Genomic DNA, 72,089 nt, shown 5'->3' with positions numbered 1-72,089 from the left:
TAGAAAAAACAGGAATCCTCCCCAACTCCTTTTATGAGGCTAATATCACACTCATTCCCAAAGAAGGCAAGGACACTACCAAAAAAGAAAACTACAGACCAATCTCACTAATGAACATAGATGCAAAGATACTCAATAAAATATTAGCAAACCGAATCCAGCACTTCATCAAAAAGATCATACATCACGATCAAGTGGGATTCATCCCAGGAATGCAAGGTTGGTTCAACATACGCAAATCAATCAACATTATACACCACATCAACAACATGAAAGACAAAAACCACATGATCATATCAATCGATGCAGAGAAGGCATTTGACAAAATCCAACATCCTTTCATGTTAAAGACACTCAGCAAAATAGGGTTAGAAGGAACCTTCCTCAAGATAGTTACAGCTATCTATGAAAAGCCTACAGCCAACATTATACTCAATGGTGAGAAACTAGAAGCATTCCCACTAAGATCAGGAACTAGGCAAGGCTGTCCACTCTCTCCACTCTTATTCAATATAACCTTAGAAGTCCTAGCAATAGCAATCTGACAAGAGAAGGAAATCAAAGAATTCAAATTGGGAAAGAGGAACACAAGCTATCTCTTTTAGCTGACGATATGATGATATACATCGAAAACCCTAAAGAGTCCACAGTAAAACTCCTAGAAACAATTAACCAATACAGCAAAGTGGCTGGTTACAAAGTCAATACACAAAAGACAGTAGCGTTTCTATATACAAACAATGAAGTTGAGGAGAGAGAGATTAAAAATACAATTCCATTTAAGATAGTATCAAAAAATATCAAGTATCTAGGAATCAACCTTACAAGAGAAGTGAAAGACCTATACCAGGGAAACTTCAAAACACTTCAGAAAGAAATCGAAGATGATCTAAAGAAATGGAAGAACATCCCATGCTCATGGATAGGTAGAATTAACATAATCAAAATGACTATCCTACCCAAACTCCTATATAGATTTAATGCAATCCCTATCCAAATCCAGACACAATTCTTTAAAGAATTAGAACAATCATTCACAAAATTCATCTGGAACCACAAAAGACCCAGGATAGCCAAACAAATACTGAAAAACAAGAAGCTGGGAGGCATCTCCTTACCTAACTTGAAACTATACTATAAAGCCATAGTAATCAAAACAACATGGTACTGGAACAGAGACAGGACCTCAGACCAGTGGGTCAGAACAGAATTCCCAGACATAAACCCCCAGGTATATAGCCAACTAATATTTGATAAAAGAGGCAAGAATCTGAAATGGAACAAAGAAAGCCTATTCAACAAATGGTGTTGGTACAACTGGAAAACCACATGTACGAAAGTGAAAATCAACCCATACCTTACTCCTTATACAAAAATCTACTCAAAGTGGATCAAAGACCTTGAAATCAGACCCGAATCCATAAAGTTTATTGAGAATAAAATAGGCAGAACACTCAAAGACCTATATATCAAAAAGGTCTTTGAGAATGGAGCACCAATGGCAAGAACGTTAGCATCAAATATAAACAAATGGGACTACATCAAACTAAAAAGCTTCTGCATGGCAAAAGAAACCCTGCTTAATGCAAGAAGACAGCTAACAGAATGGGAAAAAATCTTTTCACTCGACATATCAGATAAAGGGCTGATATCTAGAACATACAAAGCACTCAGAAAGCTGAGCCCCCCAAAACCAAACAAAGCTATAAAAAAATGGGGAGATGAAATGAATAGACACTTCTCTGAGGAAGACAGAAGGATGGCCAACAAACACATGAAAACATGCTCACCTTCACTCATCATCAGGGAGATCCAAATCAAGACAACAATGAGATACCACCTTACACCAGTGAGGATGGCCCACATCAAAAATAATGGAAACAACCTTTGTTGGCGGGGATGCGGTATGAAAGGAACTCTCATCCACTGCTGGTGGGAATGTCCCCTAGTTCAACACCTATGGAGGAAAGTCTGGAGAGTGCTCAAAGAACTCAGAATTGAGCTGCCATTTGATCCAGCAATTGCTCTCCTAGGCATATACCCACAAGATGGAAGGACATTCATTCCAAAATACGTATGCACCCCACTATTTATCGCAGCACTCAGTATAATAGCCAAATCTTGGAACCAACCTAGGTGTCCAACAACGGATGAATGGATCATTAAGATGTGGTACATATACACAATGGAATATTACATGGCAGTTAGAAATGATACAATCACAGACTTTGCCGCAACGTGGATGGACCTAGATCATGTTATGTTAAATGAAGTAAGCCAGAAGACAAAAGATAAACACAGAATGGTAGCACTATTCTGAAACACCTAGAACATATATTTTATACACAACTAATACCTAACAATCATATAACAGGGTTTAACAGGGTAGAAACTCCGATCACTGTAATAGTCAACATATACGTGGGAGCAGTGTCCAAAATACATGAAAAAGGAACAATGCAAACTCTTGACTGCACATTATACCACAAAGAAAACAGCAACAACAGAAACAGCAACATGGAGAGAACAGGTATGTAACCAGACTCCTACAACAAAGGCCCACAATAATCCCTTAGAGATCGTAAACAGGAACACAAGTATAGAACACCGCGGGAAATCACGTAATGCAATGGCAACATACCATAACACTACGTTTTAATCCCTTTACCTTACTATATTTTAAAAATAACCTCTCAGCTTTTCTGTCCACAGGTGCCCTTAGATACAAGGGGCGGACAAACTAAGATGGCAACTCGGGATACCACACGAGATACCATACCTTGCTTGCACTATGAGATGGCCACGAGAAAACTCTTTAACATACACTTTATCTCTAGGTTAAACCTTCTTTTAGGAATCGAAGCACGTGACCAGTCAGACCACCAAAGCAATACCTGCGACGTACAGACCTAAACTACAGGCTCTATTCATCGAACACATTCAACCAAACCAGCATTCCCTTGCTATTCTCTCCTTTCTTCTCTCTACTTTTTTTTTCTCTTTTCTTTTTCTCTTCTACTCTTCTCTTTACTTTTTTCTCTTTCTCTTCTCCCTTTCTTTCTATGGTATTTTCTCTTTTCTCTTCCTTCATACCCCTCCCATATACCTTCCCCTTTCTCCCCCCCAGAAATCCAACTATCCCTTCACCCCTCAATCCCATCCAGATCTCCCACCATATTAAAACTCTCCACCCTCAGTCCTTAATCTTTTAGGCATCAAGATCGACCTCCTACCCAATGAACCAGTACCCAGCACCCAGGCGAGGGGACACCCAACCGAACCCACACATCGTCACCTGCAAGAAAAGACAGCCAACTCCCCTGTGGACACATGCTGCGAGACCCTCCCTACCAACTCCCCCTAACGTGGACTGTTTCTTGAAACCAGACTTAGGTCCAATAGTATCCCCAATGCAAGAACTCTTCCAAGACCTCCCAGCTGCAAATTTTTACCAATCTGAAGGGGGTCAGGGGATGTGATTGGAAGATGCCTGGGAACCCACACACCACAAGAAAAATCCAAAAGACAATGGGAAAACTGTACTTCCAACATAGGCATAAGACCTGTAATACACCAACTCTTTACCTGTTCTCCCCCAAATGCAAAGTAGTCTTTTGCACCACGTTGGTCCTTTAAAAACTTCGCTAACTCATTTTATTTTTTTTATTTTTTTTAATTAACTTATTTATTTAAATGTTTGCCTTACATATACATTTGTGGGCACATACACTTTTATTTCCTTTTTTTTTTTTAATCGTCTTTGGGTATGTGACCTATTTCTGTTACCCACTCTGTCCACCCCAAATACTCCAACATATAATGGAGCACCACTTCCCCCTGCAAAGGCACACTAAATAAAGGGGAAATCTTACATATTTAAAAAAAAAAAAGAGCTCTTATCTACTAGAGATAGGAACTCATATTTGTTTACAATACAGGGATATCTCCTACCTTGAAAATATGTCATGTGGAATCAACTTAGACCTCAGGTGATTAGATATCATCCATCCAGCCTTGAACCCTGGATCCCAGACATAGAAATGGCACAGCTCTTCACAACAGCTGCAAGAAACAAACTCCATCTGGGACAGCCTTAATACTGCAGGGTCAACAACAAGGGCCAGCTCTAACATGATATCCCGACAATGAGGAAAATGTGAACAACTTGACCTTAGAACAGTTTAGCCTACCTTACCAGCTAACGACAAGACAAAACCAGAAGACGTGGCACCCTTTGGTAGGTACAAAAGCCAAGATCGTGATTTACAAATGACTGGCTGCTAGAACCACGACCAGACTGTATACATCTTGGGACCAACATAAAAGCCCTAGTCTAGGGTTTGAACTAAGACCTGCACAATAAACATGATCCCCAGTTCCAAAGGTCCGGCAGAGACAATTGTAACGGAAAGGGGCTTCTGGAAGAACAAAGAAAGACGCTATCCTAGATGCCTTCCTAGGTTCAGCGCAAAGACCAAGATCACCAACCACAGAAGATGGATTAAAATGACACTGAGGTAACAGAACCTCTAGATTCACAAAGACTGACTTCACCATAAGTCCCACCTCAGGATATGTACAGATACTGAGACTGCTAAACACAGAGCTCTGACAGTATCACACTGGACAGAGCAGAAGCCTTCCACATACCCAAAAAAAAAAAAAAAAAACCACAACCTGGAGAGTAATGATCCTGAGCAAAGACTAGAGCTGATCCCATGACAGTATACTCCAAGGACAGAGAAACCCCATATCTTATAGGGCAAGTGAATTCCTTTTCGAATGACCCCAATATTTACTGTGCCAGGGCAGGAGGGAAAAAAAATACAAAAAAACACAAAACCTTGGTTATTTATATATATATATATATATATATCTTACCTTCATTTATTATTGTTATTATTATTTTTATTTACCTAGCTATTTTGGTCGATTTCTCAGTTTGGATGTGATTATTGAAATTGTTGTCCCCAATTATTCTTTTTTTTTTTTTCTTTCTCTTCCTTTCTTTTCTTTCGTTATGTGCTACACCATGTTTCTTATTTCAAGACCACGGCGTGTTTTTTTGTTTGTTTGTGTTTGTTTTTTGTTTGTTTCGTTTTGTTTTTTATCTTTTTTTGTGGTGCTTATCGTTATAGCTGGAGTCCTCACTGGATATTTGACACTTCTTTTGGTACTGGTGGAGTGTTTCAACTTCTTTTTCTCCTTCATTTCCCAAATCGATGATGAGAACCTCTAGAAGGATTCTGCCCATTTTCGGGGTATTAAACTCTTACCCCAGTTTATTTATTTTCTCTTTTTCAGGCAAAACCACGCAACTTGAACTAGCTACCCCTGCCCCTACTTAGAGGGGGAAATAAGGGAGGCATCAAGACCAAACTGATGCAAGACTACTAAGTAGTTGGTTAGAGACAGAGGGGACCACATATTCTAGCCGCCCTGGGGTTGAGGGAAGAGGAAATGGGAGGTAAGACAGAAACGGGGGTGTAGGGAGGACAATTTGGGGATGGGAATCCCCCCTGATTTTATGTAAATATGTACCTAAAATATTATTGTCAACAATATGTAAGCCACTATGATCAAAATAAAAATTATATTAAAAAAATGAATTAAATTAATTCAATAGATATCGGGGAATTGGTGATGGGAATGTTGCACTTGTGAAGAGGGATGTTTTTTCTGTGTCTAAAACTCAACTGCAGCCATGTTTGTAATCACGGTGTTTTAATAAAGATATTATTAAAGTATACTAAAAAAAATAAATAAAAATATAAAATTCATGGGACAAGTAAACATAGTTCTTAAAGAAGAGGACAACAAAGCATCCTATCCTTTCCCTTTCCTCTTCTACCATTGCATTATATCCCTAACAGGAGGGAAAGGGAAGAGAGTTAGAAGAGGAGATAATGGAGACAGAGAGGTAGAGAGGAGAGAAATAAGGAGGTGAAGGAAGAGAAGGTGAGAGAGGGAAAGGAAAAGAAAGGAGGGGAGTAGAGAAGAAATTAAAGAAAAATAAAGATAAAAGGAGAAAAAGAAGAAAGAAAAAGAAAGAATGGAAAGAAAGATAGGAGAAAGAAAGAAAGAAAGAAGAAAGAAAGAAGAAGAAAGAAAGAAAGAAGAAAGAAAGAAAGAAAGAAAGAAAGAAAGAAAAGAAGAAAGAAAGAAAGAAAGAAAGAAAGAAAGAAAGAAAGAAAGAAAGAAAGAAAGAAAGAAAGAAAAGAAGAAAGAAAGAAAGAAAGAAAGAAAGAAAAGAAAGAAAGAAAAAGAAAGAAAGAAAGAAAGAAAAGAAGAAGAAAGAAAGAAAGAAAGAAAGAAAGAAAGAAAAAGAAAGAAAGAAAGAAAGAAAGAAAGAAAGAAAGAAAGAAAGAAAGAAAGAAAAGAAAGAAAGAAAGAAAGAAAGAAAGAAGAAAGAAAGAAAAGAAGAAAGAAAGAAAGGAAAGAAAGAAAGAAAGAAGAAAAAGAAAGAAAGAAACAGACAAAGAAAGAAAGAAGGAGAAAGAAAGAAAGAAAGAAAGAAAGAAAGAAAAAGAAAGAAAGAAACAAAAAGAAAGAAAGAGAGAAAGAAAGAAAGAAAGAAAGAAAGAAAGAAAGAAAGAAAGAAAGAAAAAGAAGACAAATATGTTTACTCTAGGAGTTGGAGAGATAGTACTGGTTTAAGTTGTTTGCCTTGTACTGGACATAACCTAGTTTCAACCCAGAATTATAGCCTGGGGGTGTTCCTGAGCATTGAGCCATATATAAGCCTTCAATACAACCAGGCATGGCCCCAAAATAGAAATAAAAATATTAAAAATATTGAAATTAAAATGCACTTTTGGGGCCAGAGAGATAGCATGGAGGTAAGGTGTTTGCTTTTCATGCAGGTCATTGGTTCGAATCCCAGCATCCCATATGGGCCCCTGAGCCTGCTAGGAGCGATTTCTGAGTTTAGAGCAGGAATAACCCCTGAGCGCTGCCTGGTGTGACCCAAAAACCAAAAAAAAAAAAAAATGCACTCTTGAAACATAATGTGATTTTTCATTTTGTACACAAATTGCTTTAGAAGTTTCTGAAAATTTAATACCCAGAAACACATTGATGGGTAAAGAGTTAATTGTGTTATATAACAAAGTTAACTTTATTTTTATTTATTTTATTTATTATTTTTTTTTTTTGGAGGCAAGGGTTAGGGCCTGGTGTATTCAGGGGCGATTTTAGTTCTGTGATAAGGCATCACTCTTTTTTTTTTTTCATTTTAAATCATGTTTTATTTCTTGCATATTCAAAAGTAATAGGAATAATAATAATGTCTTTGTAGTTATTACTGAAACAAATGTGAACATTTTTCTCACTTGGAACCAAAATATAATTTAGTGATTTTATCAAAATTTATGGCAAAAATAAGTGTAAGATTTTACCAGCATGTACATTTATTACTTTCAGTCAAATGCCAATCACCTAAAGATAGGATAAACATTCATAAGCCATTTCAATTTTAAAAGGAAAAATATATGGGGAGGAACTACAGTTATATTATTTTTATTAATATCTTTATTTAAACACTTTGATTATAAACATGATTGTAGTTGGGTTTCAGTCACTGCCCTTCACCCATGCAACATTCCCATCATCCATGTCCCAAATCTTTCTCCTCCCCACCCCACCCCTGCCTGTACTCTAGACAGGCTTTCTACTTCCCTCAATGTAGTTATTTCTCTGACTGGACTCATCACACTTTGTCATGTCGTGAGCTCTACCTTCCAGCCCTCCTCTCTTTTGTCTCTGAGAATTATAGGCATCACTCATAAAGGTGCTAATGATCTACCCAAGATCAGATATAGGCCATGTACATGCCTTGACTCTTGTACTATCTCTCCAGCCCCAACTAAGTTAAGTTTAAAGGTCTAAGTGACCTTTAAATGCAGTAGCCATGTCTGCACCACTCAACTCCATATTCACTCTATTGTTTAAAGAGATGTAAACCACACTGTGAAAAATTATGGACACATTGGCCATACAGCTGGGAGCTGGCAATCTCGGGAGGAAGAGAGTGGGCCACATTTTGCTCTGCCAAAGTCACCTCTACTGCACCTATCATCCACAATCACTGTTTTGCCAATGGCCCTGCTTCCCCTATCTTCTAAAGCTCTCTTCGGACCAAAACTCCAGGCGGATATTATCAGGACACTTTTGGAGTGAGTGTGGGTACTTTCTGACCCACTACCACCTTCTCTTACTTCTGGAAGACCAGGCATTCAAAAACACATCCACAAAAGCCACAGCATAAGCGATAGATAGTGCTTGGAATTTCTGGACCACGCAGCCATTATTTTTGTTTAATACTGTCATTCCCATATGAACACACCAGTTTAAAGAATAGAATCCATTTCTTTAAATAAATTAATTTAAAATAACATAAAAAAGATAGAATCTTTCAAAAAGCATCATCATCCATGAGGGGAAGGCAAATGTGCCTAGTCTTATGCAGATTTCCTTATTAGTGCAGATCAGTAAACCCCAGGTTGCTGAGTTTAAAATATAACTTTTGAAGAATATAGCAAAACTTTTGAAGAATATAACTTTTGGAGAATATAATTGAATTATAATTCAGTTAGGTGTTAAATCCATGAACCACAATGATATAGTTCATATATTTCTTTTAAAAATCTCAAAACATGATATCATCAAAAGAAAAACCAGGGCAATATCCTCCTAGCATGTTAGAAAATGGATAGAAGAAATTGTTGTCTTCTATAAATCTCATCGTTTTCTTCACTTTAGTCATATCATTTTAAGCCAAAGGAAATTTAGAAATATTGTCTCTTTCATATGCTCTGTCTTTGAAGACTGGGATAACTATAAATGTTACGTGGCTGATTTTACATTAGATAATGTAATAGCAGTGTGACAGTTACATGTGATTTTGTCCTTTCTTTTCTATATAATATTACTTAAACTGTACATAATATACATAATTATGATATAACTAGTTCACAATAAAACATACATAACTATAAATTACAAACTTGTCAACAGAGATAACTAATAATCTATAATCAGTGACTGGGGGGCCGGAGAGATAGCATGGAGGTAAGGCCTTTGCCTTTCATGCAGAAGGTCATCAGTTTGAATCTGGCTTCCCATATGGTCTCCCGTGCCTGCCAGGAGCAATTTCTGAGCGTAGAGCCAGGAGTAACCCCTGAGCACTGCCGGGTGTGACCCAAAAACCACACAAAAAAAGGCAAATCAGTGACTGGGTCACTTCTGCATGCGATAAACTGAATATAAACTTTGCAGTAAATTATTCTGATAGAGTGTACAAATACTTTGTACCCAAATAAAATAAAAGAGCTTAACACCAGATTTAAGATTATGAAATTATATAAGAGAATTGGATTTTGCTGTATAATAACCAAATACTACAAGTTCATAAAAAAGAACATAATTATACCTTTGACTTATTCTTGCTTTAAATGTTTCTTTCAAAGATCATGCTTAAATATATTCTGTCTGGTGTTGTGCTAATTGGTTTTATTATATTATTCATAATAATGCACTATAAAGTTTTTATTGTATTCTGGATCTTTGATGAGTCACCCTGATAGGAGAAAATTCTGGTATCTATTAGTTATATGTGAATGGAAAACAACTTTTCATATTGTTTTTATTTTAGTAGCTGAATCAACAGCTTTTGTGGAGTGAGTCTATAAGTTGAAATCAATGACAAAGCACAGGAATGTTTAAATCTATATAACATTCTTGTTAATTTTTTGTCCTTTTTTTTAGTTAGTTAAATTTTAGAATTTGCATTTCTTAAAATACTGAGTTTTCTAGGTATTGATTCTTTGCACTACCCTCAGCAGCCTTCCCAGTCCCCACAGCCTTTTTCTTTATAGAGAGAGGATATCTCTTCACAAGATTAGCAAAACATGTGAAAGAAAGTTGGCCAGGATTTCTTTGTCTCCAAGAAGCCAGGGAATAAAACATTTAATTAGTCTTTGTCTTTCAATATAATAAGTACAAAGAGCAATAATGCCATCTTTTTCTAACTTTGAGACAATGGTTTGTGTCTCTTGAGCTGACAGTGTCACTTCTGCAGAATAAATTTTCATGGAAGATAAATGGAAAGTCACTCTCATCCTATCCTGGAAGTATTTGTTAAAGCAATAATGATCATGGTCTAAGCCATTGCCCCTGGGATTAATGAGAGTCCAGGAGGAGTTGATGGTCCAAGATACAGAGAAAAGTCATTAAACCCCAGATAACTATTAAGTCCCTGGTAATTCACTGTGGCTAAAGACTAGATAGTGAAGCAGGCATATCGTAATGATGGACCTGGGAGGGACAGCAAAAGATGGGTGGATTTAGTGAAGATGTGAATTTCTCAGTGTCCATGAAAATGATCACTTTGTACAGCTAGATATTTAAAGGCATACTTCACTTCTTCCCTCCACATCAGCAATATGAATTTGAATCACTACTATTATACTGCTCAGTTGTAGTACTACTGCTTTCAGAAAATTAAGCGACTTCTCTTTATTTCTCTTTGTTCCTTCTAACATCATTTACCTCTCTCCTATAAATACCCAACATATGAATACTTACACATTATAAGAATAAATACATACTGAGCAGCAGATAGATAAACAGTGGGAGTAAAAAAGATATTTTATGTCTATAGCAAGGACTACTCCATTTCATCTGAATTAGACATGTGTAGAAATATATATTATACTATAGAATTAATAATATAAATCTATTTGTCTCAAATATCATGTGCCAAGATAGAATTTTAAAAGATGAGTGAAAGCAAAATAATTCCAATAAAACTTAGCTAAATGTATCAGAGAAAGAGCTCAATGCGTTTTGTGTATGTTTTGCATACCTGGGTACTGCTGAGTATGGCCTCCAAAAAAACTAAATAAAATTGATTATATTTCTTAATTTCTAATTTGTCATCAACATAATTGCTCTTTTTTTTTTAACTATAGAGGGCTATTTTGTACAATGATTACCGAATGGTTTCCTGTTCTGAAACCTTTTCTTTCTGGCAGAAAAAAGTTCTATTTTTCCAACTGTGGCTGTTATTATTTTACTATTATTATTATTATTATTATTTCAAAATAATAAGATTTTATAATCCTGCTCAGTTCTCATTGATGGGTACCACTTTTGAAAGTATCAAATACTTTATCCCTACATTAAGCATTCCTCATCAGAGTGTTTTAAAATAATTATGGTAAATTCTAATTTTATTACCCCAGAAATATATTAAAAATGTAGATCTTTTATAATTCCTTCAATTAACAGTAGACACTTCTTGATTACTTTCTAATTAAATCATTTCACTCCAAGACTTGGTAATTACAACAAGAAGTTATTAAAATTAGAAAACATTTGCTAACTCAGTACTTTTGATTATTAAGCTTTTGTCATTTAATATTGCTAAACAGCCTATGAAGATATATGAGCATAGAAACTGATTTTAATGTCTTTAGCTACAATAATTAACTACAGGTGTCTCAAACAATGCACTGTTTCTTTCTTATCACATATTTTCCTGTAAAATCTATTGTCTTGTCACCAATTGGATTACTTCCTCCTCATTCCCCCCACCCCCCGCCCACCACCACCACCAGTTTGGCCTATGTTTTCCCCCTATACTTCCATAGAATAGAAGCTTATCACTGACTCTAATCTGCTTTGATATTTTATTTTTTGCTTGCTACCCAGGTGAAAATATTGCCCATATCTTAAAATAAAAATTAGAGTTACTCTGCCTTTGATAGTTCTATCTGACTGATCACCACATTTCAATCTATGGACAATAAACTTCCCTAATCAGATAAATTTCTGAAAGATAAACATCCATATTACTGAAGCCTGGGAAATGCATTGTGTGGATTTGTCATCTCAATATGTCAATAAGGTGACAATTTGCCTTCATCACATTTCTTAGGAGGTGCAATATATTTTATCTTCATTGACTGCCTCTTGCAGGTATAGGGAAGAAATGGACAGACTGTTCTTTCCTTTAGACAAAACTCAAAGAAAATTAAAGGATGCATTTCTACCCTTGCTCTTTGCAAATCAGTGTAAACAAGTGGCAAACACATCATCACTGATAGAAAATAGCTTTTGAAACGTAAGATTGGATCCATAGAACCAAATGATTCCTGCAAGCTGTGATCAGTCAAAGTAAATTCCCCCAAATGTGATTCTAAAGCATAGGGTGAGGTGCTAATGGCTCTCTATTGGAATATCGCTTTGACAAAATGCACCTAGAAAAGATATTGACAAGCTCTTCAGTGTTCTAGCAGGAAAGAGATTCTTGAAATCAAGTCCATTGCTCCTCTGCCCGTCTTCTGCTGAGAAACCAAGGAATGAATTGAGCAAATTCATCACCCTTTAACAAAGCTATAAGTGAAAACTGATGAGTCTCTGTGCTTGATGGAAAGGTAGTATCCTGTTCATAGTGGAGAAACAGCTCACTACTGATGAGAGAACACCAAGAGAATCATGTTCTATTTAGGGTGCAATGTTTTCCTGAGGACAATGAGAAATATCCAAAGGAGATAAAAATGGTATGAAGAATGAAAGGGAGAATAGAATAGGAAAGTTGAGCCAGTAATGGAAGACTAGACAGTGATGTACTAGGAATGTTTTGGTAACTTCAAATATATAAGGGAAGTCTTTGTGTGGGTGGTGCTACCCAGGAAAGCATGAGATAAAGAAAAATGCATGAGGGGAAGGGAATCCAATTTAGGTAAAAATGAGGAACAACATGCCTGTTGAAATTGGCTATTTCAGGCTGTGAAAGATACCAGTAATTCAAGCAAAGACTATGTAAGATAATGAAAAGTAATAAAGTTATGTAAGAACCAGGATGATATGAAAGAATAAACACAGACAGAGAACAGAAGTTACATGCTGTAGACCCAACTCTGAAATATCCAGTTAGGAAAGAAATCTAGATTTGGCTTGAGTTTACTGTGAAAGTTTGAAAAAGTCACAGGTGGTAATAACTAGATCAAATTTCCAAAGAGACTAAAGATGTTAGGAACACCAAAATACAATTCAAAAATCCCTTCCTCACACCTATATTCATTGCAGCACTATTTACAATAGCCAGATTCTGGAAATAACCAAGATGCCCTTCAACAGATGAATGGCTAAAGAAACTGTCGTACATATACAATGGAATATTATGCAGTTGTCAGGAAAGATAAAGTCATGAAATTTTCCTATTCATATTTATGGAATCTATATATATGGAATCTATTATGTTAAGTGAAATAAGTCAGAAGGAGATAGACACAGATTATCTCACTCATCTGTGGGTTTTAAGAAAAATTAAAGACATTACTGTAATAAGGCCCAGAGACAATAGAGTTAAGGGCTGGAAAGGCTGGAAGGACCAGATCACAATTTGAAGCTTGCCACAAAGAGTGGTGAACTTTTTTAGGGAAATAACTAGACTAACAACTAGTACAACAATGTTAAAGAATGAGAGAAGTAGAATGCCTGTCTCGAATACAGGCATGAATGGGGAGGAGGGGGGCATTAGTGGTGGGAATGTCGCACTAGTGAAGGGGGGTATTCTGTTTATAACTGAAACACAACAACAAACATGCTTGTAATCATGGTGCTTAAATAAAGACTTATATTTAAAAAAAAAGAAATCTGTGATCTTTAATGATTCCCCAATTAGTCCTAAGATTGTACTTTTTTCATAGTGGGCATATATTATAAGCATATGATTACTAAGAACAATGTGTTTATAAGTTACTTCAATGACAAATGTTTAGTTGCATATAATGTGCACATCCTATGGGATTATGGAAGAATACATAAAGTTAAATAAAAAAATATTGGATGGGTGTCAATGAATCTATCCAGGTTTCAAATTTCTAAATTCCTCTCATAATTTCTCTTCTCTGGAGTTTAGTAGTTTCATCTATTAAGGAGAGACCAGATAAAATAATACCTGAGATTGATTGGTGGGGTTTTTTTTTATATATTTTGTTTTAACACTTTGATGATTGGTGTTTTTAACCCTAAGTACTCATAATAAGGACATATAGTACATATGTTTTTCAGTCTATTATCTATGCTCTGAAACACAGTACCACAATTTAATTTTATGAGTATTAGTTTTGCCAAAGTGCACCAATATTTTATTATTCCTGGAACCATAGAAGATTATAATTTTGAAGAATCTTGGTAACTGCCTTGACCCTCGAGGGAGACTCACCACATAAGCATATTTGTTGAGTTTTAACCCTGATGAGATAATCCCAATATCTCTATTCCTGCATTATAGTTGTAAAGCAAGCAATGTAAATCTTCCCAAATGGCTTATTTGCATGCCTTTGAGTTGCAGACTCATAGAATATGAAAGCAAAGGGGGAGTTTTGAGGCCATCTAATCCAAGACTCCTTATTTGGCAGGGGGATGGTGAAACTCTGAAACAGTAAGTGACTTAACCAAAAGTACAGTTTCTTTGAGTCAAGACTAAAGACAGTTTTAAGGGCTTCAAGTTATAATACTTACTTATATGTCACTTGATGATTTACATCAATGATATCTTATATATCTATGAATAGTGTCAATATTTAGTTATAAATTAATATATTTGGCAGAAAAAATGGGGAGGTCACATCTAGTGGCATTTAGGGCTATTCCTGGCTTATTTTCAGAAGATCATTTCCAAAGGTGCTTGTGAATTATGAGGTTCCAGGAGTCAAATCTGGCTCTGTTTCAAGCAAAGTGTTAATAAATCCAGATAGTTCTCTGGCCTGGTAGTTCATAATTTTAGAAACAATTTTATTGAGTCTTTACCTAGCTCATATTCTATTTATTTCCACTTTGATAAACGGGATGCCTTGGTCCTGAACTTACTATATCATTAGGGAATATATGAAAGCAAGGATATATAATTTTTGGGTTGTTTCTAGGAGACTTGAGAAAACCAGCTAGAACTACATTCAATATAAAGCAGTAGTAATGCAGGAGTAAATAGCAACCTATGCTATAGAGTCTGTAGCTCATGCCGGGGGAGAAAGATTAACCTAGTTTGATGTCTAAGAAGATAGCGAAAAGGGATGGATCACATGCCTTACATGCTAGATGGTCAACCAGGTGTGCTATAAAGTCTCCAAATAAGCATCCTCCTCCACAAAAAGAGTAGTTTAATTTCACTAAAATATACCTATTTTACTAAAATAGGTAAAATACGTACCTATAATTACAAAATACCATTAAATGCGCCATGAGAAGGTGTTTTCCCAGCACCTCATATATAAGATAATGAGAAAATTAGAATTAGAATTACCTAACTTGGAAAGACTTATGTATCATCTAAACAAAAATTTTTACAGGGTGCTAACAAAGAAATTTGGAAAAATTCAAAGGTTTCTTTTAGATGTTTCTTTTAGATTTCCAACATCAATTTATTTTTAATTTGAAGCTAATATTCTTTCAAAGTCTTAATCAAATTGTTATTTTTAATATTTCTGATAAGTCCCTAATTTTAAATAAGCTAGATTTATCTGAGTTTTAGGTATAATAGTAAAAAAGTAAATATGTAGAAATAAAAAAACTGAGCAGATGTTCGCACATTTAGGGACAGTGTTTGACAAGCAAGCTTTCAAAGAGATCCTGTGCCTGTTTGTTGGATTTGACCTGGGGTGGTTGAAAATGATGTGGGGCTTGGATCAATATAGACACAAATCAGTTTTTCAGTATTTCCAACAACTTGTGACCCTCCATCTGGGTTGAGAATATACAGAATGATTGTAGAAACAGATCAGTTCTCTATCTGGCTTGACCTGCTGACCTTCTGGAAGTTCTCCCATAACTAACTCTAGTCTCACAGGTAAAGCAGAGGACGGACAATAAATAAAACCATGTTTGTAAGTAGACCCCTGACTGATATTAAACCTCCCTTGTGTGGCTAAAACTGTAATACTGCTGGAGTCGGAGAGTTCCCTGAAATGAATTCTCTTGCAATTTATTGTGTATCCTGCTAGGTCTCCACAGACAAGCCACTCCCTATGCTGGGGAATAGGGCATCTTTGTTAATGGGGCCAAAGTATGATACACCTGCCTTCAGTCATTCATCAATTGCAATTTTATATGATTTTAATTAGCACAAACAAGAAACCTAGGAGTTATTATAACTGACTACCAAAGAAGAAAAATCAACTCTTTGTTTACTTCAGATACCGAGACACATGAAGACACACCAAAATAACTGCTATTTATTTTACAAGATGGAAAAAATATTGACTGCCCTCTGGTCATAGAAGGCATTTTCTTTTGGGATTACAAGTGCAGAGATGAATTAGGTACACTTAGGATCAATATCTGTTTCTCTTCTTGGCTCAAGATGGGATTTGTCAAAATTCGAGAGCAGCTTCTATTGAGTGTCAGCTACAAATCCTTCCACTACTCAGTCGTACACCTATTCAAGTTGAAATATAAAAAGCAAAGGCCTTTTTCAGCTACAATATCTGGGGTCACGATGCTGAATCGTCTCTCTGCCGTTTCCTTAATGAGCTTTAGTTTGATGAGGTGACCTTACTGGCAGAGAATGGGAGAGAGTGAAGGGCCTTTGCTAGCAAAGGACAGTGGAATCTGGGGATGGAAAAACAGGAAGGCAGGAGCACTCAATACAAAGTGGAAGGGAGAGAAGGGGGAGTAAAGGGGCAGAAAACTGTAGGAAACTACTCTGGTACCTAGAGTGGGATAGAAGAACAGTGCAGCTAGAATATAAGGGAAAATTTTTCTTAGTTCTGTCAATTTTTAGAGCTGCAATTCTAAAAGTTGACCTATGACATATTTAAACTTGAGGACATCAAATCTTGGAATAAGATGTCTCTCTAATTGGGTACCGTTTAGGCAACAAGTTCACTGGGACTGCCCTGAGCTGAGCACTGAGACATAGAGGGAAAAAATCTTAGAACTAATCCAGGCTTCCTGAAGCAAACATGTTCACAGAATAAGGCACACATGGACATCAGTTAATCAAAACATACATGTGCAGAGGACACTGCTTCAGTGCACCATGGGGTATTTTTAAACTATTGAGATTTAACCAGGAGAAAATAAGTGTTTCATGAGAAATTGAGAAACTGGAAAACTCAAGTAAATATGAGCTTCCTGGCTTTAGGAAGCCAGGTTTTAGCTAACAAAACAGGTTAAGCACAGCTAAGACAGAATAAGAGATGATAAAAAACCATTGATAGTCAGTAATCACCAGCTACCACCAACATTGGTACAAATACTATGAAATTGAAGAGAAAAGCTATCTGGAATGGGGTAGTGAGAAGTCCTCTCTGAGGATACATCTTTTGCTAGACCATGGATTAATGAAAAAAAAATGGAGAGGCCAGAGAAATAATACAGAGGGTATTGTCTTGCACAGGTAGCTTACTAGAGATTTTTCCTTTGTATCCCACATGGTTCTCTGAAAACCACCAAATCTGATTTTTTTTTTTTTGGTTTTTGGGTCACACCCGGCGGTGCTCAGGGGTTCCTCCTGGCTGTCTGCTCAGAAATAGCTCCTGGCAGGCACGGGGGACCATATGGGACACCGGGATTCGAACCAACCACCTTTGGTCCTGGATCGGCTGCTTGCCAAGGCAAACACCGCTGTGCTATCTCTCCGGGCCCACCAAATCTGATTTTTAAGTGCAGAACCAGAAGTAATCCCTGAGCATAGCCTGGAGTGGCCCCTGAGCAAACACACATAAAACTAAACACTGGAAAATGGGACATTATAAACAGATGTTCTTTGGACTAATAACTGGTCTAAAGAGGCTAAGGACATGATTAAAGTGAAGGGTGCCAACAAATAACCATGGTATCCCTAGTGGCAAGGAGAACTGTTTGCGAGGAGAGAGACTTGGACACTTGCAGAGTATCTTCATCAACTTGATCTTTATTCTTTCTCTGAACTTGAACTTCCTTTTCTGTAAAATGCCAACTGCAAAGAAACAATGATAATAATATAAATAATTTGCTTCCTTACCTAACTCAATGAATTGAGTTGCCCACTTCCCACTTAGGAAAAAAGAACCTTAATTCTAGAACTATAATTCTAGTAACTTAATCTCTATTACCGACTAAAGATGAAAAAAGAAGTTTCTTTAATCCAGAGGTATCTGTACAATCATGTTTGTCTTATGTAAATCTTTATTTGTGACTAGGTTTGGGGTTTTTTTGTTGTTGTTTTTTTTGGTTTTTGGTTTTTGGGCCACACATGGTGATGCTCAGGGGTTATTCCTGGCTCTCTGCTCAGAAATCACTCCTGGCGGGCACAGGGGACTATATGGGATGCCGGGATTCGAACCACCATTGGTCCTGGGTCAGCGTTTGCAAGGCAAACATGCTACCGCTGTGCTATTTCTCTGGCACCTGTGACTACTTTTTAAAAATATTTTCTTTTAAGCAGAGGGTTCAGCAGGTGGAATCCATTCTTTACATGTGGAAGCCCCAGGTAGAATCCCCAGCACTGTGTCTTTCCTTCAGTAGCTTCAGGAGCACCACCAGAACATTAAACCGAGAGTAGTACCTAAGCACATGTGGGTGTGGCACCAAAACAAAACAAAGCAGATTTTTTTTTTTTGAGTAGCAACATTAAAAGTTCTAGATGCACTGGCATCTTTTTAAGCTAAACTTGCACAAAAACTTAAGAGGAGTCAATTTAGAAAATCTCTCTGTGGTATTAATTATCCAATAATCTATAATCTGGTCTCTTTCTCCAAGAATAGTTTTCAGACATCTAATCCTTACTTGAGGGTAAATGGGTAGCATTAATACTAAGATAGTTTGCATGTGTAGAGAGGCGTCTTAAATTATCAAATAGAAGTTCTAATGAGGACTTTTGGACCTTTGACTAAAATAAGTAAAAGTTTAAGAGCGAAAACCTACAGGGGTCTAGTTAAACTGCATCAGGTATGTGACCTGTCACCTTCCTTATGCAGCCATAACTATCAGGAAAGGCACTACATCATTACCATGTATGTCATGTTGAGAAATGCAATCCAACTATCCTAGAGGCATCTACTCTTCTACTACTGGATTCAACTTCCCAGATGAGCATAATGATAATTCTTTCTTCCTGTGTCAAGAAACAATATGCTTCAGAAACAACTCATTTATTTTCAGAACGGGGTTTAAAATCCTTCCGAGAATAATACCCTCTGAGGATAAGGTAGCTGCCTGGTCCCCTGGATGCCTTGTCTGCATTATACAGTGAAATTGACTAGGACATTTCCCGCTGAGAAAGATGTGTCTTTGGGTTAGATTTAACCATACGGGAGAATTAATATAAAGCAGTAATGGTTCACAAGCCAGCTCACTCCTCCTTGAAATTTCAGCAACTGGAAAAATTAGTCTCCTGTTTCCTTTCAGTTCCCTTTTTTAATTATAACTTGCTGCAGCACTAGCTAATACCCTTTAATCTCTTTTAATAACTACCCTATCCTCCGTTTCTCTAAGCATCCTTCTCAAGGCATCCACAAATCCAAGAATGCTCTTAAGATTGACTGACTGACTGATCTCTCAGCTCTGCTGATTTACTGACATGAGGTTTATTCCTCCAGCCCAGGTTTGGCAGAAATGAAAGGAAGAATAGGGATGTAAACACTTTCAAGACCCAGAAAAGAAATAGCCTTTAAGAAATGTGGGGACAAAAAGTGTAGTCTCAGCTATGCTCCTATTACCCTTTCTCTTAATGTATTTTTTTTCTTTTAGAGGGCCCATCTTTCATACCTTGCAGCTTCCAAATCTCCCTTTTCACCTCAGGGTATAGCATTAGAAATCTTTAATGCTAATAAGTATTTTACATGTTCAATGAAGATAAGCATATAATAAGGAAAAAACCTCTAGTTGAGGAAACACAGGCACCATGCCCAGATCATAGAAGACTCAGTTATGGTCACTAGCTCAAGCAAAACTCAAAGAGCAAATCAGTAACAACCAAGACCTTATTATAAGGTGTGGATACAACTGGAGTTGATAATAGCAAGCTAAAAGGCTTGTATGTCTATGTTTCAAGCTGCTTGTCATTGCCCTGTTTTCCTCCAGGAGTTCACATTTATGTGTAGTAAAGACAAGATGGCAATAGTCAAGCACCATGTAAGCACCTACTTTGCATGGCCCAGGGGGAATAAAATGCAACACAGGATTTCCATGTGTGACAAAAGGAAAGAACAGTAGGGTGTGACCAGAGCTATGGTGTAGGTAGCCACAACCCTAAGGGTCAGTGAAGAGAAATGAAAAATGCTCATCTAAGATTAAGGAGACTTTCTTTTTTGTTGTTGTTTTTGGTTTTGGCTCACACTCGGTGGTGGCAGCGCTCAGGGGTTACTCCTGGCTCTGTGCTCAAGAATCACTCCTGGCAGGCTCAGGGGACCATATGGGATGCCAGGAATCAAACCCAGGTCTGTCCCAGGCCGGCTTCATGCAAGGCAAACACACTACCACTGTGCACAGGCCCTCAAGGAAGATATCTAATACTGGACGGTTGCATACAAAGTCATGAGACGTCACAGTTTAAGAATTTTTAATGTTTAAAAATAACTGATATATGGGCCGGAAAGATAGCATGGAGATAGGGCGTTTGCCTTGCATGCAGAAGGTCAGTGGTTTGAATCCCGGTGTCTCATATGGTCCCCCCGAGCCTGCCAGGAGTGATTTCTGAGTATAGAGTCAGGAGTAACCCTTGAGGGCTGCCAGTGTGACCAAAAAACTAAATAAACAAAGATAAAAATAAAAATAGGATACATAACATGAGTTAAAGAGAGAATATGCTTAGACCAGAGGAATAGCACAGCAGGTTCCATATTTTGCCTTGCATGTGACCTACCTGAGGTGTGATCTCCAGCATCCCATGGATGGTCCCCTGAGCACCACCAGGAGTAATATCTGAGTACAGAGACAGGAGCGTCCCCTGAGCATTGCTGAGTATGGCCCCCAAACAAAGCAAAACAAAAGAGGATTTTCATATAAAAAGGGAATGCAGAAATAGAATAGCTATTTGAAGTAGATTAGGATCCATACTCTGTACCTAATAATTATGTGCTATAAAATTATTCAGTAAGGACTTTTGGACCACAGTTAGAGATGTATGTTATTTGGAGACTGTGAGTGCCCTTGAAAGGTATGCTGAATTCAAGGCTGCATACTTGATCCCATCATTAAGGAAAAACAGTGCTGCTCAGTGCTAATGATAGATATATAATATATAAGTATATATAATTTGACATATAGATGAGCTTCAAAGGGAGAAACTACATTCTCCTAAGTTCTTATAGGCAAGTTATTCCTAGGAAGACCAGCATGTAAATGAGGTACACTCTGTGCTCACACTCAGTCCTACTCACGGCCTTTTCAAGTATTCCAACATCCATGTAGCTCAAAGACTCTCACTGCCCTGTACTCCTAAAGCAAACACAATTCAGCAGAAATATAGGAAATGCTGCAAATTCATGCCAAATAAGTCCTTTAGAATTTTCTAGAAAACACATTTCTAAAAGTAGTCATAAATTTATTCCATTTTGTTTTAGTCTAAGAAATCTAAACTTTATTGTTTTAACATGTAATCAATATAAAATGGTGATTAATATGTTGCATTCCTTTTTTATTAAAGCTTTCTGTGTATTTTCCACTTACATATTAACTCAAATTAGTTGCATCAGAAGCACTCATGGCCTCCAGAGACTTGCCTGTCTTCTCTTTCAGATGCTCAGGTCACTGTTTCTTTCAAAGATTAGTCCAATAAATTAATTCATTTAAGATGCAGCTAATACATAGCCACCATTTGCTGTACCAGCCATACCAAACAATATTTTCTCTTGGAGTATATTTTCACATTTCAAGGTATCTTATTGAAAAAAGGCCATGTGGATGGGAAAATTAGACTGACATGATCACTAAACTGAGGAAACAGAAGCTGTCTTTTGAAATTCCCTTTTCAACAACACCCCCCCCCCTTACTACCTTCAGCTTTGCAGCAGGTTTTTCTGCCTATGTGGCTGTGGAGACATTAATGTTAGGCAGTCTTGAGGGCTCTCTGTGCTCCCAGAATATCCTAGCAATGCTGGACCTGTTATTGGCACTAAAATGATCCTGAAGTACCCAGAAGTCCTAGTGTCACACAAACCTGTTTATCCTTTTCTTCTCCCTGAACAGCTGGGCACTGTTACCCTCTGGCCACCTTTCTTGACCTATGCTGATCTTCACACTCTATAAACTAACTGCAGAAATCCCCAAGGGCTCTGAAGTCCAGGTCTGAAAAGCAATGATCTCTGTACAAGGCCTAGAAAGCAGAAACCCACCATCCTGAAGCAGATGTTAGAAATGCTGTTGTGGAATATATTATGAGAAGGACAGAGGCCTGAATGTAGAACTGTCATATCAGTAGATGGCAAACTACTTAAGGAGAACTATAGTTGGGGTCCTATATTGAAAACTCTCAAAGAAATAGTTTTTAAAAAACATTACAATATTGTAGAGGGGAACATTGGCCCTGAGGCAGAATCTGTCAAGGACCTACAGGCTAAATAATCTTTCTCTATGCACAGTTTATGACACAGAGAGCTGTGTCTGCTTCAAGTTGATATCCTGCTATGCCATTCATTCATAAGGTTACTAACTTTTGATAATTATGAAACTTCCCAAATATTAGTTTCTCAAGGTAACCTGGGGTAATAAAAGCAACCTCAAAGGATTGTTAGATGAATACACTTAATTAGGTGCCTGCCATGGAGTCTTTTCAATGAAGAATGGCTAGTCAATAGAAATAGATGATGGATTGATTAATAGCTAGGGAGAAGATAGATAGGTAGATAGATAAGCCAGTGGAATATTAAGGACCAAAGGATCAGGGAACAGCACAAGATTACATATACACAGAGTACACACACACACACACACACACACACTCACTCACTCATTCACACAGACATGCAAGCATTATTTATACCTCTAGCCCACCTACAAGCCTATACACATACACACATGAATGAACAATGATCTTTTTTTTATTCCAAACTCTAGAAATTTAGCCTTTTCCCCTGTAGTCAACCATCTCCTGCTCCAAGATACCTCCCTTCCTTATGAACTCAGAGAGTGCTACCACCTTCATGTGCCCTATGCCACAGTGCTAGAGAAGAACAATATAAAATTGTGACCTTATGGTGAAGGAAAATCTTTTCTTCTCTCTACTCAGTTGTGACACACATTTCTTTCCCACCCAAACTGTGCCATGGGAGTAGATTACACCAGCATGGCCCCTCAACAGAAATGCTTGGTAGAAGCAGAGAATTGTCAGTTGAAAGACCTCAGTACTCTAAAGAAATCAAATTCTCCTTCCCTACTCACTCATTTCAAAACTGCATGAATCACGTGTAATTAACACTAGGACTCGATTTGCTGCTGTGTTTTATTTCCGTAAAAGACAGAGAAAGGGTACATGAAGGGCTTGTATCAATCAGAATAGCGTTTTTTATAGGAGGCAAGGCAATTTAGTGAAGTATGTAAGAACCCCTAGAGGGAATTCAACAAGGAATTACTGGACTTATTGTGTGTGATGGCTCCAATGGGGTCCACAAGAAAAAGAGGCACGGCCTTGACCTCGAAGAGATTAAATGTCCAGCTCCACAATGAAGAAGCAAGGCAAACAAGCTAGCGCTGCTCTTGAAGGGTCTCAATGATCACTGATGAGCGCTGACAAAGTACTGACTCCTTGATGAGTATATTAATATATTACCTAATTGAATCCTCCCAAGGTCAGTTAAATATTATTATCCCCCTTTACAGATGAAAAACTGAAGAATTCGAGAATTAACTCCCTGTTCCAGGTCACACTACTGAATTCAAAGACATCAATGCCCTAGAATAGTAATAGAGTCAAATTCCAACTGACAGAGATGGTAGGTTTAACCCCTACAAAACCCAGTGGTGGAATTCCTGCCAAGCACACATCTTTTAATTTTGTTTATAAGAATATATTTAACAATTGTTTAAAACAACTAATTTTTATTTCTTCATCATGATGGGTCTACTTTCCCTAGTATCTTGCCTAAATGATTTCTTGTTCCAGAAGTTCATGCTTTCTTTCTCTAGTTTGCAAATCAGTTAAAAGTTACACAGAAGGCTGGCCGGAGCGTGGCGCTAGAGGTAAGGTGTCTGCCTTCTAAGCACTAGACTAGGACAGAGCATGTTTCGATATCCCGGGGCCCCCAAGCCAAGAGCAATTTCTGAGCTGATAGCCAGGAGTAACTCCTGAGCATCAAATGGGTGTGGTCCAAAACAAAACAAAAACAAACAAAAAGAAGTTACACAGAAAGGATCGGAGAGGAGGCGCAAGCAGTAGGGTGCTTGTCTTGCGCCCACTAACCTAGGACGGACTGCAGTTTGATCGCAGGGCATCCCATATGGTCCCCCAAGCCAGGAGCGATTTCTGAGTGCATAGCCAGGAGGAACCATGAGCGTGTGGCCCAAGACCCCCCCACATCAAAAGTTACAGAGAAGAGTAATAGGCACACAGTAAATGTCTTATTATTTGTCAAAGATAGCAGTGTTAGTTATTTTAGCAAAGGACTGGCTTATTTGTAATAACAAGAAAAGACTTCAGTGATCCTATCAGCAGATCACTATAGTAAGAGAGCCTGGCACAGTGCTCACACGAAGCACACATTAATATGTGAAAGGCAGTGTGCAGAGCACAGGCGTAAAGAGAAGAAATGTGAAAAATGAATCAAATATCCTATTTTCCCTTAAGGTACCAACACTCCGTTTGCCCTCAAGGCACCAAGATCAACATGAATTGATCTGCATCATTCCCTCAATAAATATTTATAATGCAAATCAGAAAGTGGAAAGCACAGAAATGGAAATGTCCTTGTGAAATTAATAACAACAAAAAAGGCACGTTATGATAGTAGAGCAACAGCAGAACTTGAAAACAGGTGTCTTAATTTAATTAATTGATAGTACCTGGATCCTTAGCTTCCGATGTGAGCTAGTTCACTGAAAGATATATGCATTGACATTGACAACTGTTTCAGATTTGAATCTTTTATGTCCGCTATGAGGAAATGAGGCTAGATAGATAGTGTGATTTGACTGGTAGATCTGTTTTTCCTTCCAAATTCATTTGGCATCTCAAACCATATCTCTTTTTCTGCTGTCAGGATCTTTACAGGGGCATGCACAACAGCTTGAGTAAATTCTGGACTTGGAGTGTTTCCTAGGGAAAGACTTTTAGGGTGCCATGGTTCTAAAACCCAACCATAAGTTCATATAGTAAACATGCCTTCCTTCCATACATACTGAGGAGACCTCAGTCAGTTCACCACATCTGCCAAGTGGGATATAGGAAAAGAACATTTCTCACATTGGGTAAAACTAGGTCACCCCAACTTTTGTCTGTAAGTCTTTGCCAAGTGTCTCCCTGCCTGCCTCTCACTGTAAGACTCCCACATAAGGGGACTAGCTTTCCATACCTTCATCATTTTTACTGCTGCTTCCAGGATAGGTAAGAACTTCTCTCTATGTCTTTGTTTGTCTGTCTGTCTGTCTCTGTGTGTGTCTCTCTCTTCTCATGAATAATTCTTTCAGAAGTAGGTAACTTCCAATAGGCCAGGATATAAATATTCCTTTTCTAGTGAGCATGAATCCTCCAACTGAATCAGTTGAGCTCACTTCCCTTTTCTGGACTGCTTGTTTTAATCCATGCCCTATTTCCCTCTCCACAGCAGCGTATGCCTGGCAATACCTGTCAAGTACAACCTATGTCTTCATATGGTTAACTCCTTTTTTGACTTAGTGACCGCAAATAGACTAATGCCACTTAGAAAGGCCATGACTATTCAGAGCAAAGAAAAGTCCTACAGTGGCTGATAGTGCCACCTAACCCTGCAGGTGATCCTGCAGGTGTCTGAAGCAAGTTTCAACAAGTCACTCCCATCATACTATGAAGAATTAAAACTTTTGACAGGATTGATTAGTGAGGCGAATTTCTTCTTTCTACTGCTTACTTTATGTCCAAATGCATAAGATAACCAAAAGATAGCATTGAACTTTCAACATCAGTTAAATACAAGGTGAAATGATATCTGTACTACAAAAAATGTTTGCAATCATGGGGCTTAAAGATATTATTTTAAAAAAAAAGGAAAGAGGATGAAAGAAAGAATAAATAATAAGAAAGAAAGAAAAGAAAGAAAGAAAGAAAGAAAGAAAGAAAGAAAGAAAGAAAGAAAGAAAGAAAGAAAGAAAGAAAGAAAGAAGAAAGAAAGAAGAAAGAAAAAAGAAAGAAAGAAAGAAAGAAAAAAGAAAGAAAGAAAGAAAGAAAGAAAGAAAGAAAAGAAAGAAAGAAGAAAGAAGAAAGAAAGAAAGAAAGAAAGAAAGAAAGAAAGAAAAGAAAGAAGAAGAAAGAAAGAAGAGAAAGAAAGAAAGAAAGAAAGAAGAAAGAAAGAAAGAAAGAAAGAAAGAAAGAAGAAAGAAAGAAAGAAAGAAGAAAGAAAGAAAAGAAAAGAAAGAAAGAAAGAAAGAAAGAAAGAAAGAAAGAAGAAAGAAAGAAAAGAAAGAAGAAAGAAGAAGAAAGAAAAGAAAGAAGAAAGAAAGAAAGAAAGAAAGAAAGAAAGAAAGAAGAAAAAGAAAGAAAGAAAGAAAGAAAGAAAGAAGAAAGAAAGAAAAGAAAGAAAGAAAAGAAAGAAAGAAAAAGAGAAAGAAGAAAGAAAGAAAGAAAGAAGAAAGAAAGAAAGAAAGAAAGAAAGAAAGAAAGAAAGAAAGAAAGAAAGAAAGAAAGAAAGAAAGAAAGAAAGAAAGAAAGAAAGAAAGAAAGAAAGAAAGAAAGAAAGAAAGAAAGAAAGAAAGAAAGAAAGAAAGAAAAAGAAAACACAGAACATAGAACCTGGTTAATTGTTTTCTGGAATTAAAATATATATAACCACAAATTTTGGCTGCTATTGATACTAATGAAGATGATGAGGTTATTGCTTTCTTTAATGGTTTTTTCTTGGATAAACTTTTTGTATTTTTATGTAAACACACAGAGAATGTGTAGACTATCATTCTTACCACCAATTCCACCAGCAATATAATTTGGCACCAACCCCTTTTGCATAGACACTCTAAATAAGGGGAAATCTTATACACAGAAACTACTAGGGATAAAGCATACATTTCATAATACAGGGAAGCCTCCCACGCTGAATATGTGCCGTGTGGACCCAAATTATTCTCCATGTGATTGGACAGCTACTGTCCAACCCAGAACCCCAGATATCTGACTTGGAAATGACTCAGCCTCTTCTGTTGTCTTCGTTTCCACCTGTTCCCACTGGAGGCAGCACACTGTGAGCAAGAGTGGCCCAGCCCAGTTCAGCCCACCCGTGCTATCTCCTTCAGGAACTACCCCCTCCAGGGGGCAGACACCATTACACACAGATGCTGCCACCAACAGAGTCCATTTTCTTTGTCCTCTAACTTCCTCATGAGTGTTGTGGGGTCTCCTAGAAAAGTCCCATCTTCACAAGGCACATGAAGGGAGGAGGGGGTGATGTTGAGGAAGCAGCATTTTCTGACCTTGGCTTAATAATAAAAATTAACTGTACTAATAAGCCAAAAATAAATAAATAAATAAATAAATAAATAAAAGTGCTGTTTGGAACTCGAGCCCAAAGGGCTTAAGAGAGCAAGATGTTTCTTTTTCATCATCTACAACTGACCAGAAAGTTCCCTGGCATAAAAAGAATTCGGGATGTGAAAATGAGAGTGTATGGAGTATGTACTTGGCAATATGCTTTAAGGGAGGAGAAACCCTGTATCTCTTAGGCCGAAGGAGTTCCCTTCTAATTTCCCCCAATATTTACTGTTCCTATGCAAAAAGAATAAGGAGGAGGAGGAGGAGGAGGAGGAGGAAGAAGAAGAAGAAGAAGAAGAAGAAGAAGAAGAAGAAGAAGAAGAAGAAGAAGAAGAAGAAGAAGAAGAAGAAGAAGAAGAAGAAGAAGAAGAAGAAGAAGAAGAAGAAGAAGAAGAAAACAAACCTTTTTAAGTAGTTGCTGGTTTGGGTTTTTGTTTTATCCTGGGTTTTGTTGTTGTTGTTGTTGTTGTTGTGACGATATCATGCCTCTATAGGTAGAGATCTCGTTATTTGTGTAGATCATAGGATGAAGGCTAGGAGAGAGCTTTTTTTTTTTAACAGTTTTATAAGTTTTGTTCTGTTGTTGTAATCAATCTTCCATAATTATGATCTTGGTTTTTGCTCAGATCCTAAAACAGAGTCTAGAATAGTAGAATCTTTTTTTGTTTGTTCTTTTTTTGTTCTTTTTGTACTTTTGTTATTACTGCCCTATTGTCTTTTGTTTTTTGTTTTGTTTTGTATTTTGGTTTGTCTTGCTTTGTTTTGTTACCCTTTTCTTCTTTTTCCCTTTCTCTTCTAAAGGGAAATTTATAACATTTAGACGGACCCCTCTTACTTGTTTTTTTTTTTTCCTTTTGCTTTTGTTTTGTATTCTTCTCCCATATCTTTTTATATATCTCCAACAGAACCACATTACTAGAATTATCTTGTTCAGCCTCACAATTTGAGGGGGGAAAATGGATGGTACCAAGACCAGACAGTTGAATGAACATTTAGTGGAAATAAAAAAATGGTCAGACTTGAACACCAAACCCATAGTCAATGACAACAGAATCGATACCCTTTTTACAAGCTGTACAAGTGGGGAACAGTTTTGATAGCATTATGGGGGGTAAAGAAGGGAGATAAGAGATGCATGCTGGGAACAGGGAAGGAGAGAAGACAACACTAGGGGTGGAAATGCCCCTCATTCATTGTCACTATGTGCCTTAAATATTTCTGTGAAATACTTGTGAGTCATTTTAACCACAATAAAAACAAAGTTTGAATATTTTCATATGGTTTATGTAACCTGGAAACTACTGCTGAATATGCTCAAGTTTTTTTTGTTAAAAGAAAAACCTTAGGGCCAGCATGGAGGCAAGGCATTTGCCTTGCATGCAGAAAGACAGTGGTTAGAATCCCAGCATCCCATATGGTCCCTGAGCCTGCCAGGAGTGATTTCTGAGTGTAGAGCCAGAGTAACCCCTGAGCGCTGCCGGGTGTGACCCAAAAACCAAAAAGGAAAAAAAGAAAATAAAATCCTTATATAGATATATAGATACCTGGAAAGAAGCCCAAGCCAATGTAGTCAGGTCAAGCAGAAAGCCATGAAAGTTAATCAGAAGTGGGTACTAAATAAATCTTGTCTTGCTTAGAATGGGGATCTAGTAATTTTACACAGATATAAGATTAGGATTAGAAACTTCGATACATAAGAGGCAGCGGACAATACTACAAAGGGGAGCCACCTCTTATATGTCTCACTACCACATTGTTTAGTACTCTAGATGTGAAAACCATATGTATTCTAAAATCCTAGGCTGGAGAAAAATCACCCAAGCAAACAACTCCCTTTAAAAAGCTGGAAAAAATAAAAATAAATAAATAAAAATAAATAAATAAATAAAGCTGGAGTGGCCATATTAATATTAGATAACACAAACTTTAGACTTAAAAAAGTTACAAGGGACAAGATAGACATTTTATACTAATCAAGGGATGTATTACAACAGGAAGAAATCCCACTTCTAAACATATACACACCCAATGAGGGATCAGAAAAATATTTAATAAAATTATTGACAAATCTGAAAGAAGACATCAATAGCAACACAATAATAGTGGGAGACCTCAATACTGCCTTGTCACCCCTTGATAGGACAGCCAGGCTGAAACCCAACAAGAATATACTAGCTCTGAAAAGAGAAAAGGAAGAAAATAAACTAGTAAATATATATATGGCTCTTCGTCCACAGAAAACTGGATACACATTCTCCAATGCACCTGGGTCCTTTTCCAGGATAACCACATGCTGGCCCATAAAACATATCTTCATGAAATCAAGAGGATAGATATTGTACATATTACCCTCTCAGATCACAAGGCACTAAAATTAGACGTGAACTACAAAGGAGCACAGAAGAAGAACTCTAATTCCTGGAAATTAAACAGCTCACTACTAAACAACAACTGGGTCAAAGAAAATCAAAATATTCCTGAAAATAAATGACAATAAAGAAACAAATTATCAAATTTATGGGACACAGCAAAAGCAGTACAAGAAGAAAATTTATACATTACAAACACACATCATGAAGAAGGAGCCAACATAAATAGCTTAATGGCACAGCTCATAAAATTAGAAAATTATCAACAAAAGGAACCAAAAATAGGTAGGCAGAAGGAAATAATAAAGGTTAGAGGAGCTGGAGCAATAGTGCAGTTGTAAGGCATTTGCCTTGCAGGGAGCTGACCCAGGATGGACCTCAGTTTAATTCCTGGCATCCCATATTGTCCCACCAAACCAGGACCAATTTCTTATTGCATAGTCAGGTGTAATCCCTGAGCATCACCAGATGAGGCTCAAAAACAAACACACAAAACAAGCAAACAAAAAAGCTTAGAGCAGAAATCAATGAAGTGGAATTCAATAAAGCAATGCAAAAGATCAACAGAAGCAAAAGTTGGTTCTTTGAAAATATAAACAAGATTAATAAAACACTAGCAAAACTCACAAAGAAATGGAGAGAGAAACTTAATGAATCAGATAAGAAATTAAAAGGGGGAAATCACTACAGATAATGCAGGGAATCAAAGGGTAATCAGACTATTTTGAGAAACTCTACTATGCCATGAAACATGAGAAACTGAAAGAAATGGATAAATTCTTGAACTCTTATAATCTTCCACTGTTAAACCTGGATGATCTAGCACATCTATACAGACCCATCACTACCAAAGAAATTAAACTGGTAATCAAATATCTTCCCAAAAACAAAATCCCAGGACCAGATGGATTCACTAACCAATTCTTTCAAACTTTTCAAGAGGATCTACTACCAATCCTTTTTAGGCTCTTTCATGAAATTGAAGGAAGGAACATTCCCAAATAGTTTATATGAAGCTAACATGATCCTAATACCAAAACCAGACAGAGATGCTGGGAAAAAAAAAAACTACAGACCAATATCCCTGATGAACACAAATACAAAGATCCTCAACAAAATCCTGGCAAATAGAATCTAATGCCTCATCAAGAAGGTCATACATTATGACCAAGTAGGTTTCATTCCAGGAATGCAAGGATGGTTTAACATATGAAAATCAATCAACATAATATACCATAAAACAAAAAGAAAAAGAAAAACCACATGATAAAAATATCAATAGATGCAGAGAAAACATTAGATAAGGTCAAATACCCATTCTTGTTTAAAAAAAAAGAAGGATTCTCATCAAGATGGTAATGAAAGGAATTTTTCTCAATATAGTCCAGACCTCCTACCACAAGCCAATAGCAAATATTATTGTCAATGGAAATAAACTAATAGCCTTTTCTCTAAAATCTGGTATAAGACTAAGCTTCCCTCTCTCACCACTCCTATTTAACATAGTGCTGGAAATTCTTGCCATATTGTATACCAATATGATAGAGAAGAATGTACATTTAAAAAAAATAATCCCATTACATTATTGTCACACAAACTCAAATATTTTGGAGTCAATTTAACTAAAAATGTGAAGGACCTATACAAAGAAAACTACAAAACCCTGCTTCAAGAAATAAAAGAGGACACAAGGAAATGAAGACACATAATCTGCTCATAGATTAGAAGGATTAACATCATTAAAATGTCAAACTCCCCAAATCATTGTACAGATTTCATGCAATCCCTCTAAGGATACCCATGACATTCTTCAAAGAAGTGAATCAAGCACTTCTTAAATTCATTTGGAACAATAAACACCAGCTAGAGAAACCCTTGGTAAATGAAATATGGGAGGCATCACTTTCCCTAATTTTAAACTGTATTACAAAGCTATATCACTAACACAGCATGGAATTGAAATAAAGACAGACTTTCACATCATTGGAATTTTCAGAGAATATATGCCAGATACAATCAATTAATCTTTGATAAAGGGGCAAGAAATGCAAAATGGAGCAAAGAAAGCATCTTCAACAAGTGGTGTTGGGACAACAGGTCAGCCACTTGCAAAAAAAAGTGACTCAAACCTTCATCTAACACCATGCACAAAGATCAAGTACAAATGGGTTACATCCCTTGATATCAGATCCCAAACTATAAGGTATATAGAAGAACACATAGGTAAAACACTCCATGATGTTGAGACTAAAGGCATTTTCAAGGGAGGAATCAACACTCTCCAAACAAGTGAAAGCAGAGAAAAATGGATGGGGTTATATTAAGCTGAGAAGCTTCTGCACTTCAAAGGAGATAGTGCCTAGGATGCAAAAGCCACCAACCGAATGGGAGAAACTATTCACCCAATACCCATCAGAAAGGGGCTGATATTTAAGATATACAAGGTACTGACAGAATTTAACAAGACAAAAACATCTAATCCCATCAAAAAATGGGAAGAAGAAATGAACAGACACTTTGTCAAAGAAGAAATACAAATGGCCAAAAGAAACATGATAAAATGCTCCACATCACTAAATCATCAGGGAGATGCAAATCAAGACAACAATGAGTGAGGTACCATCTCACACCACAGAGACTGGTATAAATCACAAAGAACAAGAACAGTCATTGCTGGCAGAGATGTGGCGAGAAAGGAGTTCTTATTCACTGCTGGTGAGAATGCTATCTAGTCCAGCCTTTATGGAAAACAATATGGAGATTACTCCCAAAACTAAAAATTGAGCACCATATGATCCACCTATACCACTCCTACGATATAACCTAGGATCACAAAAGCACAAAATAAAAATAATTTTCCCATACCTAAATTCATTGCAGTGCTATTTACAATAGTCAGAATCTGGAAGCAACCAAGATGCCCTTCAACTGATAAATGGCTAAAAAAAATAGTGGTACATATACACAATGGAATATTATGCAGCCATCAGGAGAGATGAAGTTATGATATTTTCCTATACATGAATGCACATGGAAACTATTATGCTGAGTGAAATAAGTCAGAGAAAGAAAGAGAGAGAAGAGTTTTAAGAAAGGGTTTTGAGAAAAATAAAATACATTATTGTAATAATGCCCATAAATGAGAGCTGAGAGAACCGGCTAATGATATGAAGCTCACCAAAAGAAGTGGTGAGTGCAGTTAGAGAAATAACTACACTAACATCCATCATGACAATGTTAATGAGTGAAAGATGTAGAATGCCTGTCTTTAATACAGGCAGGGGGTGGGGGAGGAAGGAGATAGGGGCATTCATTGGTGGTAGGAATACTTCACTGGTTTAGGGGTTGTTCTTTTTATAACTGAAATCTAAAAATTATCAGGTTTGTAATCAAGGTGTTTAAATAAATATATTATTTTTAAAAAATTAACTCTTCCCTACATATTGAAGCATATCTCTTTGAGAGGAAGCTAGAAATCTTTATTTTTAAAGAAATTTTCCAGGAAAACTTAATATCAAAATTTTTTTGTTGGTCTTTTGGCCACATCCGATGATGCTCAGGGGTTACTCCTGGCTATTTGCTCAAAAATCACTCCTGGCTTGGGGAACCATATGAGATGCCAGGGGATCAAACTGCAGTCTGTCCTAGGCTAGTTTGTGCAAGGCAGACACCTTACCATTTGCAGCACCACTCCATCCCTTTAATATCAAATTTTAACATCCACAAACAAAAAGAACTTAAGACAAATATTTTATTTTTGGATTGCTCTGTTTTATTAAAGGTCTCTATCACGTAATGAGCCAAAATACAACTCTTCAGTGTCCACCTCTAGCTCCTGCTTCTATCCCTTAGGACTTCACAGAAAATGTCAGATTCTTTTTTCTGATAATTCGTGATGTCCTCAAAATGAAGCTGAATATTTCTCCTGTCTGGATTGGCTCACTGCAGCCCTGCCCTTACTTTGCTAAAGTCATGGCTCTGAGGGAACTGTGAATGGCATTTTGGAACTCTTTTGAAGTGTTAGAGAAGCTGTGGCTGTTATTTTAATTCTGTTTCCCTGTATTATAAAAAAAAGTGGGGGGGGAAGAACCCCTGGGCCTGCAGGCTGAGGTACAATCTCCTCTCTCAGTCTTCTAGCATCTCTTTTCTTGTTTGCACTGCTGTTTTTCCTTCTTTCATCCCCATCCTGGAGTGCTCTTCCCTTAGCTTCCCTGCAGCAGGACTCTATAAATTTACACTTCAATAAAGAAGCTAAAAGAGATGCTGCTGCTCAGGATTCCTCCTTCTGTGCTTCAGAAGGGCCCAAAGACACAATGCCTCTCCAACATTCTCTTTCCTATGTAACCCCGTGGAGGATATGCGTTAGCTCCTGCACTGATTTTTAACATTTCATTCACACACACACACCCTAAAACTTGCTTTGGCATTTGGTATAGACTATGTTTACTTTGTTTATTTTTTAAAATATTACCCCTTGTCATTTTATCCACAATATTAGCCATTTAATTTGACATAAAAGCAAAACAACATTTTTAAAAAGTGAGTTGATCTTGAGGCCGAAGTGGTGGCATAAGCCTAAGGCATCTGCCTTCGGCACACTAGCCTAGGACTGACTGTGGTTTCATCCCCCGGTGTCCCATATGGCCCCCCAAGCCAGGAGCAATTTCTGAGTGCATAGCCAGGAGTAACCTCTGAGCATCACTGAGTGTTTTCCCAAACCAAAAAATAAATAAATAAGTGAGTTGACCTAATAATTATCTCTTGTGTCTTTATTTTCATGGTACATCAAAGAGATGAAGGTAATTCCAAGTCATCAAACTCCACACAGCCATACCAAGTGTGTAAAAGATGAGCGTTTCCTATAGTGTAGTGTTTTAAACACTTTACAACTCCCCAAACATGAAAAGCCAAACTAAACATTCCTTAAATAACTCACATTTATTTGTGCCACTGTACTGTTCAATGTTCCAATGAATATTTATTATGAGTTCTTATGTACTCACACTACATACCTATTTTTGGTAAAGTAATAGCAAATAACTTGAATAGATGATAAAAATGGCTAAAATGTTAGCAGAGAAGCTACATAAATGAACCCCATCAAATTCCTTAACACTTATCCATGCATTTTCTTCCTAAAATCTTCCTAAAATCAACTGGACCAACCTAGACTTGATTTTGCCACATGGAGTTTTTATATAAATTTTATCCTGGCCCAGATAAACCTGAAAGCAAAGTTATTCTTGATGCTTCTGCCCTAGTAATTGATCATGTGCAGGCCTAAGGAACTAGTTTCTTCTCTGCCTTCCTGATCATTTTCTGTAGGTTTACAATTCCTTGTCAGTATTGTTTGTCAGCAGAGTTCTACTCATAGGGTACCTGCCTGATCCCTACAACTCTAGTCTCACCTTTCTCAGTCCTCTGCAGCCAAGTACTCGGGAAATGATAGAGAGCCAAGATGTGCAGGTGAGGCTCAGGGCATATAATGCAGGCAGGGAATTTAAATATTCCTGAATTCCTCCCCTGTCTGGAAAACACTAGTTGCATTTGATCTGATAGACCGCATGGATTCAAGTTTCCACCTAATGGAATAGTTATAGAAGTTAAAGTATCTACTATTATTAGATTATTATATTATTAATAGAGATGAATGAATTAGAAACCTAATAAAGGTGAATTCTTCTCTCCTACTCTTTTCCTTATCTTTGTTCATTTGACTTGAGCAATGTAACTAGTCTCCTAATGCAGCTGCTCTGGTGACTTAGGTGAAGTGGTTGTGGGAAGAGAGATAATAGCCTTGAGAGGACAAGGGAGTCAGTCTACCTCTTTCCTCTATACCTCACTTGCTAGCCTGGGAAAGTTAGCACAGAACTGATGAAATCTATTCTGACCACCTATACTGTCTATATCTTGTGTCTTACCAGCTCTGTGCAACAGCTATCAAACTGCTTCTGTGGCTACTCTTGATATACTCTTGGGATTAATTCCCACCATTTAAGGATCTCTCAGGAAGGTATGAGCTCAAGTTGAAGAGAGAAATTTACTCTAGAAAGAAAAGAAAAATCAGTCCTATCTCTGCCTAAATTTCTTCTTTGGTCTTTCACCTTCCCGAAAAATATTTCTGGAAGGAGATGAATGGTGAAACTAGATAAATTCATTTGGGTAATAGGAGGGAGAGAAGGAATACTCAAGAAAGACTGTGGAATTCTCCAACTTTGAGGAGTAAAAGATCAAGAATGAGTATCATAATGTAAAAATAAATAAATGAATGCAGTTATACATCAGATGGACAAGAAGATGGGGCCTAAATAGGAGAAATGAATCTCTTTGTCTCTGCCAAGTTAGTTTTTATATGGTTTTTCCCAAACTGCCCTTACCCCTATACACCAAAAGGTCTGTTACTAAGGGGTTCTCAAAGTGGGAGAGCTTGGAATTGTGGATGATTTTCTTTGTTGTTTTTAGGATGGCCATTGTCCCAAAATTGAGCCTGCAAAGGCTTTAGTCCTTGATCTGGGCCAGAAATTCTGTATCTCACTGTTTTCCCAGCTTCTCAATTGTGCCCTGCATTTTAAAGGTCTTCATGTTTTGGGGCTAATTTGTATTACAGATAGTGTCTTTCCCCATTGTCAGCAACTCTCCTTTAAGATAATACTTACATTCCTAGAATACTTTACCAAATAGTAAACAGAAACTTTTCATCCTCAATAGTTATTTTGTAGTGGATAGAGCAGTTTCCTTATTATAATTTTTCAGGTTAAGAAATAGAACATAAGAGGATAAGTGATTTGTCCAAGATCCTATGTTAAGATCTCTTGAATAGAGACAATACCTCTTCACAAGGAAATTTTTTAACAATCTGAATATTTGCTGGAGAAGCCACTACTAGCAAGCCCATGATCCTTGGTAAACAAGTATTCCACCCCAGATTAGTTCCTCTGAGGGCATGCACATAGCTATCTGATAAATGAATTCAGAAGAAGGTGCCAGGGACTAGTAATGGCTCAATCTGTTAACATTCTACAAATATTGACATTCTAACAAGGAGACACTCAGGATAATGCCTCGATGCATGGAGGGTCACCTCTCATTAATCAGTAGTGCTGCCTAGCATTGTTTTGAGAAGGATCCTGAGGCTTCCTATGGTATCAGAATGAAACCTGATAATTGCAAGTGTCCTTAGGTGTGGACTGAGTTGGACAGCAGGTTTGCCCCTCCACCTCTCTTGCTCTATCTAGCAATAGTACCTGGTCTACAAGAGATCATCCAGAGGTGCCCATGTTTTGACCAAATTGCTCCAAGATGTCCTAAACACTGAAATGAGGACATGAAAATACAGATGGGAAATACATGACTTGAAAATATCCCCTAAATGAGTCCCAGAGAGCCTCCAGTTCATGTTTTTGACTCCTGAACTGAATTGAACTGAATTGACTCCTGAATTGATGTACTAAATTAAATAATATGTTAAGCATCATGAAACAGTTGGGAGACTCCCAGCATTTTCAGATGGTCCCTTCAATAGGGAGTCACTTGTTTTGCCTTTACTTTATACCAAAATGAGAAAGAGGATTTGTTTTCTGGCCTTTCCTTTCCCATCCCTTGCTTTTCTTCACACATCAGGAAATGAGCCACACAAGTTGCCCCAGCAACATTTCCTTCTCCCTCCCAAGCTGAGTATTGGCATCATTATCTAAATATCAGCAATAAGAGATGGGAGCTACAGATACCTGATGTTTCATTACCTACATTGCTGCTGGAGATTGCTGCTGGTTATGTGGATTGTCTTTTCTCTCTCAAACCTAGTTTGAAAAAGTGAATTTGCCTCAAAAGATTAACCAGTGCAAGCCTGAGGGATGAAGTGTTTCTGACCTTAATGGTGTTCTGGATCCTACCCTGAATCTTGCCAGGTGTCACCTGAATCTGTCTATAGCAATGTCAGGCTCCTGTTCCTTGGGCCATTCTACTGCTTCATTGTTAACAACTTGTGAGTCTAGAATGGCAAACTCTACAGAGACCCTATATATCTTTCCCAGTTTCATTCATTCCAAATTATCATTTGTTCTTCAGTCCTAGAAAACTTGACACTCTGTTTTTCCCTGTATGAGCCAGATAAGCATCATTTCCAGGCACTTTCTTGAACAACCCTTCTTTCCATGCCATTATCTATAGGCTCTTGGCCTGGAACCCACCCATAATACACCTACACAAGGTGCATAACATTCGCTTTTAATCATAGGCCATCCTCTCTTTCTTTAAACACATATTCAATCGTAACATCTATAGATATATGGTGCATCCAACTATGCTGACTTTATATCCATGATCTGAATGATCTCACCATAATCCTGTAATTTGGTGCTACAGTGAATCCAATTTTATGGATGGCAAAGCAGAGACCCAAAGAACTCAATGAATTATCTCTCATTAAAGTCATCAGTAAGTACTGGATTGAACTGAGAATAAGGCCAAATTCTCTAGATCTGCAGGGCCCATGCTTAGCACCTCCACACTCCAGAATTTATTGAGCTCAGATCCAAGCCCTAGAAAACCTTTTATGCTTTAGAAATCATTATAGTCTTCTTGATGTGAAAGATCTTGGTAATCCTGTCTCAATCTCTTTATCTTGATTTTAAATTTATATAAATGAGAAGACATTGTATCTTCCTCAAAAGTATTATCCCAATACATCACATGTGCTGAATAAGTCTGTGGATTAAATTAGCTAATTCTCCAATTGATTCTCGAATGCCATTGTGTTTTCTGCATATTCCCTGAATTTGGCTTTTCACAATCTAATCTGTTTATGTTTGAACTAATCAATTCTCACTATAGCCCTTTTCAAGTCCCTGTTGCTTCTCCTGCATACTTTTTATTTGTGCTGCATCATTCATATCCTCCATCATCAGTCATCTGAACCATTTTGTATATCCTATAAGGATTACAGAGGTCTATTCTAAGTCCACTTTTTGAAATGACTCCTTTCTAACCATTATAGTTACATTGGCCATTCCATCTTTTAAACACGTAACACATATATAGATCAGTCACAATTTCTTTCATTAATTTATAATGAATAATATCCATCATGTACTGAGTTCAGTACCAGATTACACTGAATATGAAACAAAAAAGTATGGCATGCGGTTTATTATTTCTACCTACTAAGGCCAAATGCTGAAATGAATTGCCTGTGTGCTAAGATAATAAAAATATCAACTCTCTTATTAGTTTCTTTTTTATAATATTTTATTTAAACACCTTGATTACAAAGATGATTGTGGTTGGGTTTCTGTCATATAAAGAACACCCCCCTCATCACCAGGGCAGCATCCCACCACCAATGTCCCAATTCTCCCTCCCCCCCCCACCCCTGCCTGTACTCTACACAGGCAATAGCCAACTCAAACCAAGATATGTGCTACTAGAACTTGGAAGAGGGTGAAAGCATTGTGAATTCTGGAAATTATGTTTGAAGCTGTCTGGCAGTAAGTGAACCTGGAGCATGAGTTCACTGTTCGCAAGGATAAAAAATAAAAGTGAATATATTCCAGTGGGTCCAATGGGGGCAATAGTACAGTAAGGAGTGAGAGTTCACTTACTAAAGCAAAAATTACTTGTGAAACAGAAATAGGAGACAGGTTTGGTGGATTAAAAAATTGGATTTTTCAACAGACGCTCAGATCAGTGGAATAGGCTTGAGTACTCAGAGAATGTTCCCAAGACATACCATCACGTAATTTTTGATAAAGGAGCAAGAAATCCTAAATGGAACAAGGAATGCCTCTTCAACATGTGGTGTTGGCACAACTGGCTAGCCACTTGCAAAGAAAGCGAAGTCAGGCCCCAGCTAACACCATGTACAAAGGTAAAATCCAAGTTGATTACAGACCTTGATATCAGACCTGAAACCATAAGGTATATAGAACAACACGTAGGTAAAACACTACATGACACTGAAACTAAAGGCATCTTTAAGGAGAAAACAGCACTCTCCAAACAAGTGGAAGCAGAGATCAACAGATGAGAATATATTAAGCTGAGAAGCTTCTGCACCTCAAAGGAAATAGTGCCCAGGATACAGGAGCCACCCACTGAGTGGGAGAAACTATTCACCCAATACCCATCAGATAAGGGGCTAATATCCAAAATATACAAGGCACTGATGGAACTTTACAAGAAAAAAAAAGCATCTAATCCCATAAAAAATGGAGAGAAGAAAAGAACAGACACTTTGATAAAGAAGAAATACAAATGGCCAAAAGACACATGAAAAATGTTTCACATCACTAATCATCAGGGAAATGCAAATCAAAACAACTATGAGGTACCATCTCACACCCCAGAGATTGGCACACATCACAAAGAATGAGAACAAGCAGTGCTGGCAGGGATGTGAAGAGAAAGGAACTCTTATCCACTGCTGGTGGGAATACCATCTAGTCCAACCTTTATGGAAAGCAATATGGAGATTCCTCCAAAAACTGGAAGTTGAGCTCCCATACAATCCAGCTATACCACTCCTAGGGATATACCTTAGTAATACAAAAATACAATTCAAAAATTCCTTCCTCACACTTATATTCATTTAAGTGCTATTTATAATAGCCAAACTCTGGAAACAACCAAAATACTCTTCAACAGATGAAAGGCTAAAAAACTGTGGTACATATACACAATGGAATATTATCCAGCCGTCAGGAGAGATAAAGTCATAAAATCTTCCTATACATGGACTCTATTATGCTGCATGAAATAGGTCAGAGGGAGATAGATAGATGCAGAATAGTCTCACTCATCTATTGGTTTGAAGAAAAATAAAAGACATTTTTGCAATAATTCTCAGAGACAAAGAGAGGAGGTCTGGAAGACCAGCTCATGACATGAAGCTCATCACAAAGAGTGATGACTACAGTTAAAGAAATAACTACATTGAGAACTATCATAACAAAGTGAATGAAAGCGGTAAATAGAAAGTCTGTCTAGAGTACAGGCAGGGGGTGGAGTGGGGAGGAGGAAGATTTGGGACATTGGTGGTGGGAATGTTGCACCGGTGAAGGGGAGGGGTGTTCTTTACATAACTGAAACCCAATTACAATCACATTTGTAATCAAGGTGTTTAAATAAAGATATTAATAAAAAATTCTGGCATCTTAAAATAAAAAAAGAAATCATGCAGTGAATGGAAATATAAGGATATGTACAACTGGAAGTTTAATGTCATCCATCATATGTTTAAATATGTCAACAAAAGGAGACTTTAGAGAAGCGAGAAACAACCAGGGGTTATAAATAAATAAAGATATTAACTCAGTAAGTAGTATTGTATCTATATTTTCTCTTAATTGCATTTCAAATAATTTTATACCATTCAAATAAAATTATTCTGAACATGCTAAAAAATTGGACTAAGGATGGGGCAGGAAAATCGGTTATTTAATGTACCCGTAGATGCCTGACTTCCATGGGAAAAGATCTTATTTAACCTGCAGTCCATCTGTATATATATATGGTGTTAGAGGTCAAAGAGGAACATATGATTCAAGAATGACAAATCTCATAGTAATAAAAACTGTATGGCACTAGACCAGTCTCAGTCTTTACAGATTCTCAGATCAATGGAATAGCACAGAAACTTCAGAGATGTGCCCTCTTCCGAGTGGACAGTTAATTCATGACAAAGAGAACAGATGGATCAAATAGAGCAGGAGCTATAAACTAGATAGCCACATAAAATAAAAATAAATAAGAAAACAAAATTAGGCTGCTGTTCTATACTGAACACAAAAGGTAAATCAAATGGATTAAAATTCAGTATCAAAATTGTATCGAGGCATTGTATTGTACATTGAAGCAGGAACTGTCACAATATTAACCTCTGAAAATTCAATGATACAACCCAACTGGCTAAGAAAGCAAAGGCATAAATGAACTACATTAAGCTCAAAATCTCTGTACTATAAAAGAAACAAAGCCTAAAATTAAAACACTACTGAATGAGAAAAAATTATCCATAATAAAACCTGAGATAAAGAGCTAATATCCAAGATATTATAAAGATCTCTCAAAATTCAATAATAAAAAAACACAGACTGCCTCATGGAAAAAATGTGATGTATTGTTGGATTTGTTGTGCTAATATTTTAAGGCTATTTGCACCTATGTTCATCAGGGATATAGATCTATAATTCTCTTTTCCTTTTTTAAAGACCTCACTGTGGTACCACAGTGATAGGACAGTGGGTAGGGTGCTTCCTTGACACAAGACTGGTGCTTGCTTCGGCAGCACATATACTAAAATTGAAACGACACAGAGAAGATTAGCATGGCCCTGACAAAGGATGACACAAGACTGACCTGGATTCTATCTCAACCATCCCATATGGTCCTCCCAGCCATGCCAGGAGTGATCCCCAAGCAAAGAGCCAAGAGTAATTCCTGAGTACTGCTGGGTATGACCCAAAATTTCAGAAATAAAACCTTGGCATTATACTTGAGTCCTTAAAATGTATTGAGGAAAATATAGGTAGAACAATTACGAAACTGAATCCAGAAGTAAAGAAAACTGGCCTTTAGAAAGTTTACTACTGCAAGAAAGATAAGTAGAATAAGATGGAGCAGGAAGGACATGGAGGGAAGTGGACACTGGTGGAAGTGTGTATGATGCTGAAATGTTTTGTGCATGAACCCTATCATTAAAAGTATCGTAAATCAAGGTGCTGTATTACAAATATGTGTATATGTATATGTAAATATTTATATATATATATATTTAATGGTGAGAGGGAGGCACTTACCAGATAAATGAAAATTAAAGTCACAATAAAATAGTACTTGACAATTGTGAGAATGCTCTAATCAAACAGATTGGAAACAATAATGCTGTCTGGGATGTGGTGAAAAAGGAACTCAAATTCACTACCAGTAGGACTGTTGCTTGGTTCTCTTTGAAAAACAGTTTGAAGAGTTCTAATATATATATATATATATATATATATATATATATATAAATATAAATAATATTATATATATTATATATATAAATTTTCCATAAACTGAAATGCCTGAACATCTACCCCAAGAACATAAAAGAGTTAATCCAAAAGACATAAACACATCTATATTCACCACAGATTTAAAATAACCATAACATGGTTATCTTATGCCCCCCACCAAATGCCCAACAACAGTTGAGTAGATTTAAAAAATCATAGTACATGCATACCATGATTTATCTAAACCAGAAAAAATATCTCAAAAAGGTGCCACATAGATCAACCACATATCTGACTCCAGATGGCTGTTAGTCCCCACTAACAGTCCCCCATGCACTGCCAGGATTGATCCTGAAAAGAGAGCCAAAAAGTAAGCACTATAAACACTGCCCAAACATTTAAAACTCAAACTCAAAATAAAAAACAATTCAATAAGTATATGCTGTGCCTGCAGGAGACATGAGTGTTCTCCAGAACCATATGATCCTTTGAACACCTCTTAGTGCCTATAAATATCATTGGGTCTGACCCCTTAAAATAAAAAATAAAAAAAACCTGTCCAAACCAGGGTAAAATTGATTATACATATTTGTTTAATAAAGGTTCCTAAGTGGGATTGATTTAAATTGGATTAAATTATTTGAATCCTTGCCTTAAAATTGAAATTGTCCATCTTTGAGAAGAGGCTGAATGAAGCACTCCTTGATTTCAAAATTGGTTCATTCTAGTCCTCAGATTCGACCGTCTCTCTCTCTCTCTCTCCTTTATACTGATAATTCTCAACTGAATGCCTTATTATAATTTCTTCCTCTATTTTATGAGAGTTAAAAACATAAAACCCACATCTGGATGATGTGTGCTGGATTTTCTAGACTATCTTTTGGTACATCTCCAATGTGATAAATATTGTAGGAACTGAAATTCAAATCCATGTACCCTGCTTGGTACATTCTCTTGGAACATTCAGGTATACTTGGTACATTCTCTAACCATGGTATAAAATTCTAGAAAATGTATGACCCAGAATCCTTGGCCAGCAACAGGCTGCTACTGAGAGGCCCTTGCAAAAGGCTAGCTGAAAAAGAGGCAGGTGCAGCCATTATCATATTGGTTTGGGAAAATATAAGAGATTTCAGGGAGCTGAAGGCTCTGTCAATATTACTGTTATCTTCATTGTAATTCATGGGTTTCTGCTGGTAACAAAGGCCAAAGTTAGCTATGTCTGCCTACCATGCAAATCAAAATCCCCCAGCATAAGTACATGTTTTTATTAGCACACTGGGAATAACCATGTTTATAAACACATACTATATTTATATATTTCCTTCTCTGTGATAACATATGTTTAAGCAATTACCTCCACAGTATTGTCTTCTATTTTTAATATTTAGAATTACCTCGAGTGTTCTCATTGGACACTGATACACAACTAAAATTTTTTCCAAGAGAAGATAGATTATGAAAGGAAATTTCATTACATTGTTAGTGAACACAATAGTTTGGCATTTCTAACAATAGTAAGCTTAAAGAAAAACATCTCTGAAGGTAAAGTGTTTCCTTCTAACTGACAAGCAACGGCCTCATGTCTCCTTCCCTACAAGTTGCAACAACCAGGAGGAAATGGTCTCCTGGAAAAGTGACATAAATGACCACCAGTGACAAAAAAATGACCAGCAGTAAATTGAAGACTAATGAGCAACTGCCAATTGGGGTGCAGGTCAGAGCTAGAAAGTGGAGATGTGGCAAAGATTTAGTTCGCTAAGATAGTTTAGCAAGTAACCCATATGGTTGAGATAGGAGTAGATTGTCCATCTCAGCCCTAGTAGCCCCAGTCATAAAGACTGGTCAGAGAAGAGAAGCGAAATCTATTCGATGGTACTTTCACACTATCCCTGAGGCTAAGACTCAAGAAAAAAAAATCAGATTGCCCAACTTCAGGAAGTCCTGTACCAGCCAGCTCCAAGGAACAAACATTTCTCTCCTCATCCATACCCCACCCGGGCTACTGCCTCCAGAGCAAAACAGGACTTAGCAGTGTGCACTGGAGGTAACTTCAAAGTAAAACTGCAGATCATAGCAGGATTCACAGCTCTGAAATGATGTGTGCCTTAAAGTTATTGCCTTTTGCTTTGTTTTGTGCTTGGAGAAAAGAAATAACAAAAAACCCAAACCTTTAAGAAATCTAATTATATGTTTGAATTATAGACTGGTTTTTAACAACAAAAAAATTAACAAAAAAGGGGGCTCATTAAGAGTCTTTTGTTTCCTAAACAAGTGTGCTTTCGTAAGCCATAGAGCAAGCAAATTCTAATTGCTGGCTTCATTATACAGAAAAGCCTAAGTGTAACAATCAGAAGCCTTATTACACATACATAATTGAGTTTCATTGCAACTTATGAAAACATAAACTCTCTTAAACACACTTGCAGAAAATGTCGCATCATCAAATCAACACTTTTATTATACAAAAGTAATTGTGTTTAAAGACACCAAACATATGTTACTTATACAAAAAATGAGTTATACTATGATTCAGAAGTCTAAATCTTGTATCTGAGCGCAATGTTTTGTTTGCAAATGCTGAGCAAAAAAAGAAAAGGCAAATTACAAACTTTACTAACGAGATGTAACTTGTTCTGGAAATAGAGGACTTAGGAAAATCTGCTCTCAAATTCCCTTTCCTAGAGGAATTATCCATGATTTTAGTTTTATCTGTTCCTAGTCTTTCTATATTTCTCTCTCTCACCCTGTGTCTTCAGGGTGCATCTATCACCCTGCATCTATCTACCTGAATTGCCTCTACACCCAGTTTAACACCTGATTATTTTAGTTTCTTTCTCTCCCTCTCCCTCTCTCTCTTTTGTAACTTTGCTTTCAAGTGCTGTGAGACAGTGCTCACTCTTACCTCAGAACAATTTGTCTGCCTTAATTCTTGACCTCAATTTCCTGTGCCCACTAGGAGCTGGAAAGATTCAACTTTAACCACCTCCTGTGACCTGGTCAGCAGCCTTTTTTTTCCTCTGTAGATAACACTCCTTCACAGGCCTGGCTTCATAATTTGTGGTATCCATGAGAAATAAAATTTTAGGTGAAAAGCCTCGTTCTTGTTTCTTTGCTTCGAAGGGGTGAAAGTACTCCCAAATGGTACTTCAGGAGACCTAGGGACCCCCCTAGAATGTCTCAGCAAACCAGTCCAGTGGTTCATTGCAAGGATCCAAGGATTGATGCTGTGTGGACATGATGTCTATAAATTACTCAGGCAATCCCAGGTCTGAGATAACACCTGGATATGTTTGAGAGCTTCCAGGACAGTATAAGGCAATCCTATGGGGGTGGGCATATAGTGCCAGAAATTAACCAAGATTAAGTATATGCAAGGCATGCAACCTAAATGTTATGCTATCTTCCTGCCCTTTTATGTCTAGGTATAGGCTTTCAGTGAAGCAATTTACTTTAAGTTTCATTAAAATGCATGGGAAAAAATGCTTCATACCCTCTAAAAAAGTGGCAAAAATGTGTCATTGCATAAAAGCTAAAATAATCCTGATACAAAAAACAGAAATTATATAATATACACATTGTTTTTGTTTTGAGGAGAAACACCTGGCAATGCTCAGAGATTACTCCTGCCAATGCTCAAGGGTTCTTACTGGCTCTGCATTCAAAAATTGCTCTTAGAGGTGCTCAAGGAATCCTGTGAAAATTTGGGGATTGAACCTGGGTCAGAGTATGCAAAGCAAGCGTTCAACCCACTAAACTTCAGCCTCTAAACATGCTTTCTGTATAATGTAATTTTAGGAAAGAGTTTAATAATTGAGTAAGGCCCCTCTAGCTTCTCCTCCTAGAGGATTAAAACAACAAAAGGCTGAACACTGTTTTGCTATATTGCTTTTCATTGTAAAATTATCCTATTTCTTTTCATTTATAAAAACAACCATTAATGTAGATCTTTCATTAAATTAAAGTAATCTAAATAAAGTTTTAAAAAAATTGGTGTGTAATCCACTGTCCTCACAGGGAAAATGGAGGCCATTGACAGAACTGTGGAACTGACTTCACCTTTGCTCTGTCCTGGTGCCAACACTCAAATGGGTGCAAGCAGAGAGCAGGAGGAAGAGAACCTTCCTGGGGGAGGTGGAACCACCCACTTATGGTTGGACTTCAAGTTTCTGATATGTGGCCAGCTTCCTCATTGAGTTAATTTTTAAGTGCAATTAAGGATTGAGTTATTAAAAGTTGAAGACGGAAGATCAGGGAAACAGATCAAAAGGAGTTCATACTTTGCATATCGGAAACTGGGTTCAATCTCTGGCAACGCATGAGTAATGTGGGCATGATACTCAAACACAACTTGGAAGAAGATGACAAGTACCTACAGGTGTGGCTTAAAACAAACCAAAAAAATTGAAGGTGAAAACCAAAGAGCTTTGAACCTCAACCATGGGTATTGCATGACCACATGAGTCACTTATCCCTGAAGCTATCTCTTTTCAGTTTCTTCCTATTCTCCTCACTCTTCAGGATATCTGTCTCTCATCTATCTATCCCCAGTTACCCCCTGGTCTCTCCCACAATTTTTGTTCAGAAGAGATGATCAAAACTTCATAAATAATTCCTAAACAATGCAAGCTACACCAGCTGTCACCAGCCTCCCTTATATTCATCTCAAGCCACATATCTCCATCTTTTCTTCCTCAGAAATGAACTGACTTTTTCTACTGAGAGAATTTCTCTTCAGATGTGCAAGGGTCACATCATGTATCTTCCTACGATTTCCAAACATTGCTTTCTCACATTGTAGCACATTCCCCAATGCACTGCTTACAGCCTCCACCATGTCTCGTGTCTCAAAACAAACCAGTTCAGAGTACACTGCAATTTTGTCATAAAATAGAACTTGGTTGGCTAACAGTTTGGCTTCAACTGATGCAGAAATCCCAATTTCTATATTTTATAAATCTTAATTTATAAATAAAAAATTTGACTATCTTAAACCGTGGATATGAAATCACAGAGATAGTTCAGTGGATATACCTTCTATATAGATGACCTGGGTTTGTTCTGTGGCATCCCATTTGGTCCCCCTACCCCACCAGGAATGATCCCTGAACACAGAGCCAGGAGTAATTCTTGAGCACTTTTGGATTGCTCCCTCTCCCCAAAATACAGGATGCTAACTATATATAACTTATATATATATAACTATATATAACTATATATATAAAAGAAAGTATGGCAATGAATATATGGCGCTAAAAGTGTAAAATAAGATAAAGCCAAATTGCATGCTATACAAGGAAAATGATAGTATCACACTAGTGAAGGGTGTTGTGCATTGTACAACTAAAATTCCATCATGAACAACTTTGTAACCACAATTTTAAATAAAATAATTAATAAAAATGATAGCATCAGGGGTTGGAGAGATAGCATGGAGGTAGGGCGTTTGCCTTTCATACAGAAGGACGGTGGTTCGAATCCTGGCATCCCATATAGTCCCCTGAGCCTGCTAGGAGCATTTTCTGAACATAGAGCCAGGAGTAACCCCTGAGCACAACTGGGTGTGATCTAAAAAACAAAAAACAAAAAAACAAAAAATAATGATAGCATAAGTTTTCAACAATGTTGATGAGCCTAATCATCCATCCCACTCATAAAAAAAAAGTTTGCCAGCCTGTAGCATATATATATATGTGTGTGTGTGTGTGTGTGTGTGTGTGAAGAAGTAAGGAATGCACAACAGAGCTTTATGCTAATGTTAATGCTGCAGCTTCTCTTATTTAATGCAATCCTTTTCAAATTAATCATGTAATACTAGAGATCAGAAACAAAAGAAAAGAAGGCAAGCTCCTTCTATGTCCCCACCACTCCTATGAAAAACAAATTATATGTAATTCCTGTGTATAAATATATTGAAAATGGTAAAATATTTTGTTTTTAATAGTGTTCATCTCAAAATCTGACTTAAATAATTCGGTTAAATATAAGTATTGGGCATCTTATAGAACATTTTAATGTACTCCAGATACAAATTACCAGTTATATGCTACTTAAGATGAAATAGTAGTACCCTCTTACCTCTTTACTTCTATGGAAATCTGAAAAAATTTACAGTAGACTTTCTTTAATCTCACAAAAATGTGCTAAAACATTAAAAATTATATGCTTATTTTATTATTATTTTATTTAGGTTTTTGTCAGATTTGCCTTTGTTTGGGAACTATTTCTGGTGTGCTAAGATTAATGTGGTGCTGCAGGTCAAACCAAGGTTGGCCAAGTGCAAGGCATGTGCCTGTACTCTCAAATCCAGCTTCTAGATCCTGAATCTTTAATGATCCATTCTGAGAATGAAAATATTGTTGTTTTCTCTTAAAATGTACCTGGATATCATTACAGCCAGTTGTTTGCTTCAAGACAAAAAATAAAACCATTGATATCACACAGACATTGTGCTTTCAAAAGATGCTGGATTTAACACAAAAGTAAAATGCATTACAGCATTAGCATGTCTTCCAGTTAGTAAAGCTATTGATGGCTCTATCTGTTGAGTTGACATTTGATGGTGTTTTGTCCCAAGAGTTGGTTCTCATTTGAAATGTACAACATTGGAGGAGAAAGAGGCTAAGGACCTCAAAGGTACAGAGTTGAAACCACATTTCCCATTGAACTTTGGAGCATCAATCAACAGACACACGACAATATGCCAAGAACAAACAAACAGAAGGCATTTACAAACCAATGCAAAGCTCAGTTTCAAATATGCAATCACTATTTTAAAAGTATATAGCTTGCTTATTGAAGAAAAATGACAACAAAATGCGTTGCTAAAGAAGAAAAAGAACAAAATAACAAAATACAATATAATGAATGAAAAGACTTAGAAGCCAATGCATAACATAAAATCAATTTTCTTCATACTATTGAAATGAATATACATGCATTTTAAATGTATCAAATATTTTGTGTTTTCATTTCTAATAGTCTTTTAAATTTTGTTATTAATTTTTCAAGGTTCATTATGCCCTTTTAAATTAATATCCCTCTTTGATTTTTCATCATCTTTTTACAGGAAAATTGCCTTATGGCCAATTAGGCAGCAAAAAAAATATGCTAGCGGCAAATAACTTGCTATGAAGCTACCTAGAACCATGTTCTTTCTATCTTCATTTTTCATTTGAGCCTTAGGAATTGAAGATAACTTGCTCAAGATTGTAGTTACTAAAAACAAAGTCATAATTTGAGCCCCTAGCTGCCATGCATTACATCTGGCATTTTGTAAGCATCTCCACTAAGTGAAAACAGTTTTTATAAAGTATATTCAACAATAACAATTACAAAAGCAAATCAAAGAAAGCCTAGTAAAAATAACAATAATCAATATATTTCAAAAAAACATTTAGATCAATTTCCAGCCTTTATTTTCTTTATTTCTGTTCTTTTTGGTATAGTGTCTGCTTCTTGCTTTTTCCCTCCACACATTCTTCTAATGAAGATATTTGCCTTGGTTTGGGCACTGAGGGGTTTTCCGACAGACTATACCTGCAGGTTTGTTCTTGACTTTTTCTCACTTGAGTCCTCCTGCCTCTCAGCATTTTTTCTATCCCTGTGTTGCATTTGTCTTATTCTGCCTCTGTAACTCAAGCCATACCTAGAATAGTGCTTCAATCTTTGCCTTTTCCTGTTCTACTTTCTTGGGTAAGTGTCCATAAGGTAGACACACCTCTTAGATGTCATTTACAATACACAAGCATAACCCCACACTGTGAGAAAGTAAGTATAATTACTGTCTACCCTAAAGCATAGAAAAATTAAATATTATGCAACTAATGTCTCATTTCCTCTTCATCAGTTCTTCAAAGTACCAGGAATGAGAAATTTGAAAGTCATGATGTGGAGTTTCTGTTCCACAGTATCTTCAATGAGTGATCCAGAGCCAGGATTCCATGGTGGTGTTCAAATTACACACCCATTTTTCATCACTATCCAAGTACCATTTCTTCGCTTCCAAACTGTCTGTCAAATTTCACATATGGGTTACCAACCTCCTCAAATTATATCCCAGCTACCACAATGTCAATATAATAAGATTTCACACAACCAAGTTCCACTCAATTTTCTACTTTGGATAATAGAATAGGTCTTTGATCTTGCTGTTCTATTCCCTATTCAAAATCCCTCTAGAAGTCCCTAATTCTATGAGGACAGAGTTAGAAATTTTTCTTCAGGATATACAAAGACTTCCAAAGCCTGATCCTTTGTTGCCTATATGCTCTTCTTCAGTCAGGCTTGATGAAAGCATTCAGTTATGCCAGTCTGCTTGTGGCTTCTCAGGGTACCACAATCTGTCATTCATCCATCATTCATTTGACAACTAATTATTTATTGAGTTCTACTGCATGCCACATTCTATTCTGGGCACCTTGGGCTATATTAGGGAGCAAAACAGCAAATATCTCACTCCCTTTGAGCTTATAATCTAGTTTAGGAAGGCAGGCAACAAATGATAAATGAGAGCAAATTATATCGTTTATAAGAAGATAAGTAATATAGAAAAAAGCCAGAAAGAAATGAGTGTGAAGGGGAATTGTGAGAGCTTTTATGGTTTACAATTCAATCGCAGGCTCAAGGTAACCCTTTTTAAAAAGGAAACATTTAAGTAGAAATATGAAGGAATTGTGGGAGAAAATCATGCTGACATCTGGAAAAGAGTATCCTAGGTAAAAGGAACAGACATTGCAGAGGCCCTCAGCTGGGAATGGGTCCTTAAAAGCCTCAAAGAAAATCAGCTCCGATGGACTGAGACAGCAAATGGGAAGAGTAATAGCACAGATTAGAAGCTTTCAAGAGGTAGACCAAGTAAGAACATGGAGGTTGGAGTGAAATGGGATTCCTTAGAGAAGTGACCTGATATAAATTTAGCAGTTAAAAAGAACCACTCTGGTCTCTGGAATAAAAGAGACTCCATGCATGTAAGGAAAGACTCCATGCAGAGAGCCAGGGCAATATTTCAGGGGCCCAGGTAAAAGATGATGGTGGTTTAAATGAGGACTGAAGTAGTAAGGAAGGTAAGATGTGGACTGGAGTTCCGCGGTAATGTTCCCCTAATCTAAAATGTTCTTTTTAACAACCCCCCCACCATCACCTGGGTGAAAGATTTACTTGACCTTCAAAAAGATTCTTACCTTCTGAAACCTGTTATTCTTGGCTAAATTCAGGGCTGTTTCTCTTTGATCTCTCTCTGAACTCCCATAATACTACAGGCACTTCATTACTGAGCTGCATATCTGTCTATGTCAAAATTATTGATGCTATTGTCAGTCTCCCCTCCTGACTGTGGGTGCCTGGAGGCCATGCTGCCTTATACTTCTTTGTAAGTTCAGAAGGCAGTTTTCATAAATGCTCAATAGAAGCTGGTGATTGAATGAATGACATAAATGTAAAAAGTAGGATACACTCTCTGTCTCTTTTCAAACACCAAATCATAGTGTTGGGAAATTCAGTCACTGGTCAGTTCTCAGAAGACAAATGCTCAGCAATCATCATTCACACCAGAGCGCTGCCAGTTAGAGCTGCCAAACCAAGAGAACAGCACACCCTTCTCTCAACTGCCAACTTGAGAAAAATCAGAATAGTTGACATTTGAAGTGCAAAGTAGCTAGAAGGAATGGGAATGGGTTTAGAGTCACCTTCAATCTACCCGATTGGTGAGCAGAAGAATGCCTGATGCTAAGAAGTAGATTATGACCAAATACATAAAACTCTTCACACTGGATAGATGAGACTGACAGACATTTATTAGTCGCACCCACTCACAGTCCAGGAATGAGGATGGCAAGACCAAATGGGGTTTGTAGTCAAGAGCAGAGTAAATAAATGGACAAGGGGAAGGCAATCTTTGGAATAAAGAAAATCATGAGATGACTAATACTTCAGAATACATGCAGTTTACTTGTTTAAATTAGTTCACAGACTAGCTATTCAGTTGAAAATATTTAGCAAAGCCAGTTCCACTTATAAAAGCAGAACTCAAATAATCTTGCCCATTGAGAGGAGAAATAGCTTGTAAACAGAGAGACTTACAATCAAGCCTTCAGAGACCAGGGAACTCATGGGTCATGTGAAATTTGTAGTAATATAGAAATTATATTTTGCATTTGATAGTGTTAAATTTAGGATTGACATTATAATATGGAAAAAGTAAAAATATTTAGGTTTGGGATGGGAACAGTGGTGCTAGAGATAAGGCATCTGCCTTGCAAGTGCTAGCCTAAGACAGACTGCGGTTCTATCCCCGGCATCCCATATGGTCCCCCAAGCCAGGAGCACAGAGCCAAGAGTAACCCCTGTGTGTCAACGGGTGTGGCTCAAAAACAAACAAACAAAAAACACAAAAATATTTAAGTTTGAGACTGGAAAGAAAAGGCATAGAATGGGACAAACATAGGTATGGTTTGCATCTTGGGAGCAGAAGTGACATAAAGTCTACCCCCAATTTCGTGGATCCATACATTGACTAATAACAAAAGATCAGCTGGTAGGAATATAGATCATAATGTGGGCTATAATTTTAGGAATAGATAGAAAAATTAATTCTAAAATACATCAGATAGATCACTCAAGGAAGCTTTAAATAGACTCCCTGCTTTAGTTAGAAATTTCATAAAAAATTGAGCTGAGCTAAAATGTTAGTGGAATAAATGTATATATCAACTTGGTTGGCTGGCCAGGGTCTCCTGGAGGAAACACATGATGCTATATTAATAGTAATTTTATAGGACACTTAGAACTCCCACTAAGAATGCACTTATTAAGTGGTTCCCCATTTCCTGAACAATAAACTACAAATTTCTGAGTCTGAACTTGTTAGTTAAAAGAACTTAATCAAGCCACTTGTACTTGCTTATTCTTTGTTTAAATTGCTCTCCTACAAGCAATATTTTTGTCAGGTTCCACCTATATTGCAAAACCTTGCCTTAAATTAAAATTAGCAGTAACTAGTCACCAGTTATATTAACTACTTATATTGCATGTCTATTCAATACCAATACTATAGGAGTGGAGTACACTCCACTTGTCTTCAAGGGGTTACACTGTCTTGTCTTCAAGAGGTTACATTTCTGGCTGAGGAGCAGAACCACCTTATATAAGTAAGAACAATAATACAAAGTAACATATGATAGAATGGAACAATTAGTATAATGATAAATGGAAAAGAGAAATCTTTGAACTAATGGGGGATGTAGTGGAGTACAGGTATTTATGATTTTCCTATTAAACTTCATTAAATATGGTTTAAAATAGATATTTTACATGGTTCTATAGGCAGAACCTAACATGATATCTTAAATTGATAATTGTTTGGATGAAGAATTTATGATTGCTTGCCTCTAAAGAGTCTTCTAACTTCCATAATGATCTTAATACTTTTGGGAAATTTAGTTCTATTGACTTAATATTCTACCTTCTCATGCCTTCTCATACTGAAAAATAAGTAGTATTACTGCCATAAATAAAATTGCATCAATTAATTATCCAGTCACCTGGATTTCATTAACCTCATGCATTGCCATACATTGACTACCTGTTCATGTTGTGATGTCTCAAAGGCACGAGAAAGACCTCCCAGACCCACCCAGAATAGTATGCCCAGCTGAGCTTCTATAGTGGCCAATCATGTGAATCAATTCCAGTAGATAACAGAACTCTGTCTAGGTAGGAACTGCTTTTGGACAGTGAATGTTCCTGTTACAGGTTAAAACAAGTCAATAAGTATTTGGGGGCTCAGATTTTGTTTGTGATCTTTTAAAAGCTTCTCCAGTGTACCAGATGCCATGCTTGGCTTCACAGGGATATAAGATTGATTAAAAAGTCTCCTACTTTAAGTATACCACTATCAAGTTAGTTAAAGGAGGCCTGCTGTTACCTATCCCCCTAGTGGGTATTTGCAGGGCAACAGCATATCATTTACTAATGATTATAGAATACTTGGTTCGGAAGAGCTAGAATCTAGTTCTTAATGGGGTTTTGTCACTAAGGTACTGTGTGACCTATATTGTCAAACCTATATTTGAGGTTTTCAAAAATTTCCCCAGGATTGAGTACACTAATTCTATGGAATTATTTTTAGCTTAAGAAGAAATTAAAAGAATTCTTTATAATATTAGAGAAAGTAATCATCGAGCTGAACCCACATTCCTAAGCCACAGTCAGCAGCAACATCTACCATCTGAACTTTGACCTAATTGTAGCTCCAAAATTGGTGAGATTTTGAATAGGTGAACTAACTCTCAAAGCACAGAAAGGAAAGAGAAAAAGATGAACTGGAGAGTCCAGAGCATCAAATAGAATGAGGAACTTAAGAAGTATCTTAAGGATAAGACAGAGTTTGGAAGAAGTTGTATGGATAGACTATGGAGGACAGGGCAAGAACTTTGAGGAAAGACTGGCATATTAACTTTATTAGTGAATGATTTTGTTGGCAAATATTTAAGAACATGAGTTTGGAAACATCAGCAGTTGTATTTTATAAAAGAAAGTCTTAGAGGCAAAGATGACAAAATCAAAGATATCATCTGATTTCCATGATGATATCCTTATTTACCCATTCTAAACAGTGAGGTCGAGATTTTTCCCTGGAAGTGCAATAATGCACTAAAGCCTAGGAACTTGGTCCCATGTTCCCATCCAAATTTTGGAGCCCTTTGGTTCCTGACAAGTATGCTATGTCCATTCAATTCTGAGGAATCTCTTGAAATTCAGATCTAAAAGAGTCATTGTGAGAAAATAAATATAGCTTTTATGCACTGTACTCAGGTCTTTATTGTTTATTATTATTATTATTTTACTGATTTTTCTGTTGATTTTTCCCTAGAGAGGTAAATAACAGAGGTAGAAAAGATCATTTTAAATTTATTTACTTTTGGTTTGTGATGCTCAGAGGTTATTCTTGACCCTGCACTCAGAAATCATTCCTGGTGGGCTCAGATAAGCATACTGGATATCAGGGATTGGGCCCGAGTTAACCACATGCAAAGCAAGCACTCTACTCACTGTAATCTCTCTCTGGCCCAAATTACTTTATTGGATTATATTTTCCAGACGTTTCTGGTGCTTTTCTGGCAGTACTCAGGTGGGCCATGTGTAGATTTAGTGACTTGACTCAGGGCTTACACATGTTAACCATTTGCTCTACCACTTGAGCTACCTTTCTAGTCCAAAGAGAGATACTGTTTTATAGACACACTTGCTACTTACTGTCTTACTTGTGGTAACTCATCTTCCTTACTGGGATGCTGGGGGATACACATTAGGCTGCCTGATACCAGAATTCAGTATCTCATCTAATTCCTCACTGGGAAGGAAGTGACTAAACCAGAATTTGAATCTTGCAAAACAAGCTAGAGTGGAGCAGCTGAAGAACTCCAGCTAATCTGTTCCAGGAGGCTCATCACAAGGGTGAACCCTGAACCGATCCAAACCCAAGAGCCAGGGCTGTGCTGTGCCCTAAGCCTAGCACTACTGGCAAAACTTTCTGACTACAAACACCGTTTCTTTCTTTCACGTAACACACATTCTCTGTTACCAACTTTACAACAGTCCACCAGTACCCTAAAAACCCTTAGAGATAAATGATTCCCAGGAAAACCTCGGCCTGGTCATTTGAGTTCCCAAATGCATTACCCACAATCCCAGACGAGGCTCATATACGGCGGAGCACGAAAATAAAGACGAATAACTCACTGCCAGTCAGAGAGCTTCCTGGAGATGCTATGTAACTTGGGTGTGATGCAGTCCTTGTTGATGTCTGGGACAGTAGCTCTCAATGTATTAAGCTTTAGGTAGAAATTGAGTTCCCTGTAACCTCTTGATGCTCAATTGTTTTAACATGTATGAATACTTCCTACTGACTCCTCTTGCAAAATCTAGCAAAATTTAAGTTAGGACACTGCTGGTCTCTATCCCAGACCCAAAATAGAAGCAGATACACCTGACTAACAACGGAATGCCTCATTCCCTTCCATTCCTTATGCATTGGGGACAAAGAGAAGCATGTGTGCCAAATGCAAGCTGTAGATACTAAGTTGGACAGCAGGGCCATAAAGCCACTACAGAAGGGGGGCATTATAGAGACAATTAAAACTCTTGATGGTAACAATAAGTCTCTGGCAACACTGGCATCAGATTGGAAACAACACACAAAGATCCAAGAAGCTTACTACAATTATTCTTAGTCTCTGTTGAAGAAGGATATAGAAGGAAGCAACTAAGCATCTGTTTTCTTATTAGTATACATGGCTCCTGGTATCAACCCACTTCAATTCCATACTACTCTGCTTCTCTATCCAAACATATCTAAAGGATCCACCCTCTCTAGTCTCTCTATTTCACCTTCATCCTATAGTAATTATAACTGTTTTGTGAGACTATATTTAGTCATCTGTTTAATGCTGGTTTGCAAATCTTTAGAGGCTTACCAAAGCAGCCCATCCTTTATACAATAAAAGCTTTATTAATCTGCCTGAACTGATGTGCTTATGGAAAAAGACATATGGGTATGGAGAAAATGGTAATCGTATTCCATTAGGTGGATTCCAGACCTGACTACTATTCTATTATTCTACTATTCTACTTTATTCCTGAATAAAGTCAATATGAGAGAAATTTCCAGCAGTTCCAGTTTCAACCTTTTTTGACAGAAAATTTTACATTTTTTAATCATCATTTTCACAGAAGACTGATAGGAGAAAGGCATAGAAGCTAAAAGCTGCTAAATATTTCTTATATAGTCTGAGTTGTAACTGTCCTATGCAAAGCTTTAATCCATCCTATTACCTTAATATATTACAAGTCATTTACAAATAATTGAAGCCCAGCGTTAGAAAATTAAAAAAACTTGGTCAAGTTTCATAACTAAGTACACCTTCTAATTAGTATTATTATTAATTTTTGTTTATGATACCAGGCATCATGCTCAGTAGAGAATCCATGCATTCTCTACTGTTAAGCGACACTCCAACTTGGTTATTCTATAACCAAGAATCGACCACAGAGAATAGACCTTTTATCATGAGTTGTTGATGATATGGATGTGTGGCATTTGCTAGACAGGCACACCTGTGATGCATGCTTGGAACATAGTTGTTGTTCAAATTGTTTTGCTTGTTAGTGAGTAAAAGAATAGTATAACACATTTTAAAGGGAGATATTGATATTTGAACATTAATCAAAGGTGCCACTTTGGTGATGGTGGAGTTGCAGTAACTTTTTATAACAAAGGCATAAGCATCAACATGTAAACCATATTCTCTGTAATGATAATAAAATAGTAATATATAATAAGGAAATTATTTGACATAAATATGGGATGGAAAGTATATTATTTTGTGAATTTTAAGCTGCTAAAGTACAAATGTGTTGAAACAAGAAGAAACACTCATTCACAATAAAATGCATTTTCTACAGCACAAGGAATGGCTGGAGGGTGTCCATGGAGCATGAGTGGCAAGAAAATCCTGGGATTTCAGAACTCTTATCAAAACACTGAGGATCTTTCATGTGGGAACTATATTAAATATAATTCCCAAGGCATAACAAGAGCCTCTGGGTATAAACTAAGTGGAGTTATATTATGTTACAAAACTAAAATGACACAAACCATTCTGAAATATTAGAAAGTAGAATTTTTAACTGTTCCATGATTATTCTGCTTGATTTATTTTGTTCCAGTCTCTCTCTTACCAACTAGTAATTTCTGCTACATTAGTGATGCTAATGTGAGTGATAATTATTATAAAAGATGACTTTATACTAATTATAAATATTTTAGCATTAATATGAAATCTCTATGGTTGAAAATGATTGCTGTGGACAAAAACTGGGTGCTGAATGGATGTAAAATGATATGCATGGTATTCCTTCAGTAACAGTATTGAAAATCATAGTGTCTAAAAGAAAAAAAAAGAAGTGTGCGAGAAATAGAAGCAATGGCAAATGTCTATCACAGAAGCAGGCTAAGAGTGGTAAGTGGGAGGTAAACGAAGGACATTGGTGTCACAAAATGTGCAATGATTAAAGGATGAGTGTTGGAACATAGCATGATTGAAACTCAATCATGAACAATTTTTTACTGTAACTATTGTGAATCAACGTTCTTTGTTTGATTTTGATTTTGGTTTTTGGGCCACACCTGGCATCATTCAGGGGTTACTACTGACTCTGTGCTCAGAAATTTCTCCTGGCTCAGAGGACTATATGGGATGTCAGGGATCAAACTTGGGTTCATCCTGGGTCAGCTACATGCAAGGCAAATGCCCTATCACTGTGCTACCACTACAGACCCTTTCATTCAACTCTTAAGAAAAAAAATTGGGGAAGAGAATTCAAGTTACCAAGAGACATAATATATTCTTTTAAAAATAAGAACTTTCTCTATAAAAGAAATATAAGGCATTGATTCATTTGTTCTAAAAACCTTCCTGGGGCATGCCAGAGCAGAGGCTGAAGTTGGTTGTCCTGGCTACAATTGAGGCATTAATTGAGCAAGTGATCTCTGAGGTTCTGTCAACTCTGGAACAAAAGCTCTGTAACCATTCTGTCTTGCTCATCTTGATATCCCCACCCCTAGCATAAATTCCCTATGACGCTGGATCCCTAACATCACAGCCTATTGTTTTCATTCATCTCACAACCTGCCTCTCTCATTATGGGACACTTATAATCCCCTCTTAAGCCGTTCCTTGAACCTTGTGCAAATGCATCCTCTAGAATTCTTTCTTTTCCTTTTCTCCATTGCCTTTCTTCTTCCCTTTCCCATACCTGCATGTCCCATTGTCCCCCAATTCTAATACTGTTTTATGCTGTGTGCACACTAATTATTTATAATGAAAGTCAAACCCTGTGTATGTATGTGGGTGAATATGAGAAAGAATGTGGTATTCCTGTGAAATGCATGTGTCTATTGAAAAGCATTTATTACAAAGTAAATTTTAAATAATCTCAAATATCACCAAAACCCTGAAGAAAACTTTGCAAAGGGTAAGAGAACTAGAGTAAGACTTGCTACCATGCTTCAATTACAATAAAATACAAGAGTACAAGAGGATCCTTTTTTTAAATTCCAATTGCTTTGAAAGGATACATTGTTCACTTATAATTTCTATTGATTTATAGTAACTCTAGGTATTGTTTATTGAGATAATAAAGACTTTAGGTCTACAAGCCCAATTAAGGTACTGCCACTGATTAAGAGTAGGAAAAATAGATGCCCTTACATTTTACCATGTGAAAAACACAATATAGGTATCTGAAGCAAAAGATAAACCTGAAAGAAAAAGTCAGTAATGGTCATTGGGAAGATATGAATTAGGGAAGACAAATAATTGATCAATAGAATTGCTAGATCAGCACCCTTCTCCCAATATCGCCTTCCCATAGAAATATAACCTTATGTATAAATACAGTGTACAGAGATGGGAAGACTTAGAAGGAATACATCAAATACTCATCATCATTATAATGTAAAGAAATAGGAGAAAGAAAAGAAACAGGAAAAAGGTAAAGGAGATAAAAAGCTGTTAGGAATTTAATCTTGCACTTTAGAGCTCATTTGAGTAATTGAATTTTGGTGCTATAAGGAAAATGTTAGATGTGGGTCTAATAAAAATGTTCTGTATGGTGTCTTGCTTGAACATCACTTATGAAGCAGTTCCAAGAATTTATTTATTGAAAGTGATATCCTGGAGATTGAAACACTGGCTCTGCTTTTATTGTTTTATATAGCATTTACTTCCAATGACTTATGCTTACCAAAACTTGGAAGGTTGTAAAAATACAAGAGACACTCAGGGTTGTGGGCATGCAAAACATGATAGGGATTTTCATGTTGTGACATAACAGAAAGATTTTCTCATGACCGGAGCAAGTAGGAAATAATAGGTTGTTTGTTTTCCCATCACTGAGTTTTGCTCAAGATCCTCGGGATTACTGGAAACAAAGCAGTTCTACACTCCAGAACCATATAAAATTAATCCGGTATTACTGGGAATGGTGCCCTTCTGGACACTACTCAAGAGCCCATCCTTTTAAAAGTTTCATATCCCCAAATGTGAGGATCGTCTCATTTCTACTTTTTTTTTTTAATAATTTTTATTATGACCGTGAATTACAAGTCCTTCACAGTAACATATAAGGTACATAGTGACATTGATTCAGGGGCATTCCCACCACCAGTGTTGTCCTCCTTCTAACTCTGTCCCCAGAATCCCTTCCGTTGTCCCCCAGACTGCTAGTATAATTGGTTCCCTCTGTGTATAGCTTGTAGAAGATTGGGGAGAGATTCTTTTGTCGTTGACTTTGGCTTTGGTGTTTAAGTCTGATCATTTTTTATATCTACTCAGTGTTTGTATGACTGATTCTGGTATCATCCACTTTTTCCCCTCAATTTATGAGGCAGAACAAGAGGATTCAAATTATGTAGTTCTGTTTGAAAAAAAAAAAAGAAAGAAGAAAATGAAATAAGAAAAAAAAAACAAATAAAAAACAAAAACAAAAAACCAGGAAGAGAGGTTAGAAATACAAATGTAAAAAATAAGAAAGGAAAAGAAGAAGGAAAACGTACAAAAAAAAAACAACCACAAAATAAACAAAACAAAGAAAAAACAAAAATCAAACAAAAGACAAAAACCAGCAACTAAAAAAGCACCACACCAACAAATACAACAATCAAACAATAACTACAAGACTGAAAGAAAAAAAAAAGTAAAGAAATAAGAAAGGAAAGTTGGTGTAACAAGACCATTTTTGTTTTCATTTTTGTTTTGTTTTGTTTGCATAGGCATAGCAAATATTGGGGAAATTAGAAAGGGAATTCCCTTGGCCTAAAAGATACAGGGTTTCTCCTCTCTTCAAGCATACTGTCAAGGGAATAACTATAGGGTCCATGCACACTCCTTTTCACTCCCCCAAGGAATTTTTATGGTGCCAGGAAACTTTACGCTCAGCTGTGGTCTCTATCTAGAGATCTTGGTATTTGCACAAGTCATAGGATAGATTCTTTACAGTTCTGAGTTCTGTTCCATCACTGTTATTGTAATCAGTCTTCTGTAATTAGTGGTCTTGGTTTTTGCACAGATCCTTGGATGTGCCTAGGATAGAGTCCTTCATCGTGTTTCCAGAAGATCTGCTCTGTCGCAGTTGTCAAAGTTATTCCTACTTTTTTTTTTAAATAATTTTTATTGTGACCAAAATAAATTACAAATCTTTCACAGTTACAGTAATGTTTAAGGTACATGGTGACAATACAGGGCCATTCCCATCACCAGTGTTGTCTTCCCTCCACCCCTATTCTCAGCATGCATCCCATATCTCCCTCTCTTGCCTCAACACACACACACACACACACACACACACACACACACACACGATCTGCTAGTGTTAACTGCTCTTCTCTGTGTCTAGCTTATTGTAGATTGGGTATTCATTCTGTTGTCATTGACTTTGGGTTTGGTGTTTGAGTCTGATCATTTTTTTTTTTATTTTCTATCAATGTTCATAGGACCGTTTGGTCTTGATACCCTCCATTTTTTCCCCCTCAATTCATGAGGCAGAACAAGATGACTCATGTTATAGGATTCTGTTGGAAAAAAAAATATCTGGGAGGATTCCTTTTAGAGTTTATAAATATCAATTTAAAAGAAGAAAAGGAAAAAGGAAAAACAAAAGACAGGGGCCGGAGAGATAGCATGGAGGTAAGGCATTTGCCTTGCATGCAGAAAGATGGTGGTTCAAATCCCGGCATCCATATGGTCTCCTGTGCCTGCCAGGAGCTATTTCTGAGCATACAGCCAGGAGTAACCCCTGAGCACTGCTGGGTGTGACCCCCCCCCAAAAAAAAAAACAATCAGCATCTACAAAAAAGGTACCCAGCTTCTAAGAATAACCACCATCATATAATAACCATGAGAATAAAAGTAAATAAAAAATTGAAATAATAAAAAATGAAAAAGATAGAAAAGAGAAAATAGAAGAAAAATGGTGTGGCAAGAATTTGTGATTTTTTTTTATAGGCACAGTAAGTTTTGGGGAAATTAGACAGGAAATTCCCTTGACCTGAGAAATACAGGGTTTCTCTGCCCTTGATGCATACTGCCATGGGAACAACTACAAGCTCCATACTGACTCATTTACACACTACAAGGGCTTTTTATGGTGCCAGGAAACTTTCTACTCAGATATAGATGATGACATCCCGCCTCTGTAGCTGGAGATCTTGTTATTTGCATAGGACATAGAGTGAAGGCTAGAAGAGAGTTTTTATTTATGGTTCTAGGAGTTCTGTTCCATCACTGTTGTAATAAGTCTCCTGTAATTAGTGATCTTGGTTTTTGCTCAGATATTAAGACAAAAACTAGGATAGAGTCTTTCAATATGGTTCCAGAAGTTCTGCTTAGTCACAGTTGTCAAAGTCAGACCTCTGGAATTAGAGATCTTGTTTTTTGTACAAATCCTAGGCCGAGGCCTAGGCTAGGGTCTTTCTTATTGGTCCCACAATAGTTCCTGCCCAATCATGTTTGTCAGAGTCAGTCTTCTGTAGTTAGCGATTGTAATTTTTGCACAGAGGAAAGGATATGTCTTCTGATTTCTTCAAACCGTAAGGTGATGATATAGAGCAACCCTCTCTTAGATCAAGTTGTTGACATTTTCTCATGTCAGGATGTCATAACAAAACTGGTGCAAGTTGGTGCCAGATAGGTATTAAGAATTTCTCAGGGAGGACTTTGGTTCCTGGTGCTGTTGCTGGGAACTTTGTCAGTTCTACATCTGGTATCTGGGATTCTGGATTGGACGGTTGCTGTGTAAGTTAGACTTAGACTCCATCTGATTTTCTACTTTTAAAGTTTATTTCCCCTCATTGTCTTATTTTCAACCCTTGTGCCTTGAGTCATGGTCACCAAACCCTTCAAGTCCTCGGATAGGATATTGCTCTCTACCCACATTCTCCCTGAGATCATGCATCATAACAACTTGTCTGTGGAGTTCTCCTGATGAGAGCTGTTTTAACAAAAAACAAAAAAGTTATTTCCACAAAATCTAAGGAATGAAAGAACACAAGTATTTCAGACACCAGGCAGCAGGAAGAAACAATCTTCTGTGTAAGGACAATATTCTTGGAGTCATTGAGAGCTCTTCTATCAACCTAGAACCATGCTGATAATAAAAAGAAAAATAAAACTGCAGCCCTACTGACTCTACCACACTTATTGAGGTCCATATTCATGTTTTCTGTAGCTTTAAGAGGCTTTGGAGTCTTGCATACAGCAAAATGAAGCTGTAATCAAGATCTTTGTCATTCATATTTGCATATAAGTACTGTAGTTTAGGGACAGCTTATCAGTCCTTGGTTTGCTCCAAAAGAGAGTTTTTAAAGGAACAAAAAGAAAACAGCATAAAAAGAATTCTAAGGATCTGGGAACTCTGTGATTTTGGGAGACACAGTAGACAAGAAGATTCTAATTCCTTGTTAATTCCTTTGGCATGGTATATTGGCCCAAACAATCAAGAATGGACTCCAAGCAAGGAGGGGTGCCTCCATTTGCAATGCTAATAGACCGCTGCACAGCTGATCAGAGATGAGGCATCCCAGCAGTGTAGGTGGCCCCCCAGAAAGGAGAGTACCCTGAATTCCAGCTCAACAACCACATCAAGAGCTGGAGGGACCATCTGCTGTGATGGGAAAATGCTGTGTCAGAAAGTACAGAGGCAGATATCAATTTGCTTATGCCTACTTTCAAGTTCTGGAAGCAATGTTGCTTCCAGACATACTTGCTATGTGGTTAGTATATACCAAGATTTTCAAATTCTTGTTGTAGAACTCTGTGTGTATGTGTTTTCATCAAAGTTTCCCTATACATACCTAATTTAAACAAAGAAAAAACTGAGTTGGGATCAGAGTGCCTAGATAGAAAAGCAAGTTCTGATAATAGAAGCAATAATTATGTGCTATTAATTGACTCTTCAAGAAAAGTGAGCATTCTTGACTGATTCTATATGAAAAGAGAATGGAAGTGGTGGTCTTCTATTAATATAAAAGATCAATATTATAGAACAATCTTCAACTTCTTTGCTTTCCATGAAATTGAAGTTTATTTTTCCACAATACAATCATTACACTTCAAATATTTGAGTTCTATGTGCTCTGGACAAAAAGGAGTATGCTTCCTATCCCAACCACTGGTGGTTATATAAGGTCCTGCAAATAGTGCTGATCAGTGAATTATGATCAGTGAGCCATTGATTACTGATGTCAAAGCATGGTCTTCTCTGGCACTACATGATATCAAAACTTAACTGTGTTCTTAGATAAATCAGTTCTCCTTCCCCCATTGACCCATGGTGGATATAGAGCATGCAGAGAAAGAACATTTTGCTATTTTAATTCACTAAGATTTGAAGTCTATTTTTAACTAAAGAATAATATATTCACTTCTAAATAATGTATTTACTCACAACATACTCATAATTTTATCAAACAGAAGTCAAATTGATTGGCTTCATGTCAGTAAAGCTACCAGTTTATTAAGTAATATGTATTAACTTGAAAAATGTCCTGTCTCATATTAGTCATGCGTAGAAAGTAGAACTAAAGCTCTGTCCACAGAGGCTTGCTGTCTCAGCTGATTCATTAAGAGCTGTTGCCTTCTCTGGTCAATGAGTCTTACATAGATGAAGAACAGGATATATTTCAGATCTATAGATTACTCCAGCCCTTCCCAACCTCACAATGCTAGATGAATGGGTTTCTTTTCTGCCCAGAAAAAAAAAAAAAAAACAGATAGCTCTAAAAGTTTGGGAAATGACATTTTCAAAATAGAGTAAGAAAATGGACTTGAATGGTCCCAGGAATATTTATCAAGAGCAGTAGAAAAGAAGTACATTAAGAAAAAATGGGATGAGATCAGATGCATCCATACTACTTGGGAAAAAGGTTGAAGGGAGTCTCTATAGAACTGTCTAGACATAAGAGCAGAGGATAAAGGGTTAGAGTACATGCATTGCATGTCAAATACTAGAATGGATTCCCATACCACATGGTTTCCCATCATTTCTGGGAGAAACCCCCAAACACTGAGATGAAAGAGAGCCCACAAGCACCACCAGATCACACCTGGTATATTTAAACATTCATATGTATGTGTATATGTATACATATAGTCAGAATATATATTTTGACTTCATAGTCAAATATATATTTTTCTGACCATCTTAGAAAGTTATCCAAGTCAGTCTTTAAGATGTCCTAAAAGGCTTTCTCCACTATTTTTGATTTAAAATATTTATCATTTTGACACAGCCTTGGGAAAAACTGGTCTTTATATTGACTGTTTTCAAGAAGCTAACCTAAAAGGGAGAAATGGAAGGGTAAATGAGTCATAAAACACATCCAAGCCTCATTATTGACAAATATTTCCTACTATGAAATAACAAAATTTTAGTGCCCTTAATTGAGACTTCTCCAGGGCTTGTGTTTGCTGAGAGAACAGTAGATTGCCATTCTGCCCAGCAGCTGGCTCAGCCTTCTCTCCTGCTGCTTTAATGGCTTTTTAGGTAATAACCTGTTTATTAAGACAAAGACCCAAACCCTTTAAGCCCCAGCAGAGATGAGCTTAAAAATGAGTTGCTCCAGGAGGCCATTGTGAGTTACGGAAACTTTTCCACTCCTATTTTCTTGAGTTTTTGCTTTCCCAGAGGGCATGAGCTCTGACCTACCAGAGATTACCAAGCAGCCTTGGTGGTCCATTAATTCCTTGAAATTTCATACAATCTATGAGGTAAATGTGCATTTGTTTTTCATGGAAAATATCTGTCTCTGAATCATCACATCATTTCAAGTGGTTCAAAACAAATTCTAAGGATCCTCACTCAGATTCCTACTGAGATCACTGAAATCAAAGGTAGTCACCGGTAGCACTGTTTACCCTAAAGTTGGCCAATATTATCTGTGATCTTAGGTATATGATTGTGTAGATATGTATTCAGTTTTTCTGAATTAAACTTCACACTCCTTCTTTTGTAAAGTGGTGGTCAATATCAGAAGTAAGATATATACAAGCCCTACTGAAAACCAAACTGAAAAAAAATATTAGTACTTCTATCCAAACTGGGTTAAATAATAGTATATATGCAAAAGAGAACAAACATTATGCCTTTATAAGAAATTCTTTTAATGTATGACTCAAAAATTTTTGCTGTGAGCATATCTGAGGGGTGGCATATACCATTTAATGGGGGCATCTAGTGGGTAATCAAAATCAAGGAAGAAAACTAAAGGAGAGATCAATGAATACATGAGTTTTTAGGCCACTGCTAGGCAAAAACAATTACTATATCTACTCACAATATGAAAGTAAAACTATTATACAGGTTATCACAGTGAGGGGTTCTAGCTTGAGCTCCGTCTACACTTACTATTACGCTTGAACACTCTTTCAAATGGCATTATATCTTCAGTTGAATGAGAAAAACAATGTCCTTTCTCATAGGACAGTGATGAAGACCAAAAAGGCATCTTGAATGATACGAAATGATATAACAAGTGTGAAATAACTTTGAAAGCATTTCAAGGACTGCAAAAGTAAGGACTGGCCATTACCATCAATATCATGATTTTCAGCATCAATCCACAAAGGCATCTTTACAGGACAAATAAGCAAACTGGGTTAGAAACAAAAGAATATTGCAGCCCTGATAAGCAAAATGGTCTGGCCTCAGACAGTGGGAGGCAAGCCATCTGTTCCCTTTCTCTTTTTGATTTTCCCCAAGACATATGAGGAAATGTTGCATGATTCTGTCTGTGGGTACTCACTGCCTCTATGACCAGTGTGCGCTGATTTCCTTGTTTTATACATTCATAAAATGACACCCATTAACAAGCTCCTTATGTCATTCCAACAATGAAAGCCTACTCCTTCTTCTGCTGCTGCTGCACTCCCCATTTTCCTTGCAGACCTATGTATTCATTGCTGTATTTCTCTATTCATACTTTCAACATTTCCTGTACTACAATGATACCTGAGAACTTACAGGTAAAACAAAAAATACTATTTTTCTTTTTAAATCTAGCTCTCATTCTTGCTTCTCTTCTCCTTGGTGAACCTATGCACTACATAGCCCCTCTAAGGTCTCATTGCCACATGCAAAGAATCTGGGGGCACTGACCTTGAAGTATGCTATCCAAAAAGCAATATATTTGTTATAAAATATGTAGCAATGATTATAACCAATAGGACAAAAAAATACAACAAAATCTATACTAAAAACACGATCCCTCTAAATGTAGGTTGCCTGGTGCAAACTTTCCCCCACACTTATTTATTATCTTACTGCTTTTGAAAGGAATGTGCTCTCCTCACCAGAAACCGTATACCTATGACACATCTTGCTTTTGTACCACACACTAGACTCACCAAATGCATTTTCTTAAATTTAGTTGCATGAGAAAAGCTGTAATGGGAATCTACATACAAGAACTTGTTCAAAAATGGTCTCAGAAAGACCATCTGTGAGGGAATGAGGAAAACAGGATTGAGCAGAGAGAGAAGTAAAATTCTGAAGTTATAAATGTTCCAGATTCCTCCCTGTTCTTCAACCTGTGTTCCTCAGACTAGTGCCAGATCATCTACAAAATTTTTCCCCCAGTTATACAGTGATTAAACAGCAGCAGAAGCTACACTAGCTATAACTTTTAATTTTATCGCATTAGATTTGATAAATAAAATGCTGTCTGTACTGCTTTTATTTGTCCTGATGTCAACAAGTCCAGATCGAAAATATTTCTTCTTTCACTCATCCACATATATTAAAAGGTTGAAGAACACTATTCAAATAAAAGTCCCAAGTTGGTGTGATCCAATAGTTATCCCAATGGAAACAAAGGAATCCATTACATGTGACTTCAACCTTGCATTAGTATTCATCTGATAGTTAAGATGTTAGTTAGGCACAGACTAAAGACTGAAAACAGCACTTTTATTTGCACATAGTTCTGTAAATCAGAAGAGCTTGGCTGGGTTCAATGCTTAGAAATATCACAAGATATACTTTGATATCAAGTAGATATAGAAGGGAGTTGTAGAAGGGAATTTCCTGTTTCTTCCTGTCATACAGGTACTACTCAGCTTCTCAGTTAGCTGCTTTTTTTTTTTTCCAAGAACCCTTCCCACTCCCAGAAGTCGAGTTTCTTATGGATAACTCCCCAACATTTTGAAGCTCTGACTATTTCTCTTTGGGGGAAAGAATAGTTTGGGGGGCACACCTGGCTGTGTTTAGAGGTTGCATCTGACTATGTGCTAGGAGTTGACCCTGAGCAGTGTTTAAGGAACCTACATGATAAGGAGACTCAAACCAAAATGAGTTGAATACAAAGCAAGTGCCATAGGCCCAAGTAATACAGCAGATAGGTGTTTGCTTGTATTTAGTCTACCAGGTTTGATTCCTAGGACTGCCTATGATTCCTCTAAATCCTTTCTGAAGTGATCCCTGAGCTCAGAGTCGGGAGTAAGTCCTGAACAAAAACTAGGTATGGCTCCAAAACCAAACAAATAAACATCAAAATGCAAATACATTGCCTATTATACTGTCTCTCAAGTCCTTGAACCTCTGACTCATGTCAGAGTTCTCTAGACCCATATTTAGGACTTGCATGATTAGGTCAGACACATGCTAATAATCTCCAAATCAACTGACTCGGAACATAATTACATGTGAAAATTCTCTTCACAGCAGTGCTTAGATTAATATCTAATTGAATAAATAGTGAATAGTGCGTATACCCAGGGCTCGGAAATTTTAAGATTACATAAGAAATCTGCCCTATGACAATGATAGTTGGAAATGATCACACCAGACAAGAAGGGGGTGCTGAAAGGAGGTAAAGTAATATGCATAATACTCCTTTAGTAACAATATTCAAACAACAGGAGAAGAGAGAGAAAGAGAGGAAGAAAGAAAGGAGGATAAAGAGAGAAGAAAAAATAAATGCTATAAAGGCAGTCAGTGGGGAAGGCAAGAGGAAAGCAGGAGGAAAACTGGGACATTGATGATTGGAAATGTGCACTAGTAAAGAAATGTTTGGCTGTTGGATATTGGATGACTAAATTCCTATCATGAACAACATTATAACTGTATCTCACAGTGATTCAATCAAAAATTATTTAGAAAAAGAAACCTGCCTTCTAAAAATATAAAAAGAATATAGCTACAGAGTAAACTTTATGATAGTCAATTACTACCTATCAATGAACTCCAAAGTTAAGGAAGCCTCTGGTGTAATGGCCACTCTCTTCACTCCATTTGATTTTCATCTGTGTCATATAGTCTTAATCTGTGCCCCAACTCTATCAGTATACCCAGTTCCCAACAGGATCTTAAACCAAGATTGTTTCCAAATTTGTACCTGCCCATTGCCAGCCTTTGGATAGTCAGATTGAGATAGAGGTAAAAAAAAAAAAAAACAAACAAGCTCACAAATATATGATAGAAATGAAGAAAAAGAAAACTCTGAATTCCACTATTGTCCCCCAACAAAGAGATACTTTAAATTCTTTATTTCCTAGTTTAGAATGGTGGTTAAGTGGTCAGGCCTCAGAGAAGAGGTGTTCTTGTTTAAAGCCTGGTTCTAACAATGACTACAGTATAGACTTAGGGAAGGTACTTAACCTCTCTGCAATCATGCTTATCTGTAAAATGGGCATAATGATAGCTTTCTAGTGAGATTTTTCTGATAGGATTAAATGGCATTGTGACACAAGTGGATCATGTTCCATTTCTTTCTAGATTTAATCTGCACTCATTTCTGTATCACTAGCTCTATAGTGATATATCTGTAGAGTTTCTTGCCCTCTGGCTTCTGGTTGGGTCTAAACAATGGAACAAATATAAGATACAAAAAAACAAATGTAAGAAATGGATCTATAGTCTGGACTCCTCACTCCTCGTCTCTATAGTGACCTCAGACTTAACCAAACACCATCAAATGCCCACTGTGCACAGCTCTCTTTTCAGGGAGTAGTTAGGGGAGCAAGTCTCCTACTGTTACTACCCCGAAATATTGCACTTTTTTGTATGGGATCCCTGTAGTCTCCCATAATTTCATCAATATGCACTATAAAAAGTTTCCCTTTTTTAATTCTTGAACTTGTATATAGCTGATATTTGATAACTATTGGATAATAACAACAGTAGAATTACTGCCAACAAGGAATGATGCGATCTAGAACCCTCTTGGCCTTTACTACCTGTCCCTCTACCTCAATTCTACCTCATTTAATGCTAGTCAAAAGATAAAACAAGGTAGAATGAAAATGAGGAGCCTGCAAACAGTGGGATTCCTGATCTACCTATGGCCTCTGCCAGGATACCTCTGGTCACAGGTTCACTCCTCCGGGAAGGCTGGTTTTATTACATTTTTTTCTCTTTTCTAACTTTTTTATATAATTTTTATTTTAATTATAGTGGCTTACATATCGTTCACAGTAATATTCCAGGTACATATTTACATTGAATCAGGGAAATTCCCACCACCAAATTGTCCTCCCACAAACGCTCCCATCCTGCCTCCCATATCCTCCACTCTCCCCCCCAGGGGCTGCTAGAATGCTGGTCCCTTCTATGTCTACTTTATTACTTAGTGGTCTTACAGCTGTTTTGTCTTGGTGCCTCCATTACTGCCCCCTCTAATTGGGAGGCGGGACTAGAAAGTTCAAGTTATGTGGTTTTGTTTGAGGAAGAGAAAGGTAATATAATGGGGTAAAAATTGACTACGCCGACTATGAGCAGAGTCATTCTAGAGGCTCTCATCCTTGGTTTGAGGGATGAAGGGGAAAAGAAGAAGGTGAAATACCACAACAGTTCAAAAAGAGGTTTTATTACATTTTACTACAGTTTCCCATGGGTCTCTCTTAAGGCCTCATCCTCTATGTGAAGAAAGTACTTTCTGATCTTGTTTTGATCATAGTACTTAAGAGACAGGCCTCTTATATAATCATCAGAAGTATCTGAAGTCAGTCTCTCCTGAACTCAACTCTTTCTTTATCC

At 37.0% G+C, this 72,089-nt stretch overlaps 1 non-coding gene across 1 annotated transcript; it reads left to right on the top strand.

Moving 5' to 3' along the window:
* Window positions 1-42,276: 42,276 nt before the first annotated feature.
* LOC126004864 (U6 spliceosomal RNA) lies at window positions 42,277-42,383 on the top strand. The gene has a single exon (XR_007494099.1). It is a non-coding gene; the product is annotated as a U6 spliceosomal RNA (small nuclear RNA).
* Window positions 42,384-72,089: the final 29,706 nt, after the last annotated feature.

The sequence above is a fragment of the Suncus etruscus genome, chromosome 3 (assembly GCF_024139225.1).
Source record: "Suncus etruscus isolate mSunEtr1 chromosome 3, mSunEtr1.pri.cur, whole genome shotgun sequence".
NCBI lineage: Eukaryota > Metazoa > Chordata > Mammalia > Eulipotyphla > Soricidae > Suncus > Suncus etruscus.
Note: the sequence above shows the minus strand (reverse complement) of the source record. Positions and strands in the feature narration are given on the sequence as shown.